Source organism: Mytilus galloprovincialis, chromosome 13, assembly GCF_965363235.1.
Source record: "Mytilus galloprovincialis chromosome 13, xbMytGall1.hap1.1, whole genome shotgun sequence".
NCBI lineage: Eukaryota > Metazoa > Mollusca > Bivalvia > Mytilida > Mytilidae > Mytilus > Mytilus galloprovincialis.
This window is the reverse complement of record NC_134850.1, coordinates 71320143-71387119: the sequence shown is the minus strand read 5'-3', so window position 1 is coordinate 71387119 and position 66977 is coordinate 71320143. Positions and strand designations below refer to the sequence as shown.

The 66977-nt window shown below is 32.3% G+C and overlaps 1 protein-coding gene and 1 long non-coding RNA gene across 3 annotated transcripts; both read right to left on the bottom strand.

The window, feature by feature from the left end:
* Positions 1-20855: 20855 nt before the first annotated feature.
* LOC143056738 (uncharacterized) lies at positions 20856-33188 on the bottom strand. Of its 2 annotated transcripts, XR_012972484.1 has the most exons (6): positions 33059-33188; positions 27936-27994; positions 26899-27055; positions 25993-26144; positions 22402-22519; positions 20856-21107 (listed from the first exon to the last, which is right to left on the bottom strand). It is a non-coding gene; the product is annotated as an uncharacterized LOC143056738 (long non-coding RNA). The 2 variants fall into 2 exon arrangements; XR_012972483.1 differs by lacking the exon at positions 33059-33188 and having other exon boundaries at positions 27936-28074.
* A 6341-nt stretch (positions 33189-39529) lies between these two features.
* On the bottom strand, positions 39530-62215 carry LOC143057815 (vigilin-like). Its single transcript, XM_076231236.1, has 25 exons — positions 62117-62215; positions 61958-62032; positions 60014-60272; positions 59525-59624; positions 58950-59065; positions 58030-58236; positions 57531-57746; positions 57035-57241; positions 56491-56598; positions 56227-56331; positions 55919-55997; positions 55379-55518; positions 53524-53742; positions 52489-52575; positions 51566-51697; positions 51069-51287; positions 50362-50448; positions 49762-49896; positions 48943-49161; positions 47098-47275; positions 45934-46058; positions 45230-45469; positions 44594-44815; positions 40631-40849; positions 39530-40082 (listed from the first exon to the last, which is right to left on the bottom strand). Exons 3-25 carry the CDS (start codon positions 60215-60217, stop codon positions 39855-39857), a joined length of 3792 nt encoding a protein of 1263 aa, XP_076087351.1. The 5' UTR covers positions 60218-60272; positions 61958-62032; positions 62117-62215; the 3' UTR covers positions 39530-39854.
* Between the last annotated feature and the right edge of the window lie 4762 nt (positions 62216-66977).

The following is a 66977-nucleotide window of genomic DNA, read 5'->3' as shown; positions in this document are numbered from 1 at the left end:
ACTTTAATAGTCTTAATATTACAATTTTTTGAAACCATTTTTATCAATTTTCAATTTCAATTGTCTTAATTGTTCTTTGTTCATTTGTTGTTACCGTATATTTTATGTTTCATTGCTCATGTGTTGTTTCCGTTTAGAGCCTACCCACTTGATCCAATAACACCCTATATAGGAATAAAATAATACTTTTATTGCCATTCATAACGCTTAACTGACCAATTAACAGACCGGGTTTTATACATCCGACCCATTAACAGACCAGGTTTTAAATAAAGATTGATTTATGTCACCAAAATACAGATTTTCGTGTAGATTTTTCACAAAATGATTTCAATCTGGTCAACAAACATAATGCCTGTCTTTTTTCGATGTTCAAAATATTGCATGCAAGTAAATTCAACCAACGTGTCATTTTGTGTACATTTTGTGTGTGTAAAATGTGTACAAATTTATTGATGAGTAACCCGCCTTTTCATTTTATGGATCGTACATCGAAGCTAGAAATGTAATAATTACACCACTGGATTCAGTACATTGAATTGTTTGGTTAGACATGAAAAATTTTCATGATAAGAATATATTTAAAAAGTTATACAATGAAACATTCTGAATTTTCAATGATTTTCTCGATAACAACTGATTAACAGACTTTAGCCAACCTGATTAACAGACCAACCGCCGATATAGCCGTATACTCAATATGAATTAACCGACCAATCTCGCGGTTAGCCGAGTGTCAGCCGTGAACCTTAAACTGTTTATCTTTTATCGTTGAAGTTCATGGGAGCATATTACTTTGTTAGCGGAGGTTTTTATCAAGAATCAAGGTCTTTCAAAATGAAATTGTCGAGATGTATATCTTAGTAACATTCTACACTGAAAATACAGGCATTTACTAAATAACTATACCAAAAAAAGGCAACAGTAGTATATCGATAGAAAAAAAATCCGCGTTACACACTAAAACTGAGGGAAACGCATAACATATCAGAGGAGAACAAGTCAGGAATGAGACAGTTGTTTTCAATTCGTTAATTAGTTTATTGATATTAGATTTTGTCATTTTTGATGCACTTTCACTTTTTGGATTTGCTTTGGAGTTGGTATTTTGTTTTAGTTTATGCTTTTTTTTTTACCGTTGACTTGACGTCGATATAATCACGGTAGTTTTTTATGCAAAAAAGAGTGATAAGAATATCTACCTGAGATAATAGGGTTAGTACATTGCTAATCAAGTATAAAATAAATCGAAGAATTCAAATATGAAAAACTGTTCAGCTCGTGACTGAACAACACTCGTTGTCAAATGACCGCTGTGCACATTCGTTAGTTGGACAATCGTTGAATTTTTTGTTCTATTTTTGAATTCTTCGATTAGGTATTCTTTAACCAACTCGCGAAGTTGTTTATCGTTAATCATAATTACATAAGTTATTTGTAATTATTACATGCTTTCTGATTATCATTAAAATGAGAGCAACAATAGATCAAATATATCATTTCATAAAGATATAAAGTATAAATAAATGATAGAACTAAAATAAGTCAAAATATGAAACTTACCCCCTGTTTGAATTTAACATGGAGTTTGGTATTTTTGTGAAGACATTTTTGTCAGTGTCATTTATTTCATAATTTTAGAATTTGTATAAAAAAACGATATTTAAATGACTGATTAAATTAAGATAGATAAATATACTCATTATAGATACCATAATCCAAATCATCAGAAACGACCTATACAAAGTAATATAATACCCTTTTTTAAATTACTTTTTACACACATGGGTAAACACAACTATCATTGTACATGACTGGACATGTTCTTATTTTCTTTTCATCATTTAAAACATGTCTCTACAAGATAATTGATATGATTAAAACCACACACTTGTATGATTTATAGACATCGTAAATTGAATAGCACCTGAGATCACCCCTAGTTTTTGGTGGGGTTCGTGTTGTTTATTTGAAAATTTTCTATGTTGTGTCATGTGTACTATTGTTTGTCTTTTTGTCTTTTTCATTTTTAGCCATGGCGTTGTCATTTTTTTTATATTTTTGAGTTTGACTGTCCCTTTGGTATCTTTCGTCCCTCTTTTTAATTATTTTAACATATTTTATTTTTACAACCATTTTTGATTGATGATATTTAAGGTCCTGACATTTAGAACTTGTTAAAATTGATCTGAATATCGATAATCATTTACTTTAAATTTAAAAATTGTTGTGATGTTTTTATTTATTTGAATAATGCGATTGGGTGAGTATCGCAATAAATAGAACTCGCATTCTTTAGGTGTAATACCACCAAATCATCGTACGTCACATCCGGTTGTATACGAAAGTAGGTCGAAAACAAATATTCCCTTGAATTTGACAGTTGTAGGTAATTAATCCTATATTTTAGTGAAGTAAAACCATTTCGGTGTCATAAACATATGTCTTGGGTATTACAAAGTACCATTATTTTTTTATTTGGGATTTCTATAGAAAATTTTGTAATCTTGAGGTTGCATGGTGACTAAACCTTGAACACAGATAAAATAAGGGGAGAAATTTGATTGGTTAAATTCCAATGATGGTTATTTTCTTATATGCAATGAAATGTTATGTGAATTTTTTTCTATAGAACTGGACAGGATTAAACTTTACTCATGTCAAGTATTTCTTTATTTGAAACAAAGATAAATTATGCACATTTTTTTGTGAAAAGTGCAAATTTAACAAAGACTAATAGGGGAAAATCAATGGTGGTATTACACCTGATACGTATATTTCTGTGCAGGTTTTTCCTAAAATCGCAATCATTGAAAAAAATCAGAATAATACATGCAGCTAGACATACATCAAATGCAGTTACTTAATAATTTAGATATTGTACTAAATGTTGATAAAGTGCTAATGTTGTCGAAATTCCGTCCCTCTTTTTCAGTTTTAAATTATATTAGTAATGCTGTGAATATTTGCATTCAAGTAACCACTACAACGAAACCTCGAACACTAATCTTCACTAAGAATTTCTGATCATTCTCATAAAATTCAACTTTTTTTCTCATCCTAATAACGTAGTATAGTAATCTTTTCTTTTTCTTTGTAAATAAAGGCAAAAGTAGTCTACCGCTGTTCAAACCTCATAAATACATGGACAAAAAACAAAATCAGGGTAACAAACTAAAACTGAGGGAAACGCATTAAATATAAGAGGAGAATAACGACACAACATTAAAATGTAACACACACAGAAACGGACTAAGCATTAGAAAAATTCCTATGAGAATAACAAATATAACATCAAAACCAAATACATGAATTTGGGATAGATAAGTACCGTGACACGTCTTATAGTATATGCATTCACACTCAAAAATAAGAGAAAACAAACGACACAACGGAAACACAACGTTAAAATGTAACACATACAGAAACGAACTATAATACAACAATGGCCATATTCCTGACTTGGTACAGGACATTTTTAAAGGAAAGAAATGGTTGGTTGAACCTAGTTTTGTGGAATGCCAAACCTCCCTCTTTTATGGCCATGTGAACTATAACATTAAAATGACAACACAACATTACAGGACTACAATATAAATAAATAGGAGAACACAATTGACAAAGAAACACACTAATAATAGCTAACAAAAGGCAACAAGTTTAAAATTTTAATACGCCAGAAGTGCATTTTGTCCACACAAGTCTTACTAGTGACGCCCAGATACAAAAGTTTGAAAGCTGAAAAAAGTACAAAGTTGAATAGCATCGAGGACCAAAAGTTCAAAAAAGTTGTGCCAAAATTATAACTTATTTAACTGTTAATTCTATTTTTGGTATATTCATTTGACGTAGCGCGGTACTTATACATGACGTCATCGTGTAACTTTTTCAGTTGAGAATGGAAATGGGGATATGTCAATACATTAAGTCATCGTGTACATTTTGAGAATTGAATATGTCAAATAAAGGAAGATAAGAAGTTAGCAATATCCTTTAAGTCTACTTTTCGCTACATAGATGATGTTCTTTCACTAAATAATTCAAAATTTGGTGACTATGTGGAACGCATCTATCCAATCGAGCTAGAGATATAGGATACTACAGATACAGTTAAGTCGGCCTCATATCTTGACTTACATCTAGAAATTGACAATGAGGGTCGGTTGAAAACAAAACTTTACGACAAAAGAGATGATTTCAGCTTTCCAATTGTGAACTTTCCATTTCTAAGTAGCAACATTCCAGCAGCACCTGCATATATCTCCCAATTGATACGATATTTCCGTGCTTGCATTTCCTATCATGATTTTCTTGATAGAGGGTTGCTGCTCACAAGAAAGCTATTAAACCAAGAGTTCCAAATGGTGAAGTTGAAATCATCACTTCGTAAATTTTACGGACGCCATCACGAGTTTGGTTGACCGTTATGGAATAACCGTTTCACAAATGATATCGGATATGTTCTTACGTCGTAACTGCAATCCCCTTCCCTTTCATGAATGTGACCTACCGAATTAGACTATTTTCCGGATTTGGTATCACATAAGCAACACGACGGCTACCACATGTGGAGCAGGATCTGCTTACCCTTCCGGAGCACCTGAGATCACCCCTAGTTTTTTGGTAGGGTTCGTGTTGTTTATTCTTTAGTTTTCTATGTTGTGTCGTGCGTGCTGTTGTTTGTTTGTCCTTTTCATTTTTAGTCATGGCGTTGTCAGTTTGTTTTAGATTTATGAGTTTGACTGTCCCTTTGGTATCTTTCGTCCCTCTTTCAAAGAGACAACAACCCGACCAAACAGCAGATAACAACCGATGACCACAAAGGGGTTTTCAACGCAGTGAGAAAATCAAGCCCCCTTAGGTGGACTTTACTATTTCATCGAAAAAAGAGTTCCTTCTAAACTCTAAAACATATAAATGAACTAAAATAATGATAAAGTATTCTTGTCATTCGTGTTGCTAATATGCTTTGTATATATGCGTCTTGTTGACATATTTTTTTTTGTGCTTAAAATTATAACACAATGGTGACTGATGTACACCTGTTTTGACATTTTTACCTTTTATATCTGTTTGTTTTGTTCACACATCATTGTCAATATATTTGAATTTTATGCGACTGTCATGCACGTAAGAGATTGATTTAGATTTAAAACCAAGGTTAATTTACCATTTTTTACATAAGAAATGTCTATACCAAGTCTGAAATATGACAGTTATTATCCATTTGTATGGTGTGGTGGAGCTGCTTCAAAACTTAAATAAATGTATTGACGACTGGCATATATATACTCTTCGTTCATGTATGCTTTGATTTACCAAACTGTAGAAATAAATTACTAAGTATATAATATAGTTTGTCGACTAGCCTGTAAAATTAGCTTCGGAAGTGATCATCAAAAACTAAAAAGTAAAATCACAAAAATACTGATCTCAGAGGAAAATCAATTCGTTTTGAATAATCTTTCTTAAATTAACATTGTTTTTACATAAATTAAGTACATTTTTTAAAATTTTGAAATGAAGTAAACATCTATACCTATACTTGCACTATAATCCCTCAACGTTGTTAGAATGTCACACCAGTTTCAACCCAAATTTCATGTGAGGTAAACAATTTAAACTTGCCTTTTTCTTCTTAGTTAACGTATTTTCTTTATGCATGTTCAAAATACGGTAATCAGTATTGCACAGACATGACTGTTCAGTCTCGCTTCAGTTCACAAATTATCAAACTGATGTTCAATAAAGAAAATGCACAATAGCAGCTAAAAAGGTCAGTTAAGGTGGTACCCAACACCTTCACTAAAATTAATTTGGCTCGTTTAATTTTCATAAAATTTTGACAAAGTAGTTACTTTGACCTTTGAACAAAAATATAAAAGTTTTAAAAAATTTGAACCAACCATTTTATCAGAAAAATTACACTGGTTATAGAGCAGTTTGACAAACACTAATTTTGATCATCGAGAAGCTTCATATTCCCTTACAATACAATGTAATTAAAACGTTTAGATGATTTTACAGAGTTATCTCCCTGTAGTGTTAGGTACCACCTTAAGTAAAAGAGGTCGGAAACAATGTCATGGCAAAAAACGAAAACGACGAAAAGAGAAACGGTCCACAAAACACAACAAAGATAATTATAAACTGAGTAACACGAACCCCTTCAAAACGACGAATGGAAAAACAGTCCACAACACACAACAAAGATAATTATAAACTGAGTAACACGAACCCCTTCAAAACGACGAATAGAGAAACGGTCCACAAAACACAATAAAGATAATTATAAACTGAGTAACACGAACCCCTTCAAAACGACGAATAGAGAAACGGTCCACAAAATACAACAAAGATAATTATAAACTGAGTAACACGAACCCCTTCAAAACGACGAATAGAGAAACGGTCCACAAAACACAACAAAGATAATTATAAACTAAGTAACACGAACCCCTTCAAAACGACGAATAGAGAAACGGTCCACAAAACACAACAAAGATAATTATAAACTGAGTAACATGAACCCCTTCAAAACGACGAATAGAAAAACAGTCCACAACACACAACAAATATAATTATAAACTGAGTAACACGAACCCCTTCAAAACGACGAATAGAGGAACGGTCCACAAAACACAACACAGATAATTATAAACTGAGTAACACGAACCCCTTCAAAACGACGAATAGAGAAACGGTCCACAAAACACAACAAAGATAATTATAAACTGAGTAACACGAACCCCTTCAAAACGACGAATAGAGAAACGGTCCACAAAACACAACACAGATAATTATAAACTGAGTAACACGAACCCCTTCAAAACGACGAAAAGAGAAACGGTCCACAAAACACAACACAGATAATCATAAACTGAGTAACACGAACCCCTTCAAAACGACGAATAGAGAAACGGTCCACAAAACACAACAAAGATAATTATAAACTGAGTGACACGAACCCCTTCAAAACGACGAAAAGAGAAACGGTCCACAAAACACAACAAAGATAATTATAAACTGAGTAACACGAACCACTTCAAAACGACGAATAGAAAAACAGTCCACAACACACAACAAAGATAATTATAAACTGAGTAACACGAACCCCTCCAAAACGACGAATAGGAAACGGTCCACAAAATACAACAAAGATAATTATAAACTGAGTAACACGAACCCCTTCAAAACGACGAATAGAGAAACGGTCCACAACACACAACACAGATAATCATAAACTGAGTAACACGAACCCCTTCAAAACGACGAATAGAGAAACGGTCCACAAAACACAACAAAGATAATTATAAACTGAGTGACACGAACCCCTTCAAAACGACGAAAAGAGAAACGGTCCACAAAACACAACAAAGATAATTATAAACTGAGTAACACGAACCCCTTCAAAAGGACGAATAGAGAAACAGTCCACAACACACAAGAAAGATAATTATAAACTGAGTAACACGAACCCCTTCAAAACGACGAAAAGAAAAACGGTCCACAAAACACAACAAAGATAATTATAAACTGAGTAACACGAACCCCTTCAAAACGACGAATAGAGAAACGGTCCAAAGAACACAACAAAGATAATCATAAACTGAGTAACACGAACCCCTTCAAAACGACGAATAGAGAAACGGTCCACAAAACACAACAAAGATAATTATAAACTGAGTAACACGAACCCCTTCAAAACGACCAATAGAGAAACGGTCCACAAAACACAACAAAGATAATTATAAACTGAGTAACACAAACCCATTCAAAACGACGAATAGAGAAACGGTCCACAAAACACAACAAAGATAATTATAAACTGAGTAACACGAACCCCTTCAAAACGACGAATAGAGAAACGCTCCACAAAACACAAGAAAGATAATTATAAACTGAGTAACACGAACCCCTTCAAAACGACGAATAGAGAAACGGGTCACAAAACACAACAAAGATAATTATAAACTGAGTAATACGAACCCCTTCAAAAACAGAAGTGTTAGTTGATCCTGCTTCACATCTGAAACCCGTCGTATTGCTCATCGGAGTACATATTTATTAAGCAAGAATAGTAATATTTATATAGGAATATAAAAACCGAATAAATAAGGTAAATTAGAAAACCAAACCAAACTTTTACTATAAAAACCATCAACACTACTGGAAAGAAACTGTTCTACTCATGTTCGTGCATTTAACGACAACACTAAAATAAAATAAAATAACTTTTTGATTTAAAGATGAAATGACTAATTTTTCATTAAGGTGCTCAAAGTGACTATTATCGTATCAACATAAATATCTTTCTTTCCGTTCAATATGCACAATTTAACAAAAACGTATACAAACGCAAGGTTTAGTTCACTTTGGCTAACATTTTCTGAATGTATATGATTACAGGAGACATCCGACTCACAAATAAAAAAAATAGGATAGAACTTTATTGTTATTTTTCAATTTCATACTAAATACCAAATAAATAAATCGAAATCAATCAAAATTATACATTCATCTATCTGTAGGTGGTCCGGGACCATACCAGTTATTAGATACTATATAGATTAAACTTTTTGGAGGAATACGTTAGAGTTGACACGGGATTATTAACAATCTGGAATCAAGGTTGCTCTTTTGTGTACCCTACTAATAAAGTCAGAGCTATCTTTACACTAAAATAGTACACAATTTACAGTTCTATTTAACAACCTTTCCAAACTAAGAGATCAATTAGGTGTAGAAAAATATGAAATGATTTTGCACTCAGGTAAAAATTGATTTTTTTAATTCAAAAACTACATAATTAAATAACTAAAAGCACTAGTGGCCTTAGGTTTATAAAGAGCAGAAAATGTTATGGTCATAATATTTATACAAATAGTTTCTCAGTATTATAATGAAAAAGCTTTTGTTAACTGACTATTTATAATTTTGGAGAAGTGTTAGAAATAGTTATCAAAGGTACCAGGATTATAATTTTGTACGCAAGACGCGCGTTTCGTCTACGTAAGACTCACCAGAAAATTATTCGAATTCTAAAACGTCTATTACTATCCCTATGACACAGGAAATACTACCGTGTCACGAAGAAAGTGTTGCTTATCTGCTTTTTTATTTATGATTTTGATGTGTATGAGCTTTGATTTTACCATTCGATTAGGGACGTCCTTTTTTGAATTTTCCTCGGAGTATTTTTGTGATTTATCTTTTTGCATATATATTTCAGGTTTTGAATTATTGTTGCACATCACACATACTTAATATAAATTTTTCAGAAAAAAATGCAATCTGGCACTCAACATACACATTTGTTTTTGGTTTCATTTTCCTCAGAAATTCAACAATGATATATAGCTCCATTTAAATTTGGCAAGCAGATGTTTATCTAAATAAGTGTGTGAATACGGTCTACAGAAAAGATGAATAATGAGCAAAATGCGAAAAAATTCATGAGTCAAAAATATAAAGAATAAACGAAAGTGGACAAAAGTAATAACAAAAAAAAAAAAAAACTAGGAGGCTGAAATAAAAAAAAAAAAAAAAAAAATAGCGAATAAATCTTAAATAAAAAGAAATAAACAAAAAAGGTATAAAAAAAATAAAGAACTGCTATAATTTGTTAAAATTACCTGTTATTTTTTGGTATAGTAAAATTATATGTTTAACTGAACTAGTGTTTATTACAAAATTGTATAACCAAAAGCAATATGCACTGGCTGTACACGATAAGAAATTACAATGCAAGCTGGGAATAATTTGTAGTTTGTATAAAACTATAAACATGTAAGCTATTTCGTATCACATAATTTGATAAATAGCTGAATTTGAAGACATGTGGAATAGTTAATGAAACAGCACAGTCATGTAAACTTTAATATTTTTTAATCGAATATTAAACGAGGTTCGTTATGGCTTTTGAACGGGTACGAAAAAGAAGGTACAAAATGATTTAGGTACGAAATGACTTCAATACCAAAAAGTAAATAAAAAATAGGTCAGCGATTCACATGTATAAATTAACAATTTCATAACTAACGCCTGAGCAACATTTCACTTACAATTCTAAAGTAATACACATAACAAAAGGTTAGATATTGATCAATTTCACTATAAGTATTATGTAATCGTCGGTTTCAGTTAATAGATTACATAATAATTATTTCATTACAGACTCATGACTTGGATAGGCATTAAGAAAATCATGTGATGATGATGAAATCCCATCTGCTCTTAGTTTGTCAACCTATCGTCGGTGCAAGTTTTAGATTTATGATCCCGCCATTGTGTTATGAACTTTTTTGTATTCTCATCTTTCATTTTTGGTTTATTCGCTTTGCGTATAGAGTATTTACGCCATTTTGTTTTTTCTTGGTTGAAATAGTTATTTAAAAAAGAAGAAGATGTGGTATGATTGCCAATGAGACAACTATCCACAAACGACCAAAATGACACAGACATTAACAACTATAGGTCATCGTACGGTCTTCAACAATGAGCAAAGCCCATACCGCATAGTGAGCTATAAAAGGCCCCGATAAGACAATGTAAAACAATTTGTTGTGATTTAGATTAAAACAAAATGTTGACCACTGTACCTCAATTTTAACATTTTTACCTGTTATGTATTTTTCTAAAACATTGTTTTCATTATCAAATGACCAAATCAATAGCTCAAAAACTTTAGCCAGCTTTAACACCAGATTAATCCTTCATTTTCTACATAAGGTTATGCATGTACCAAGTCAGAAATATGACAGCTGTTGACCTTTAATTTGATGTGTTTGAGCCATTGATTTGGTCATTTGATAATGCACTTGACTGTAACTTTTTTGAAGTATATGGTCCGTGACCACAATTATTTCGTAGTGCATTTCTTTTAGAACATAAATGAAAATTTAAAAAATCCCACCTGCGCTTTCTCAATGAAATTTTTACAGTGTGTTATACTACTCAAGGGACAAATTATATCAAAATTATAGAAAACTTCATCGGCTCTAACTCAAAATATGGACAATTTTATGTTCAGGGCGTCTTGAAATATTTTGACAGTTTTCGAAGTGCTAATTTTTAACATTTTTCAGCTGAACCAAATCACTACTTTCCTTTATAATTCTGGACCCAAATTTTTTTACAATGTAATTGCCCCCCCCCCCTTATTGCAATTTGAGGTATTAAACATGGAGAAATAAATTTGGAAGGGGTATAAAAAATAAATGGCAGGTAACCCATTGTCGACACTATGGACTATATTCGTGAACGTCATAATACCCGTAATTATAATTCGAACTTTAATGTACAGAACATGAGTTTCACATCAATCTTATGTGAAACTCACGTGAATTTCATCTGAAAATTACAAGAATGTTGTTCACGTGAAATTCATATGAATTTTTAAAATAAATTAATTCAAACAACATCTTAATTTTTAAATTCAAGTAAAATCATGAAAAATTTTGGGTCAGTTTCATGTATAAGCTCGTTTGAGGTAAATCTCACCTGAAATTATTCACGTACATTTCATGTGAGATTCATGTGATATTCACGTAAGCAAAGTGTGTGTATATAAATATCATGCAATCTACCATACAATTTCTTTTTATCATGAGGTTTAGCATGTCACAAAACAAGGTTCAACCCACCATTGTTTTCTTAAAATGTCCTGTAACAAGTCAGGAAAATGGGCATTGTTATATTATAGTTCGGTTCTGTGTATTTTACATTTTAATGTTGTTTATCTGTTGTTGTGTTGTTTTCATCTTATATTTGATGCGTTTTCCTCAGTTATAGTTTTTTTTTTGTCTTAAGCGATTCATGAATTTTGAATAGCGGTATATTACTGTTGCCTTTTTATCAACATATGTACGGCTAGTATGAGTCACAACATTTGACTAGCCACTTAAAACTTTTCATAACGTATGCTTCAATACGGAGTTGAAAGTCCTTATTTTTGTATTTTTTAATGCTGAATTCACTCTTTCAAGATTGTAAAAAGTAAAATCACAAAAACACGGATAGTCCCTATTCAAAGGCAAAATCAAAGCTCAAACACGTCAAACGTATAGAAAACACTGTCATATTCCTAAATTGCTACAGACATTGGATAAAATTAAGTTTATTTTCTTACTATCTGCAAATATAAATTACATATGACATATGTTTTGATTCTGACCTTCTTTGCAAACAAACTGTCATTGTATGTCACATATAACATTAATCCACAGGAGACCAAATGAAGTAAGGGTTGGAAATTATCGGTCACCATACTCTTACAGTTTGTCTTGCAATATAATTATTTTGAGTTGATCGTCATTAGAGAGCTTGGTAAAGACACAAACAAAATGTGATATTAGACGTGCCTCTGGCGTACAAAGTATGGACGAAAGATACCAAAGGGACAGTCAGCCTGTTATCTTTGATAATATTATAATAGATGTGGTTTAATTGCCATTGAGACAACTTTCCACGAGAGATCAAATGACATAATCATTTACAGCTATAGATCACGGTACGGCCTTCAAAAATGATCAAAGCTCCTACCGGATAAGTTATCATTATTAGCGATAAAAAGTCTCGACATCATATAGTGTCAACAATACAAACGAGAAGCCAAACGGCTGTACTTTTGAAAAGCGAAAACATCACATTCTCACAACATATTACATCATATAAACATATCAGAGACACTTTATATCTAAATATAGCTATAGAAATAAATTGTAACAACAGTTTGAAAATATTAATAGAAATATAATTCAGTTAGGATAACAACTCAAAACAGTACTAGGACAATTTGAAATATCCCAAAATAACCACTGAAAAAATATATATACATCACTCAGCACTTTAAAAACAATAAATTTGTTAAAGGGTGACAAACAATATTCTATGAATTATTAGACACTCTGACTGATCAGTTAAAATTTCATCTAAAGGTAAATTTTCCCGTTTATCTTGTTTCTAACAATACATCAAATCGTAACTCTATCAAAGATAAAAGATAAGAAATTCACCTGCCGTCTGTTCACAGTTATAACGTACACGTCGTTATGTTCGTATTGTTTTCAAAATGATGGTTCTCTTAAAATTGACAGTATTTGTTCTATTCCTGGAATCTTTCTCGGGAGGAAATGTTATAGACAGATTATTTCAAACTGAAAAAAAGGTGGAGCTTTTGTTTGATCAACTTCAGCAACAAAATAATGAAATCATGCAGTTAAAACAGATCATTGCCAACAAAGAGATAACAAGAAGAGCAGATCACATTCCTCCTATTAGAGGTTTGTTTATGTACAATTCACTCCATTATGTTAAAGTATTTGGCTTTTTGCATATGTCATTCCCCATTTCCATTCTCAATCTTATTCCTTATAAAAATAAAAACATGTGGCACGATTGTCAATGAAAACACTTCCACCAAAGTTCAAATGAAGTGAATGTGAGTAGTAAAATCAAACATACGGTTTTCAACAATGAGACAAAAAAAACATGCCGTATTGTCGTTTTAAAAGGCACCGACATGAAAAATATGAAACGATATCAATTAAAAAACCAACGGCTTATTTAAGATCAAAACAAATATGACAGACATGAACCAACGACAACTACTGAAATACAGGTCACTGACTTGGGACAGGCAGACACTTAATGTGACGGGGTTTAAAATCTTTGGTGGCACCAAACCCTCTCCCTATTTTGGGACAAGTGGTATATTACTACAACTTATGAATAAACTATTAATATCAGTCAAAAACGGGTCAATACATCAAAACGATACAGAGCAGAAAAACGAAAACAGGCAGTGACAGGGAATTTATAAACCTTTCACAACAAAAAAGACACGAGTTACAGATCTGAGAGTACAGCTAGGTCAGAGCCAATAATTTGATTGTCATTTATTTCTGATCTACAATCTCTGTGATTCGAAATACTTAGAAATTTTAAATGTCAAAAAAAGAAAGCTAGATTAAATCAAAGAACTACATGTTTAGCAATCTTATTGGCACATAATTGATTATATGTTGTCAAAGCTTTATGTATAGTATTGCAAGCTGTTCTAAGCTCTGTTTTGAATAAAAGCAAGAAAATCACACTTACTATCTTATGTAACACAAACTCAGATTTTTTAAAAGATATAAAAAACACACAATGAAAAAATCAGAATTAAAATTTTATAAATAAACTCATCATAGATACCAGGATTGAAGTTTTATATTTACTCCAGACGCAGTTTTGTTTATATATAAGACTTAAAATGACGCTCGAATAAAAAAAATGTGAAAAAGGCCAAGTACGAAGTTGAAGAGCATTGAGGACCATAAATTCCTAAAAGTTTTCAAATATACAACTTAGGTAATCTATTCTTGAGGTAGAAAAGCCTTAGTATTTCAATAATTTAAAGTTTTGTTGACAGTTAATTTATAGTAATGAACATATCAATGATAACTCAAGTCAACACATAAGTGCTGACTACTGTGCTGGTGATGCCCTCGGGGAATAAAGACACTAAACTTGAAAATTTAAACATACACACTGAGAATCAGAAATTCCACAATAAAAACACAAAAAAGAATACAAACAAGTCTTAAAACTGATAAAACACACTGAGATTTTACAAAATTACACGCTGAGATATGCGTGCACATTCAATGGTGGGGTATGAATACAAGTGAGATAAATATCCGCCAGAGACCAAATAACATAAATGTTGTTAATAACTGAAAATATTTATTTTTTTCAAATTTTGAAAAGATTCTTTATTTCTTAGAATCAAGACTTCTAATACCACAGTCACAAACTTCAGCAATTGCTTTCTATGCTTGGTTGAGTAAGACAGAGCAGAAAGTCGGTCCACATCATACCTTGATACTAGATCACATTCAAACAAATTCTGGTAATGCATATAATCATCATAGTGGTGTTTTCACAGCTCCAAGTAACGGGATCTATTTATTTTCATACACCGTCTTCCCGGATTCACATTCCTACGGCACCATATAGTTGATTGTAAACAGTCAGAGTCATGCCGATATATCTATAGACAGTAGTCCAACAGATCATGATTTAGGCGGTACAACGGGAGTAGCCATACTGTATCTGAAACAGAACGATGTATGTTACCTTCGCACTCATTCAACAAATACCTTCAATGGAAATATATATAGTAGTACGAATGCTCGGACCTCTTTCTCTGGCTTTAAAATAACAACAGAATGATTATGTTGGTAGATTAAAGATATGATGCATGATAAAAGTGTTGTCATTTAAAGTTTTGAATTTTTTTAAATACTAAGGCTGGCGTATATACTAAATTTAATCCTGGTATCTATGATGATTTTATTTACAACCACTGAGTCGATGCCACTGCTGGTGGAGATTTATTTCCCCGAGGGTATCACAAGCCCAGTAGTCAGCACTTTTTGCGCTGACATAAATTGTCATTGATATGGTTACATTTATAAATTTACTGTTTACAAATTTTTGAATTTTTTGAAATACGTAGGCTTTCCTACCTCAGGCATTGATTACCTTAGCTGTATTTGGCAAAACTTTTAGGAATTTTGGTCCTCAATGCTCTTCAACTTCGTACTTTATTTTGCCTTTTTAACTTTTTTGGATTCGAGCGTCACTGATGAGTCTTTTGTAGACGAAACGCACGTCTTTCGTATATACTAAATTTAGTCTTGGTATCTATGATGAGTTTATTTGCATAGATTTTGAAACGTCTTCTCTAAAATAATCTTTTTTGATATTGAAATTTTGGGTTTGCATTTAGGTCAATGCTGTTGTTCATCTTCTATCTATGGTTTTTACTTTTTCTATAATATTGACAAACGTTTCAAAATATTTTCAGAAGCAGAGATGAGATTATGTAAAACATGAATGGAATATTAAGAAATTTCCCAAAATAAACACTGACAATTCTTATCACTCTACATCAAAATACAACAAATTCAATTATATGGTCCATAGGTATGACATAGGTTTAAATATAATGTGTTTAACTTGTCCAGGATTGTCATCTTAGTGATATAGTACTTGTACACCATAAAATAAGAAGACTTCTTTGTCCTATTGGTAATATAAACAAACTTATCACAGATACCAGTTTTTAATATGTTAACAAGACGCGAAAGTCTCCAAGACTAATCAATGATGCTCGAATCAAAAAAGGCTACAAAACGAAAGAAGAAGCTGAAAAACACTGCAATTCAGAAAGGTTTTGACATAAACATCTAAGATCATCTTTTACTGAAGGTAAAACATATTTATATCTTCTTATATCTATTATGAATAAGAAGATGTGGTATGAGTGCCAATGAAACAACTCTCCATCCATGTAACTATGGATATGAAGTTTACAATAATAGGCTAAAGTACGTCCTTCAACTAGTAGCCTTGGATCATACCGAACAGCAAGCTATAAAGAGCACCAAAAGGACTATTGTAAAACAATTCAAAAATCAACGATGAATGACAAAAACAAACGACAACCACTGAATAACAGGCTCCTGACAGCGGGTTTGAACGTTTGAACAGGCCCCGACCCTTCCACAGAGAGTAGTGTTACATTACAACATAGAAAGTCACAAATATGATAAATATCAGTTGAAATAGATTAACTCGGTCAAAATGACATTTAGACAAAAACAAGTAAACATACACTGACTATCAGTCAGGATTTTACTTCGTCAAAATTATCTCCCCATTACGCCAGTTCATTTTCACAATCGTAGAAATCGAAGCCATTGTAGTGATGACGCGCTGCCAATTTTGCTCTTGAAAACCAATTAACTTTTAAAATTGTCACTATAGTAAACATTAAAGTAAGCATTTATCGCCTTCTCTAACAAAGAGCTTCGATTCTTTTGTTCTATTTCAACCGGGTTTCCGACTGACTATGGCATAATCTAAATAAAATATTAAAACTCATAAGCCTGTATACGCGAGTAAAAAATATTTTAACAAAATTACTGAATTTTTTATTCAGAGAACGACTACAGAATCGAACACTGATATTGCTTTCTAGGTCTATTTGTATATTTATGAAACATTCATATGATTTTTTCCTATTTGTTATACGATTTAAATAAAACTTGTCACCGTTTGGTCCCGAATGTTTTAATAAGCCAAATAGTTAGTATGACATACCGTTGATACGGTTATTTTCTGTAAATTTTCTGTTTATACAATGTTCATTACAAGGTTCTTCTATTAAAAAAATAATAGAATTTAACCATATACTCATAGTTAAGCAACATATGTATCAAGTTAAGTCTCATAAAAGTCAAATTACAATATCAAATTGGATACCCACTAGCCATGAATTTCCACATTATAATATTTCATCTTGACAAATATTGTCTTTGAATTCTATTGAAAAGGAAAACAACCTATAAATAGTGGATCTAATTGATGTCACATAAACAAGATATATTTTAACAAAAGAACACGTCAATTCGTTTCGACCTATCTTGCTGAATGATAATAACTCCGTGAAGCGTGGAAAAACGGCCCTGTCGTGGTCTATGGGCAGACAACTATAACAAAGTAGTTGTAATCAAATGAATGAACGAAACACATGTATTAAAAATAGTAAAACAATAAAAGCAACTCAAAAGAAATTGTTAACTGGTCAACGAAAAATGATAAACTGTATGTAAAATATCATTCATTTTTGAGAACATATTAAGTTAACTAAGTATAAAGCTATTCGGTAATTAAAACGATGCCCATAATACAGAGAAACAGACAATAACTACAACCAACATCTCATGTCAGTATATCTAATTTTTTATCAGGATTAGGAATTAAGAGTATTGGCTAGAGAATAATAAGAAATGAAGAACAATTTGATTAAACAAATAAATAAAGATCATTGGGGGGGGGGGGGGGGTATTTACTCAATATTTCATAGGGAGTAACAATAGAGGAAAACTCACGGTCACAGTACCCGAGATTTTTCCCGGTTAGATGGTGTTGGGTTTCCTATGTATTTTTTTTTTATTTCATAATAAGAAATGAAGAACAATTTGATTAAACAAATAAATAAAGATCATTTGGGGGGGGGGGGGGTTTTCTATAAAAGAATCAAGAATTTATTTACTCAATATTTCATAGGGAGTAACAATAGAGGAAAACTCACGGTCACAGTACCCGAGATTTTTCCCGGTTTGATGGTGTTGGGTTTCCTATGTATTTTTTTTCGGTCTTTTGGTCCTTTTTCTTATTTAGCCATGTCTTCGTTTATCTATGACTTATGAATTGGAATTTCCTTTTGGTAGCTTCTGAATCTTTTTAATAAAGATATATAATTAGAATCGTAGCACTGCGGATCATAAATAGATCATTTTTTAACGTTATCTGCATTCACGCATATCCAATGAGGAACATTTAAGGAAGACGGGTAGTCTAATGCCTCCGTTATAAACAAATGTCTTGATTACACCCACCTTACTTGACAGTAAACTTGTGGGACCAGTAAATCGTATTGTCTATAATTTTACAAATTATGTTCTATTCAAATAGGGAAATTTTTACTGAATGTATATTCTAAAATGATGATGTTGCATGAGCATAAACTATTAGCTTAAGCTTGTTACCGGGATTGATATTTTTATATCAATTTACAATGTTCAAAAAACGGTAAACTACAGTCGCCTTATTATTGCTCTCCAGTAAAAATGTCATCTACCTTCTTATTGCCACAAAGCGTTTAATTAGCTTTTGATTTATAGATATATTCTGTGGTTTGTTTTGCATTTGTTTCTCCTTTTTATTCATTATGGTTATTTTGTATAAGAAGCAGAAAACAATAAAATCATCAAAATACTGAACTCTAAGGAAAAGATAAATGGAAAGCTCCTAATCAAATGGCAGAATCAAATGATAAAACTCATCAAACGAATGGACACAACTGTCATATTTCTGACTTAGTACAGGCGTTTTCAATTGTAGAAAATTGTGAATTGAATCTGGTTTTATAGTACTAAAACTCTCACTTGTATGACAGTCGCATCAAATTCCATAAAATTTACAACGATACGGCTGTAAACAGAAAACTCCTACCCTGTCGACACATCCAGATTCGTTCCATTTAGAGTTAACTTGAATCTATCAGCTTTAGCTTGTTACCATGGTTCCTATTCTTTTATTTTACCAATTTACGATATTTGAAGTACAGTAAACTACTGTCGCCTTAATTGCTAAAAAGAAAACAATTGTTAAGTCAGCAACTTTTTTATGACCCAAACCCTTTTATTCGCTTGTGATTCGTAGCTACATTTCTTGATTGTTTATAAAATTTGTCTTTCGTTGGCCATTTAATTTCGTTTTATACCTGTACCTGTAAAAATTGTTTCTAACGAATAATAATGAATGCACAGTAAATAAAAATCCAAATGACAGTCTCAGGTGTTTTTATATTACATAAAAACTATCAATCATCGTCAACCATGACCTTAATAGGTCATAATCACTGCTTTGTTGACAAATTAAAATCTCGAATATCATATCAACTTCTTTATTCTTGACATTCATAAATCATCCTCATTGATTAAGTTTTTTGAACACTTATCAAGAAAACAATGTGAAATAGAATTGAATATAAATACATTTTACTTGGTGTTATGTTTTAGAAAAATAAAGTTAATTTCAAATAGCAAATTAATCATATGGGATTAATTAGAGTTGTCTCTCTTTGAATAGTTAACGACAAAAATGAGTTTTCCTTCATTAAAAGTGTATGATCATTAAAAAAGGCAACCGTAGTATACCGCTGTTCGAAATTCATAAATCGATTGAGAAAAAAAAACAAATCCGGGTTATATAACTGAGGGAAACGCATCAAATATATGAGGTGAAGTACGACACAACAGAAACACAACATAAAAATGTAACACACACTGAAACGAATTATAATATAACAATACTAGTTTGCAATAACATGGCAGGTGAAAGTAAAAGTTCTATCTGATTCTATCTATTTTTTAACGGAACCAATTTTGAATAGCACTAACATTCAACAAAATTAAACCAAACTAAACAAAATTGTACATTAGCCTATATGAAGACATCATTCTCTTGTAATGCCCCTTATTTAACAAAAAATCATTTAATAGAATTTGAATTTTGTATATAGAAAACCATCTTATGAAATATGAAGGTGCCTATGCCATAACTATAGTAAAATATAGTTCAGTACTTTATATGTGCTTACATCTACGTCATTTAATCTTAGGTGGATCGTCTGAAAGGCATTCCTAGCATATTTCCATATGTTACAATGCTTTTCTTTAATATGAAAATTCAAAATGAAGCGTTTGCACCTTTTATTTTATCTGGAAAGTAAACAATGATTTTTTTTGTATGAATAGAATATTTAGGTGACAGTACATTTTGAAAATCTCATTACACACACTGCAAACAATGTTTTAGCTCAAATTATATCAGAATAGTGTGTGTCTTTTCCTTAGCCAGCTTCTATTGCGTGTGTTTAATCAATTACAAACGTCGTAGAATAGTGAATCCTATAAAACATATATTTTCGTTTTCATGGTTAGCTTTTTTGAACTGTGAACTGGAATAAATGTCTTCTCCATCAAATCATGTAGACTTATTCATAAACATCTTTATCGAAACCTTACATACGGTAATATTGGATTTAAAACACTTATCTGTAACAAAATTCACAAGAGAGTTCAAACATTTACTTTTTTAATGTGTTTTGTCATTTGATTTTGCCATGTGATTATGGACTTTCCGATTAGATTTTCCTCTGAGTTCAGTATTTTTGTGATTTTACTTTTTATACACAAACGTAGGATAACCAAATACATGCTGCTATCAAATGAAAATAAAAACTGCATTGCCCTTTATTATTTCATATACAAACATTTATCAATGTCTGCAAATTGGTGGAAAACAAACAAAGAACCAACGTTAACAAATAACATGTCACTTGAAAAGCTTTAGACTTTGATTTAGATTCTGAACAGAAAGCGTCTATATATTCTTCTGTTACGTCTTCCCAGTATTGGCTTGCTAATGATGTACATGTTCCTTGGACAGCTACTAACATACAGTCATGCCATACCGTCACTATCCTGAAACGAAATAAAAGCATGCAGTTCTGACATTACGATACTATCCTGAAACAAATTATTAACATGCACTTCTGATATATCTCGCCTATCCTTAAACGATACTATCCTGATACGAAATAAAAAATATGCAGTTCTGCCATATTGTCACTTTCCTGAAACCAAATTAACATGCAATACTTTTATGACGTTGCCTTTTAAAAAAAATCAATATTTTTACCAAAAGATTCAAGAAAAAAGAAAAGGAAAAAGTGCTAAGCAGTTTCTTTTTGTAATAAATAAATCTGTAACAGCATCAACAAGAAGTGTCTTTCCTAGAAAGATGAACATGTACATGTCATTGTTTTTAAAACTATTCCCAAGGGAAAAAAATTCGAAATAATGTTATGTATCTACATTCCTTTAAAATTCATACCATGTAGCTATTGTCATGAGAAAAAACATTATCAATGATACCTGGCTTATAATTAAGTACGCCTATATAACACTTATCACCTTTTGGTCAATAAACTCATCATAGATACCAGGACTAAATTTTGTATATACGCCAGACGCGCGTTTCGTCTACAAAAGACTCATCAGTGACGCTCGAATCGAGAAACGTTAAAAAAAGCCAAATAAAGTACGAAGTTGAAGAGCATTGAGGACCAAAATTCCTAAAAGTTTTGCCAAATCTAGCTAAGATAATCTATGCCTGAGGTTCTTCAACTATTTCGGAAGTCATTATTCATATATCATCGCTTTTCAAATGTTCGGCTTTGAGCGTTTCTGGTGCGGGTAAATTCAGATTCCAGAAATGCGCTTCGGACGTGTTGTTTTCAGTTGCTATCAATGGCTTGTATATAAAAACAGTTGGAAATGATTGAAGAGACCAAACATTCCAAAAAATGTGGACAACTATTGGCTATGATAAGAATGGGGATTGAAATACCTTGGTGTTTTAAATGCTTAAACGTCTAATAAATATATACATATACAGAGAATAGTCGTATTGATGATATGTTATGTCTGCACAGTAGAACAGAAATACAAGGCGGTTGATACCCTCGGGAACGAAACGTGGTTTTGGAGTTTTTTAAAATTATGTATGCGAAATAAACTGCGCAGTCAGGACAAGGTTAGTATCCCTATTTTAATGGAGAATACTATAACTGCGCCATTAAATTACGTTGATTTGATTTATAAAATTTCAGGTAATAAAATACTGCCTAGGCATTAGCTTATTGCCTAGGATTTAAACTTAATGTCTAATTTCACTTATTGCGGCTCACATATATATTCAAACTATATTACTTACGTGCAAAGTGACAATGACTGGTTCGTTTGTACGTTTGTCGACATTTCTGTTGTACAACTTGATATAGCTGATTTAAGTGTGGCATTCGATAATAAACAATCAACGGCATCTACCATGCCTACAAAAAGGTAAAATCACAAAAAACTGAGCTCCGATGAAATGTTAAAATGGAAAGTACTTGAATTTGCTTTTTTGTTCTTCTTTGTTAAATATTTCTTTGTTTGTGTTTTGACTGAGATTGTGACATGGTGATGACAATTTTACCTACTATGTCTGTTTTGTTCACGCATCGTTGTCAAGATAATGGAATGTGATGCAACTGTCATACAAGTGAGAGGTTTGGCGCTATGAAACCACGTTCAATCCACCATTTTCTATTTAAAGAAATGTCTGTACCAAGTCAGGAATATGACAGTTGTTGTCCGTCAGCTTGATGTGTTTTATCTTTTGATTTTGCAATTTGATTAGGACTTTCCGTTTTGAATTTTCCTCGGAGTTCAATATTTTTGTGATTTTACTTTTTTCCCTAATGAAATGACAAAAGGAAAAGATCAAACACTTCAAAAGAACGGACAATAACTGTCATATTTCTGAATTCGAATATTTTCTTATGTGGAAATTATTATTAACAATTGATATCAACTTCTATATTCATTGTATGTAACTGTAAGTTTATTTGGTAGCTTTCAAATATAATTTTAAGAGGCAGTCAAGAACCTTCATCCCTAGTTGGGGTTAATAGCTGACACAAGAACAAGTTTATTGTGTATTTATAATTTTGCAAGGTTTATAAATAAAGGCAACTGGAGTATACCGCTGTTTAAAAGTCATAAATCGATTGAGAGAAAACAATTTCGGGTTAAAAATTAAAACCGAGGGTAACACATCAACTATAAGATGAAAACAACGAAACAACAGAAACAATGAAGTGCAACAAAAACAAACGACAATGCAACACACAGAAACGGAATATAAGATAACAACCGCCATTTTCCTGACTTGGTACGGAACAGTGGTGGGTTAAACCTAGTTATGTGGCTAGCCAACACCCGCGCTTTTATGGCAATGTTAATATAACACTAAATTGACAACATTACATGACAGGATTACAGTACAAATAAATACAACAGTTTTTATAACAGTTTAGTTTCGAACTTTTTTTAGTAGAAATGCATAACAGCTCACCGATTATGCATGTTTTGGGACTATTTATATTGAAGGCTGCTGAAGCGCCCAAAATTCACGTTGAACTAAATTCATATTTTGTTGAATGATACCTTATTCACTAAACTCTACGTTATGGGTGAATTGCTGACACGAGCAGTTGTCTTTGAACGATGAAGTAACTTATAACTTATTCATAAATACTGAATTTGCACACTGATCATCAATAAATCACGTGATTAACAGATATGCTATTGATTGAAAAAGCTAATTGTTAACGTTGACATTTATAAACACTGAGATTAATTAAAAAAAATCCTTTCTAAATTGTGAACATTGTAATTTCTTATTTTTCTGATTATTAATGAATGCTGCATCTGCTTACCATGCAATGTATTAAGGGATTATTAATGAACACTGTGATTCCTGACTTCACAAAACCAGGTTGAACCCAACATTTTTTTTTCTTAAAATTTAGGAAAATGGCTTTGTACTTGGCTTTCGAACTTTTTTCATCTCAGCGTCACTTGTTAGACTTGTATGGACGAAATGCGCGTCTGGCGTATTGAATTTTAAACCTTTTGCCTTTTGTTAGCTATTATTCGTGTGTTTCTCTGTCTTATGTGTTCTCCCATTTATGTGTATTGTAGTCCTGCCATGTATGTTGTCATTTTAATGTAACATTTAACATTGCCATAAAAGCGGGAGGTTTGGCATGCCACAAAACCAGGTTCAACCCACCATTTTTTTCTTAACATTTCCTTTACCAAGTCAGGAAAATTGTCATTGTTATATTATAGTCCGTTTCTGTGTGTGTTACATTTTAATGTTGTGTTTCTGTTGCGTCGTTGTTCTCTTATATTTGATACGTTTCCCTCAGTTTTAGTTTGTAACCCAGATTTGTTTTTTTTTCTCAATCGATTTATGAGTTTCGAACAGCGGTATACTACTGTTGCCTTTATTTGGCATTTTTAATGTCACTTCAATTTCAACAACATGAGAATGCTTGAAATCCTATGAAATGCAAACACTCACTTGTTATTTAATGAGAAGTAACTTAGTAAACTTGAAATACAGGATAATGCAAAAACTATAAGGTCTGCTTCATATCTTGATATTCCCTCGATATTACTACAGATGGGGGACCATGTTATGATCTATAACAAACATGATGATTTCAACTTTCTAATAGTCAATTTTCCCTTTGTCAGCATTAACCCACCGTCTGCAACTTATATGTGTCTTGTACATATCTCCATTATAACGTTACGCTCGTGCATGATACGAACTTCATTAAGATGGGCAAACAACTACAACCGATTTATGAAAAAGAACATATGAAATCAACTCTACATATGTTTTAAGTTAACATTCACAAATTAGTTGACAGAAACGAAGTGTATGTGTCTCAACTTACTATGAACATGTTTTCGCGGTCTTAGATCTTCTGATATTAATATAAGAACAGCCGAATACAATTTAGTTTTACAGTTTGAATGCGCACGCATGTTTAGTCTGCAGAAGACTATTAACCTGGCGACGCAACCAATTTTGCCCCATTTGGGTGTCGTGTGTTTCCATAATTCTGCACTTGTTGACTTTGTCATTAAGTTGTGGACAGTGGGTTTCTTGCCTTTTATTTATTTGTGTGTCATAATTTAACGTCCTTGCTTTCAAATTACTTCGATTGGAGATTAGCAACCTTGACATTGCTTTATAAACACAGTGATAAGGACATAACTTTGATTATCACTAACATATGTCGATGATGTAACAAGGAACCTAACTCTTATTTGCCATTGATTTAGGAACAATACATTTATGGTGGTTTGCATAAAAGGTGGTTTACTATTGCAAGTTGTGACTTGGATGTAGGTAATCTTATTGGCACTCAAACGACATCTTCTTATATCTATTTAAAAACCCGATAAATCTAATTGAAAACTGTTTACGCCATAAAACCAGGTTCAATCCACCATTTTTCTGAAAACGTCCTATACCCGGTCAGGAATATTGCAGTTGTTATCAAATAGTCCGTTCTATGTAAGTTCAGTTGAAGTTTGTTCTTGTTGCACTTCAGTGTACCTGTTGTTCCGTTGTTTTCGTTTGATAGCTTATGTGTTCTAGTTTGCAACCCGAATTTGTTTTTCTCAATCGATTAACGTCTTTTGAACAGCGGTTAACTACTTTTGCTTTTATTTAATATACTGTGAATTCCTTTATATTCGTGGTTACCAATTTTCGTGGATTGAGGAAAACTTGCATGTTCGTGGATATTTGGTTTCGTGGTTTTGCAAAAATCTGCATATTACCTTATAGAAAATGTGTATTGCGTTTAATAATTACTTTTGTGTTCATCTGTATCCACGAAATCCACGAACATTAGTATCCAACGAATAATAATCAATCCACAGTTGTTAATATTACCATTAATTTGTGAACACTGCGACTTCCCAAGCGCATCCCTGTTTTCCTGAGAGACAGACAAGTCGGCCTCAAATTCACCAATGAGATACTGACATGAAGTTATAAGTAAATCGTGGTCATTAACTTGACAGCTTCGGTAATAAATCAAGTTGCTACAATTTAAAATTAATCATGACTTGATCATTGCCGAACAATATCATCAATAAAAGTTATACAAATGCCGATGCGGTATACATGGGTAATAGGTTAGTAGAAAAAGTTATACAAATGCGATTCGGTATACATTGGTAATAATTTGGTAGAAAAAAAAGTGACCATGTGAAGGGGAGCACTGTTATCATTAATAAAAATAATGCGAGGTTTTGTTTTACTTTGCATGTATTGTAACAAGTGTTACATGTGTAAATACATTTTAGTCTTAAAAAGACATTTTGATCGCAAGCTTGTACTTTACAGCAGCTTTTCAGACAATACAGTTCTTTGTTGTTTTGTACAGGTATTATAAGAAAACAGCCCGATGTCACCAACTGGTCTTCATCACAGCGAAAAAAAATCTCGCACCAGGAGGTGGGCTGCAGCTGGTCCCTATACAAACATTTTATACATTGCAGTTCGATGGGAACCAATCAAGGCTCCGTGTTAAAGACCTCACTTTGACCTATAATAGTTAATTTTTACAAATTGTGACTTGGATGGAAAGATGTCTCATTGGCACTCATACCATATCTTCTTATATCTAGTTTAATGAAAATGAACGTCAAACTAAACTCCGAAACATACAAATGAAATAAGATTTTTGTTTTAAATGAAGACTTATAAAGGCCATAGACTCCTGACATGGGACAGGCACAAAAATACTTCGTGGTAAAATATGTTTTGTGAGACCTCAACCCTTAGTTCACTTACTTGCACAACGTTTGGAGGAACAATGTGTATGTATTTCGATTGAAATTTTCATAGTCGGGTACAAATGGTAATGAAGTCGCAGCACCATAACTTTCAATACAGTCTACCACTTTCCTACAGTCTTGTCCAGCCGTTGTATTGGTTATCATAAAGACAACTGAAATTCAAATCAATGTAAATTTTCTTCGATAAATCAAGTTACAATATTGTCAGTTATAAATAGGCGGTATATTTGACAAAATGAGCAACACGACGGATGCCACACGTGGAGCAGGATCTGCTTACCCTTTCGGAGTACCTGAGATCACCCCTAGATTTAGGTAGGTTTCGTGTTGCTTATTCTTTATGTTGTGTCATGTGTACTATTGTTTGTGTGTTTGTCTTTTTAATTTGTAGCCATGGCGTTGTCAGTTTATTTTCGACTTATGAGTTTGACTGTCCCTCTGGTATATTTAGTCCCTCTTTTACACTCGTCTAACGTTATAAATGTTATGTACTTTCTTAAATCAGTTAATTACTTTAATTTCGTGTGGTTTGCTCGGTCTTAGTTTTTAAATTGTTCATTGAAACTATGATGTACATCAAACTGTCTTCCGTTCCTCTGATTTTGCTTTTGCGACGGCACTACAATGGGCGGCCAATAATTGACTACACCGTAAAGAAACGATAACATTTATTTAGAGAAAGTATTAGTTTTACATCGGAAAACTGTGTCTTAGTGATTGTTTTGTCTTTTTGTTAGTGTCTGTCATATCTGTTTTATGTTATTGTTCCATCATAAATCATACCATTTGTTTTCCTGCTTTAATTGCCGCTATGCCGTTATTTCCCGGTCAAGGCTTAATCCATGCTCATTTGGTCTCTGATTGATAGTTGTCTTATTGGCAAACACATCTCTCAAACAAGTTTTCCTTATTTTTATAGGATCTTTTTGATAAAAGAAGAAAATTCAAACGACACAACCATACCATTTGACAATTTATGTGTGCTTATATATGAATAGAATTGAAAATAAAAGATTGTTTTCACATACTTACCTATAATGATAGTTATTCGACTCCTTTTATCCATTAGTATATAATTTATGTTTTAAAGTCTGAAACAGTAAATATGCTCAATTAACATGTGTTTTGATTGCTTTTTTTCTCTTTGTATAATCCGGTTTAAAATACTTGTTTGTCAACATAAAAGACCCATCTTTCGTGATCAAACAATTTCTGATATATATGTTTGTATTTTAATACACCTGTTTTTTTAAATAGAAGATTATACCGAAGTTATTTGAAGGAAGTAGCATAAGACGGATTAACATTTTATCGAGAGAATGTTGATAAAGGTGTCTGTAGGTCACAATATTATAAATCAATTAAAATAGGAGTTTCAGACCAGAATGACATTTAACATCATGAATGCATATCATTTCAACTTTACTAAACCGTTATGAATGCACTGAATTCAGCCATAACTGACACATAAATTCAATGAAACATTATATACTCTTAAGTATAAACTTAATAGCTTTCAAAGAATCTTACGAATTAAGTAAGATGTTTGACAAGCTGAGGTCCGCTGATTTCTCATTTATATATTCAATACCCATTCACTTGTCTGGTAGTATTTTTTCACATATTTTATATATAAGTATTTTATCCCTTAGGTGAATTGGGTACAGATCTGTTTATTAATTAAAGATACATATAAATCTATGTTCACCATGGGTGTAATATCATATTGATGCAAAATGTGTATTGAATTACGTAACATGAAAAGCATTCTTTCATTAAATGAAAATTAAAAATTAATTGGTTTTCGTATATTTAAAAAATAATATATTAACTTTATTCCAAGATTTTGCAAGTACATGTATTAAATTTTTGTACAATAATAAAGTATTTACATATAATATTAAGTATATATGTCGTGTACATGTTACTATTTTGTACAAGTAATTACCTGTACAAAAACTTTGTTATAGTAATTACCTGTACGATGCCATCATACAAGTTATTACTTGTACAAATATAATTGTACGAGTAATTACCTGTACAATTTTTGTTGAGAAAAAGATAATAACTTGTACAACACGCTATCTTTGAGTTATATATGTTTCTTCCGTACGCTTCCTTCTGCTTTTTAAGGAAATAACCTCAGCTTAGATGACACCTTGAGCAAATTGGACTTAGTAACTAATTGCCACTTTAAAGGGGCACTAGCTATGAGACATTAAAAATCTAATATATTCATTAAATTATGAAAGTGAAATAGTGAAATAATTGTTCGCTTTTAGCAGCCAGTATGGTTCAATTTTGTCAAAATAACCGAAGTATTAATGATAATAAATTACTCACTTGCAAGAAAATAATTCGACCTCATTGAATCTGTATTCATGTGAACTTCAATTTAACCTATTTGATAGAGATGGACAACACGCGAATTGTATGTGCAAAGTTATTTAAAGGACAAGAATGTCGACATTGAAAGGGAAACAAAGGTATATCATTTGATTGACTGGTTCGATCTACAAAAAATCATTCTTAAATAGGTAAAACGAATATAAACAAATACTTTTAATCTATAATATGAAATTAAACAGACCTAGAAATATCCTATAGCACGAGTTTGCTTAATCATTTATATCTATGATTATGTTAACATCGCTTATATCTTAACTAAAATACACACGAAACAAAGCTACGTATTATTATGCCTTTGCCCTGATAATTGTTTATTTAAGACTTTTAATAACTTCGATAAATGTTTTACATTGTTATAAATCAAATACGAGAATTTTAGTCAAATCGGTGAACATGAATTTGACAACTTGTGCCCCTTTAATACGGACTACTACCAATTATTTTGATTTATAACATTTACAATAGAAGGAAATATTCAATTGTTCTCTGACAGTTGGGTTTTAATTATTGTTATTCTGATTAAGATTATACTTGGTGTTTTTTTATGGAATTGCACTACTCTACATGTATATCATTCAGACCAATGTCAGATGTTCTAATGTGTTCATGACTGTATGTCTGATTTTTCTCTTCAAACAGACACCTGATGTTTAGGGTTAAATTCAAGCTGTGGCTGCTCTTAGCAATTTTTTTCAAAATTTTCACACATCTGATTGAGAATCCTGATCATTTCTGTGCTGATATTGGCAAATTGTTAACTCCTTATAACTTTTGAGTATGCCTCCATGACCAACTCCAGAATGTGATGTTCTAATCAGTAGGTAAAGTTCATCAACTATACAAATAATTTCGTCTCCTTTGCAAATGATTTTTTTTTAAATTCTGCTACATTCAAAACGTCTCAAGAATTATTTTTAAGTGCTGTTTTTGGAACTTAATTTTGCTTCCTTAACATTCCATATAGTCTATCTGTATCCTTCACGTGTAAATACTGAATTGTATTATTACAAGATTTTGTTGTCATTTTTTTTCAATTTATTTATTTCATCATGAAATTTCTTTTCTACGATGTTTTCCATCTTTACACTTTAGTTATGCCTATTAAACTGAACATATTTGCTAACACATTTATTATATAAAAAGTACTCAAATGTTTCAAGTTTATTCTTTTGCATTTAGTAATAAATTATTTGTTAAAAGGAAAAAATTTGTGAACAGCAAATTTTTTGTACAAGTAATAACCTGTACAAAATAATAAAATGTACACGACATATATAAAGAATAATGAGAAAAATTAAAAACTAAAATATAGAACAAATAAAATTTATTATTTTCATAATTATCTATATGTGATTGCTACAAACATCACATTATGAATTCATTCTTCGGTGTTAGTGTTGAAACATCAGTAAACATTTAGTTCATATTTCTCAATAATATATCACAGTTTTCAGAATAATTTACCTTGATAGCTTTGTTTAAAAAATAAACGATGCGGGGCTCAAATTTGCCTTCAGCTAATAAGTTCGAAATATACACAGCATCAGCGTATTTTTACAAAACAAAACAATGTTCGGACTTTGAAGCCTATTATGATGTCTTTTATGAAGAAATTAAACTACTTTTATAGTAATACGGCTTTTTTTTTAAAAGTCAAATTTTGATGTGTTAAGATAAACTAAAACTTCAACTTTGTACTCTATTTGGTCTTTTAAACATTTTTAGATTCCAGCGTCACTGGTGAGTCTTTTTTAGACGAAACGCGCGTCTGGTGTAAATATAAAATTTTGACTTTACTAAGTGTCCCTAAACTTTGAACAGTAGTGTCCCTGAAAAGACCACTGTGCAACCAGAAATGTGAATACGTAGAAACTTCGGGTGTTTGTACGCGCGTTCTTCAAGTCAAACGTTCTTGTATAATTTGTTACAACAATGTCATGGTATATATGGCGAGTTTATTTGCAACCACTGGGTCGATGCCACTGCTGGTGGAGATTTATTTCCCCGAGGGAATTACCAGCCCTGTAGTCAGCACTTCTTGGTTGATTTGAGTTATCATTGATATCTTCATAATTATAAATTGACTGTTAACAAAACTTGAAAAACTAAGGCTTTTCTACCTCAGGAATAGATTACCTAAGCTGTATTTGGCAAAACATTTAGGAATTTTTGGTCTTCAACTTTTTATTCTATTTGGTCTTTTAAACATTTTTTTTATTCGAGCGTCACTGATGAGTCTTGTTTAGACGAAACGCGCGTCTGGCGTAAATATAACATTTTGATACCTATGATGAGTTTATTCGAGACAGGTTATCTGTTGGATAAAGTCTGTCGTAAATTTGTCCCGATTTAGACGTATATGATTTGACTGCATGATTAGTATAACTGTCATCATTAACGCAGAAAAGAAACCCAGCTGATATGCAAGTTATACCTACCTCTTGCTGATTCACGATATTTAAGCTGCGTCGGATAGAAATCGACTTTATGGAAGTGCATGTATACATGTACATGTATTAAGACTTTAATCGATTTTAGAACAATCATTTACGACAAAAAAAGTTTTGTTCTGTTTTATATGATTCTAATGACAATACAATTCAATTTTTAGACTGTAGCAGACTTTTCAGAGAGATGTGTTCAATCTGAAATAGGTGAACAGAAATAATGATAGTCGATTTCTATTCGATGCAGCTCAATTATAAAACAAGGAGACGTGGTATGATTGTCAATGAGACAACTATCCACCAAAGTTTAAATAAAGTAGATGTAAGCAATTATAGACAAATTGACTCATCAAAGATACCAGGATTAAATTTTGTATTTACGTCAGACGCGCGTTTCGTCTTCAAAAGACTTATCAGTGACGCTCGAATCCAAAAAAGTTAAAAAGGCCAAATAAAGGCTTTTCTACCTCAAGCATAGATTACCTTAGCTGTATTTGGCAAAACTTTTAGGAATTTTGGTCCTCAATGCTCTTCAACTTCGTACTTTATTTGGCCTTTTTAACTTTTTTGGATTCGAGCGTCACTGATGAGTCTTTTGTAAACGAAACGCGCGTCTGGCGTAAATACAAAATTTAGTCCTGGTATCTATGTTTATTTTTTTTTTTTTTTATTAATCAATAAATTGTTTAACTTGTTTTAATGCGAAATATTTGAGTTGATACTAGTAGGGAAATTTACTGTTGTGGAGTAAAACCAAATATAAAAAAAAACATATAATAATATCGATAATTAGTAGTTTCGTCAGCAAATAAAAATGAATGATTAAAAATATCTCCTTTTTAATGAAATTGTACAAATTTTCAGTGCATCTGCATTGTCATAATATATAACATACCTTTCTTAAGACATTCTCCGCTGATAAATGAAATCATAAATACAAAATGTTCCAGCTCCTTCAGGCAAAGTTGACCTTAGATGGATGCTGCTATTTGAGGTGGTCAATTTTTGGTCAATTTGTCCGCACTATTCAAGTACTTATACATCATTACCTTCCAATAACTTGGTTTGGTCATTCATAATTAACATAGGATAAAAATTGGAACGTGATTCGGACATTCAAAATTTATTTAGTGTTATATTTCTTTTAGAAAGAATAAGTATATTTAGTTTGTTACCTTGTGGATATTTCATTACGCCCTAGATATTAGCAGTTATAAAAAATTGGAACGTGCTTCGGACATACAAAATTTATTTAGTGTTATATTTCTTTTTTAGAAGAAGAAGTTTATTTAGTGTTACCTTGTGGATATTTCATCACGCACTAGATTGTAGCAGTTATACAACGTATGTGCTGTCTTTGCTTTTCCTTATCTGTTTCTTTCTCCAGTGTTGTCTGTAGTTGCAAGAAATAATAATTTAAAAATATCCATAACATTAAGTAAACAATACATATCTACTGATCGATATTCCTTCAGCTTATTAAATCAGTGTACAATTAGTAAAAATACCTCAACCATCGATTTTGACAGATCACATCATTGAACTAATATAAGATTTCAGACACAAAATCCGCCCTTTCTTTTTAAAGTGAGTTTCAATATATCGTGGAAAATTAAATCTCCGTATGTAAACCTTAGACATCCGCTTTTACTAGTATATATAAATTAAGTTCATACTTCCCACCATAATTTATCAAAATTGTAATATTTTTTTACCAATTGTTATGCTCATTATTTGAATGACTAGAATACAATGTGAAAACCATGTACAGAATGTGAAAACCATGTACAGAATGTGCTAGCAATGACTAGAGGTAGAATACAATGTGAAAACCATGTACAGAATGTGAAAACCATGTACAGAATGTGCTAGCAATGACTAGAGGTAGAATACAATGTGAAAACCATGTACAGAATGTGAAAACCATGTACAGAATGTGCTAGCAATGACTAGAGGTAGAATACAATGTGAAAACCATGTACAGAATGTGAAAACCATGTACAGAATGTGAAAACCATGTACAGAATGTGCTAGCAATGACTAGAGGTAGAATACAATGTGAAAACCATGTACATAATGTGCTAGCAATGACTAGAGGTAGAATACAATGTGAAAACCATGTACAGAATGTGAAAACCATGTACAGAATGTGCTAGCTTAATGCAACTATAAACATCTGGTTAACTGCTGAAGTTTTTTTTTAACCAAAGCAGAAGGTTTTCACCCAAACATTTGTAAATAAAGACAACAGTAGTATTAACAGCTGTTCAAAAGTCATATTCTCGATTGAGAGAAAACAATGTCACAAACCAAAACCGAGGGGAATACATCAACTGTAAAACAATGAAACAACAAAAAACTGAACTGCAACAAACGCCAACATACAAAGAAACATACCATTTGATAACAGTTGCCATATTCCTGACTTGGTCGCGCGTCTGGCGTAATAAATTATAATCCTGGTACCTTTGATAACTATTTACACCACTGGGTCGATGCCACTGCTGGTGGACGTTTCGTCCCCGAGGGTATCACCAGCCCAGTAGTCAGCACTTCGGTGTTGACATGAATATCAATTATTTGATTATTTTTATAAATTTTCTGTTACAAAACCTTGAATTTTTTGAAAAAATAAGATTTTTTTATCCCAGGAATAGATTACCTTAGCCGTATTTTTAGGAACATTTAGGAATTTTGGGTCCTCATTGCTCTTCAACTTTGTACTTGTTTGGCTTTACAACTATTTAGATCTGAGCGTCACTGATGAGTCTTATGTAGACGAAACGCGCGTCTGGCGTAATAAATTATAATCCTGGTACCTTTGATAACTATTGGTACAGGACATTTTACTTGTTAAAGTAAACGTTGACCTTAATGACATGCAAATTGGAAATCCATGTCAAAAACAAAAATCTATGTTGACGTTGATATTCCCGGGCTTGTGTTTCCTATCATGATTTCCTTGATAGAGAATTGCTACTCACACGGAAGCTATCAAAGCAAGAGTTCCAAATGGTGAAGTTAAAATCATACTGTCGTAAATGTTATGGACGCCATCACGAATTAGTTGACCCTTATGGAATAACCGTTTCACAGATGATATCTTTTTGATAAAACTATTTTTTGGCACTGTCAACTATGAATGGGAGCACCTGATTTCACTCCCGGTATTTAGTGGAGTTCGTGTTGTTTCTTATTTCTTATTTATAATTGTTGATGTAAACATGGTAAATGTTCTTTGGTTTTATGAGGCTATGTTTACTCCTTGGTTTTGATTGTTATTGTCCATGTATAAAAGAGGGACGAAAAATACCAAAGGGACAGTTAAACTCAGAAATCTAAAACAAACTGACAACGCCATGGCTAAAAATGAAAAAGACAAACAAACAACAGCACACATGACACAACATAGAACACTCAAGAATAAACAACACGAACCCCACCAAAAAACTAGGGGTGATCTCAGGTGCTCCGGAAGGGTAAGTAGATCCTGCTCCACATGTGGCACCCATCGTGTTGCTTAAGTGATAACAAATCCGGTAAATAGTCTTAATTCGGTAGGTCACATTCATAATATGAATATAAATTATTGTCCTGGTGTTAGTTCTTAAGGTAGAAACGGGTAAGACTACCAAGATACTTCTAAAAAAAATAGTTGACAGTAAATTTAAACTCAGTGTAAAATATAACTGATATTACGAAACAAACTTATATTCAATCTCCAACACTAATCCTAATATTTACTGCGATACGCATGAAGAATCTATGGAAAACTATTTATATGTAAAACTTGGTAATCTAACTTTATAAAAGTATCATTTTCTACTTCAGTAAGATTTAATGACAGAAAAGTCACCCTGTATTATATGAACTGTTTGATGACGCAACTTGATCAGTTATACATTTTTAATCCTGTCATTTACATAAAATGCTTTTCTTTCACTACGACGAATTTAAATCGATTCATTCATCAATTTACAATGCTTTGTAGAAATTTGAAAGAATTTAAACGAAACAAAACGACTTTCTTTAACGTTACCGGTACGTATAAAAAAAATGAATAAAGATATCAGGCTTAAAATTATGTCCGCCAGACGCCCGTACCACATGTACTTGTGTATCTCAAAACTTAAGTATTTATATTGCAAAGGTATTTGAAGAATCCATACAATTCTAAAAGATAGCACAAGCTTGTATATGTTGAATGTATTTAACAATTATAAACGTGGTGGACTATTGTTACATAAAACTGGAAAGTTTAATTAACCAGTGCAAAAAATGGAAAATCACTAACTTCGTAAATATAAAAATAAGATTTGGTCTGATTGCCAATGAGACAACTCTCTTTATTTGACCGTGTTAGTTTCTTTTTGTCGTCTATTGTTTTCGCCCCCAAAATAAAAATAGGTAAAAGATATTCAAAGGAATGTCCAAACTCATAAGAATACACGACGACGAAAGACAGCATTTCAAGGAAACCATCGTTTCCCAAAAATACCTATTTTAATAATGGTGATGAACTTTTAACTTATGCTGAAAGAAGAATTTTCAAGAATGTAAATGAATTGATTATAAGGTCAAAGAGGTTTCTAATTGTGTCTCATTCCCTTTACATATTTAAGCAGATAAAATATATTTTAACTAACCTCGTTCACTACATCTTCAATGTGTATCAATTCAACATAGATATGTGAAAAACAATTTTAAATGAAAAATACCATGAATTTGATTTTTTTTATTAACGGAATAGAATGGCAGCGTAGAGATGAGCAAAAAAAAAAAAAAAAAAAAAAAAAAAAAAAAACACCCAATAATTCATTGATCGTGAAAGAATCAAATAAAATAGACAAGATAATCGTTTGGCTTTAAAATGAGAATATAGTTGACCGATTGCTTATGGTACTTGAAAAACAGACCAATACACAATGTCCGACTGGCATGTAAAATATACGGGTCTATCCCATCGAACAAGAGACAAAGGATACAACAGATACAGTTAAGTCGGCTTCATATCTTGACTTACATCTAGAAATTTACAATGAGGGTCGGTTGAAAACAAAACTTTACGACAAAAGAGATGATTTCAGCTTTCCAATTGTGAACTTTCCATTTCTAAGTAGCAACATTCCACCAGCACCTTCATACAGGGTATATATCATCCAATTGATAGGAAATGCATCATGATTTTCTTGATAGAGGGTTGCTACTTACAAGGAAGATATTAAACCAAAGTTCCAAATGGTGAAGCTGAAATCATCCCTTCGTAAATTTTATGAACGCCGTCACAAGTTGGCTGACCGTTATGGAATAACCATTTCACAAATGGTATCGGATATGTTCCTTATGTCGTATCTACAATCCCCTTCCCCTTCATAAATGTGACCTACTGAATTAGACTATTTACCGAGTTTGTATTACATGAGCAACACGACAGGTGCCATATGTGGAGCAGGATCTGCTTACCCTTCCAGAGCACCTATGATCACCGTTAGTTTTGGTGGGGTTCGTGTTGCTCACTCTTTAGTTTTGTTGTGTCATGTGTACTATTGTTTCTGTCTGTCGTTTTCATTTTTAGCCATGGCGTTGTCAGTTTATTTTCGATTTATGAGTTTGACTGTCCCTTTGGTATCTTTCGTCCCTCTTTTATAACCATTTCATACCTCACATAGAGTTGACATACTGCTTAAAGTATTTGAGAAACGGACCTTATTGCACAACTTTTACCTTGATCACCAATCCAGGAAATGAGGTAGAGATCAGGTGAAACATGTGTGACAGATATGTAGACCTTACAATGAACCAATATACCAAGTATAGCCATTCTTTTCCTCGAGTGAGAAAGTCATGTTACATAAACACCTTTACATTTTTAAGCAGTTGCTGAATCTTCAAAATAAGGTCAAGGACAATGGACATATGACCAAAATAAACTTTGTAACATAGGCATCTGCAAACAAATGAAGTATCTTGGTCTTTAATCCTCTTCATGGTCTGTATGGGTACAATTCAGCCACATAAAGGGACAAAATATGTCACAGTTCATTCCTGGAATCTATTTTCCAGTTTATGGAGATTTTTATAATCTGGGGAATAATTTTGAATTCTGGAAGGATAGGATGAAAACTAACCAAATTCAGGGGGGTTAGACATGCATGCATGACTAAGGAGTGGCAAGTTAGTTCATACTGAAATATCATTGAAAGTAAAAAAGAACCTCAACCATGATTTATTTATGATTTAATTTGCCAACTTGTAATTCCCATTTTTCTTCTGCTTTTTTCATTCAACTTCCTTGCCTTATACCACCCTTTTGTGGTCTCTGAGGGCTTTGTACTTGTTGTTGTTCCTTTCCTTATACCACCCTTTTGTGGTCTCTGAGAGCTTTGTACTTGTTGTTGTTCCTTTCCTTATACCACCCTTTTGTGGTCTCTGAGGGCTTTGTACTTGTTCTTGTTCCTTACCTTATACCATCCTTTTGTTGTCTCTGAGGGCTTTGTAATTGTGCACTAAAGACATATTACAGCCTGTAAAATGGTGGAACACCTTTTTCATAACTGATAGCATAAAACCTATTTATAAACGCTACTTTTTGGTGAGTGGCATTTGTTCGAGCTGCTGTCTCAGACTTTATACCCACTTCTCCCAACATGTAGTATTTGAACTCGAGAGCAAAGGTAGGTGAAACTCCAGGAAATCTATAGTTAATACCATGAATTTAAATTAAAATGGAGTCTGCTGTAGAAATAAAATTGGTTATAAATAAATGAACACTACATTTTATTTCTTCCTTTATTTGTATTCTTGGTCTATTCTTCAATGTACAACTGTACACACTGTAATTTTGACAACAATATATATATTATAACCTCATTGTCTATAAATAGTATGTGGTAAACCTTAAACAATTGCATCAAAAAGTGTCAACAAAAAAAGTGATTTTGTGTATACATTCAAGACATATACAACCTTAAAAGTAATATTTAAGTGTTAAATAAATTTAATATTAAATTTACACTTTTTTGTATGATTATGATAACATTTCATATGTTAATTTTTTCGTTGAAATAAATGATACACATTTAAATTTTGACTAGGGTATACGATAAAATCTAATTAACAAACAGTCTTCACACTCAACACTAAAATAGTCATCTCGCTTTGCATATGGTGTTTGAATATTTTAACATATAAATCAAAGCCCTCATAAAATCAAATTTATACTTAACAAGGGCATTTAATCATGCACTGACCAAAAAACATTGTAAAATTGTAACGTATACATAAAAAAATAATAATCAACAACTCACTCATTCTCAGAAAAAATGTATTCCCAATTACCACAAAAAATAAAATATTCAAAACAGGCATAAAATACATGTATAATATATGATATAGTTATACTATGAATGATTATACTTCCCACTATCCATTTTTTGAAAACAGTTTAGCGAACTGATATGCAGTTTTCAGAAAATGATAAAATTCATGAAAATGCTCTTAAATCCTCTATAACTGTGAAAAAAATCTATAGATATTGGGTAAATTAAAACCACAAAATGGAAATGGGGAAATATATTAGTTGGTTTTGAGACAATGTACACAACCAAACAGCAGTATAATTATAATATTCTAGAATCACAGCACTAAGTTGTCTGCCCCTTGACTGAGCACTACAGTTATCTGCCCTTGACTGAGCACTTCAGTTATCTTCTCTTGTCAGACATTTTTCTTTCCTTCTGTATACTGTGATATAATTAAATTGTACAGAGATTAACGTAGAATTACTTCATTTTATTCACATTATTTATCACATTTATATATATATTCTTTATATTATGTACAATTATTATGTATCACATGTGTGTAGTATATTTTTGGTATTTTAATTTTAATAAAAATATATGTTTTCAAATTTAAATCCAATATTTTAAATTTAAACAATAAATATCATATAAATGCAAAATTACAAGTTAAATCTTTATACACTACTGTGAATAAAGTTGTACAGTAATGTAAATCATATTTTACCCCCTCCCACCCCAATAGTTCAGTCCATCTTTTACTCCCCTCCCACCCCAGTAGTTCAGTCCACATTTTAACGTCTGCCACCTGGTTTAGGTCCCCAAGCATGGCTCGATTTAGGCTGTACGACAGCGCCAAAGGTAGGGAAATCGTCATTGCTCATAGTGTCTGGAACTTGAGCATTCCATGGAGCATCAGTCACAGTGAAGCCTGCTGCTGGCCTCTCCTTCCTGGGTCCACCCTGATCTCTCTGGGGTTTAGTCAGCTGCTTAAGATATTCCTGGTCAATAAAATCTTGAAGCTAAAAATAAAGAATTAATAGATTACATAAAGGCACTGTTTAAAGACCTAGGAAACAAATAAAATAAAAATTTCAGTTTACTTTTCAGAATCATAATAAACCCGATAAATTTTGAACAGCCCTTATTCTAAGATAACATCAACAACCCTTACAACATCAGTACACCTCTTATCTATCAAGCTTATTACCAAATAATTTCACTCCACTAGACCATTTATTTATTGAAATAAACATGTACGGGACATTCAAATAGTTCACCTGAAATTATTTCAGATTAAAAATCTAAATTCCAACATTCTCACAATTTTGATTATTTTCAAAGTTTTAACATAAAATATAGGCTCATCACCAATGATATTTATATTGGTATTACCATTTTTTAGTTTATTTTTATCCTAGAAATTGAAAAATGACATGCAACCATTGCTTTCTGGTTATTTTAAATTATGCAAAAACCCCACCACTTTATTGTAAGAAATGTACCATAGCATTAAACTTGATCGCAATATCACACACAGGTACAAATTCAGTATCCAAATTAGACTTACAAATTCCTCTTCAATGTTGAGCAGATGATCACGGCAGTCATAACAATCATCTTCTCCACCAGAGATATATATTATATCAGGATTCTCCTCTGGACCCCTGGGGAAACGGATATCCACTTTGAAGTCATCCATTAATTTACGGATGTTCTTGCCTTTAGCACCAATAATACGAGGATGGACACGATGATCAAGTTTACATTCGATGGAAGTCATTTCCTCCTGAAATAGAGACAATAATTGTTATAAAGACAGGTTAATTGTTGAAATAAGCATCTTGTAAAATATAATTGGTTCTGTTAAATTTATCATCGTTAAGTCTCATTGACATATACCAAAAATTTACGTGTCTTGATACAAACTAATCAAATTGTGTATTATTTCAATCAACAGATACTTATAGGTTTCATAACGAGTGAGAATTAGATATCGATTGATATCAACTCGAGTTATTTAATTTCAATAATAATAAACGAGCAAATTTATTTCTTCGTCCATGATGAGATTTATATTAGATAATGCAGACGATAAAGCAGACGAAATGTTTTAACCCTTTCAACGCTACACAAAAAATGAATAATATGGCTGCTGCTGCTGTATTTTCTATGTTGTTTGCAATGAAAATGCACATCTACATTCAAACTGATATAACTTTTTTATTATTGCAGATATAGAAAAAGTTTGTGTATGTAAATTGTTCTCCTTATCCCAAACAATAAAATGACGACTTCCATTTTTACCTTTAGATCATAATGAAATCTGTATATACAGGTAAACTACAGGTAAAATTAATTAACCTGTATTATTTATGTATACCACTCCTCTAGACTGGAATCTTTGTTGGTTTTTGTGTACAACTCATAATTTTTACAAGTAAAGATTGTAAAATAAAATTTTCACAAATTTGTGGCTCTTGGTACCTTTGTACAGGTAAAAACCTTGATTACAGGTAAGTGCTTTCCCAGGCGCAATTTCTATGATTTCTACGGAATTGTTGTGTGATTAAATGGTCTATACTGGATTCATTGTTGAAAGAATGTGATTATATTTTGGTATACATGTTCATTATATTGATATACATATACATAAGTGTTTGTTTTTACCTATTTGACATATTTGCACCTGTATATCAAGGTGAAATACAATACAGGTAAAAAAAAAAAAAAAAAAAAAAAATAACATTTTTTACATGTCCATGTCCTGTATTACATTGATTTGTATGATTGTGTAAATAAAATATTGCAAGCTGTGTTGTGTTGTGTAGTTTCTGTATAAAGACAAGGTGAATGAAACCCATGAAGTAAAAGTCTTCTCAATTTTCAAGCAACAAACACCACTTGAAACTGTAATACTGTAGTTATAATGGTTATTCATATAATTCTTGACTGGGTTCATTTTGATTGATGGGAAGTACTGTAAACATTTGTAAATGTAGAAATAGAATTTAATAACTAGAAATAGAACTCTGTAACATTGTAAAACTTTGGCAAAGGTATTCAATACATGTAAATAACAAAACGTTGAAATTTGTCATTGTGTTCATTCACTCTCAGAAGATGAAGATGATGAGTTATCGTCAACCCCCAATTTTCTCTTGTAATCCTTTTTTGTGTGGTACTCATGAAAGCAGTCTGGAACACAAAGTGCTACGACACACTTAGGACAATAGAAAGAAGTTTGTGTTCTACGATTACCCTGTCTGTCCTTTGGCGCAAAATTGCATGCCTTACAATCTCGCAATGGCCTTTTACGCTTTGCCCCTTCCTTTGCCGGAATATACTGCGGAAAATGTTTTCCTGTAAGTCTCCCAATCGGTTCACATTTTCTCCCTTTGGTATTGTCTGGGAGAGGAGCATCAACTGCCTCATCGATGAGGGCGCGGATTAGACTTTGACGGAACATTTGATGCGTTCTTCGTTTTGCTGGCTTTCCATATTTCTTAAACAAGACGTACACATTCACTAGGAGAACATTAAATAAGTGAAAGAATAGAGTTTTCCACCACTTAACACTTTTACGTAGAACATCATAGTATTGGCAGATTTGGTCGTTCATGTCTACACCACCCATAAATTTACAATAGTCAACTACCAAGTTTGGCTTGAGCACAGGCTCGTTGTCCTTGTTCACTCTGTCTGTGACTATAAGTTTGGCCTCATGCATCGTAGAGAGCATATGCACATCACGTTTGTCATGAAATTTTATAGCTAATAAATTCCCCATTCGTCGAAATATTCCTTGTCCTTGTTTCAATTTTTTTACCTCCGTAAATGCTTTCGGAACTAGTTTTCTGTTAGTACGAACAGTACCACAAGCATAAGTATTTAGTAGGTCCAACTCATTGAAAAGTTCAGGACTACAATAATAGTTGTCCAGGTATACTTTATACCCCTTAAGTAACAAGCCACAGAAAGCTAAAAGTCCAACTACTAATTTAGTGGTGTGAGTACAATCCTCTGCAACACCTACAGTATCAGCATAAATACTGCAGCTACGCTCAGCATCAGCATCATATATATCAAATGCAACACAATAACCAGATCTCGCTTCACAACATTGATACAACTTTATACCAAACTTGTTGGGTTTCATAGGATTATATACCCTGAATTTAACTCTCCCTTTAAAGGGACATGTTCCTTCATCGAAACTAAGACTCTCTTCTGGTGTATAAACACCAAAAGTATCTCTCATCATAGTAATAAATGGCCTTACTTTGTAAAGACGGTCAGTGTTAGCAAGGTTATTGTCATTTAAATGTAAGTTGGCCAGAATATTCATAAACCTATCTTTTGCCATCATTTTACTGAAAAATGGAGTGTTGATAACCTCATCTGTTGACCAATAGGCATCAAGGTCACCTTTTCTAGTTAATCCCATTGAAATTATCAAAGAAAAAAATACTTTCATTTCGTCTATGGAAGTTGGTCGCCATTTTGTTATACGAGAATTTGGTTTGAGTTCATCATTTTGAAGTCTCCTATTAGCGTATAAGTTTGTTTGTAAGACTATTGTATCCCACATTGAATTGTTAAATAACAAATTGAAGAAATCAATTGGCTGTGGGTCTTCTCCCAAGTCGATGTCAGTATTTAGACCCGGCGTTCCAGTGAACGGAGCACAAATGGGGGGCGTGTCAATTCGTGACCAACCATTCTGCTCATCTACCCCAACATTTATGTCTTTATCATCCTGTTCAAACAATATTTCGCTCAGTATATCATTGTCTGTAATTATATCGTTCAGATCAAAACCTTCAAATTCACTATCTTCGTCTGATTCACCGAAATATTCCTGTATAAAATCGTCTAGTTCTCCGTCGTCAATGAACGCCGCCATTTTGGCATCATATTTTTTTTCACTTTTTATTTCTCTGCCGGGCGCAATATTTTCCCAAAGAAAGTTCCATTTTTATAAGCGCGATTGCGACCTAGACATATGCCCTTTAAGATTGACTAAAGTCTAGATGCCTTCCGGGTGATATACATACGATACATGCCGACAAAACCGAACAACAACAAAAACGACTTATGCCGCCAATAGCAGCCTGGGACGGAGCACCTCATCGCGGCATATGCCGCGAATAGCGTTGAAAGGGTTAAAACTGATATTTAAATTATCAAATCAGAATGTCAAATCCCAAAACTTTGAAATCTATTTACTTTCCTCATTTCCAAGAAATGGTTGTATAAAATTTACTTTTATGCGGCTTCAAAATAATCAGCTCCATATTCAAATTGAAAGACAAAACAAAACCATATATATTGATTTTGTGTGTCCATGTTGGAAGTTTGTCCTTGTAAATTCTGTACAGTGGTAATTCTATGGTTTATATATCTTTGAGTTCTGCATGTTAAACAAGTATTTACATATGAAGGTAGTATCCGTATTTTCATTCTTTTTTTAGTGTTCAGCATACCTTATGCACAATATTAGGTGACATATACACTTGGTATTGTTACTTACATAATCACGGACCATCTTAAGAATTTCTGTCTTTGCAGCGTTGGCCTTATCTTCGTATCCAGTGATAGTAATGATATTAGTGTCAGCATCCTCTTTACCGGGGAACTGAATGTTAACATCGAACTGATCACGTAGTTTGTTAACAACAGCTCCTCGACGTCCAATGATCTTAGAGTGGTACTGAGGATCTACCTCACATTTCACTTGGAAACTTTTCAACAACTGTAAAAATATAGATAGGTTTATCCATTTTTTTAAAGTAGGAAGGAATTTTTGTTTATATTCTATATAAGAGAGAGTGCAAATCTACATTTTTCCAATGTACATAATCTAATCTTTGTTTTTCCATATTATATAAGTGCATATTATTTAATACAATGAAATAAAATCCAATATGTATAGCATAAAATAAAGGTAAACAGTAAAATTCATTTTCATTCAGAAATCGATATCTACTATATCTTTGTTTTTCCATATTATATAAGTGCATATTATTTAATACAATGAAATAAAATCCAATATGTATAGCATAAAATGGAGGTAAACAGTAACATTCATTTTCATTCAGATATCGATATCTACTATATGCAAGTGTTGTTTAAAAATATGAACTTATTAAAATATCATATGACTTACCCTATCTTCTTTTTCTTTTTCCAACTGATCACATTTCTCTTGTAGAGCCTCCAATGCCCGTTTAACATTAGCAGGAGGACCGGTCACCTTGACCTTGTCGCTGTGTTCCTCTGCTGGGGGTATAGATATATTGACATCATAGTCGCCCATCATTTCACGAACATCTTTACCTTTAGCACCGATAATATATCGATGGTAATCAAAGGGTACTGTCATTTCTTCAGTGACAGGAACCAAATCCTGAAAGTAAACAATAGAGCTTTCATAACTTACTGTTTAACAAATTTGATAGGAGCGTTATTTTAGTGACATTTATGAGGCGCATTTGCTTTTTTGTCTATGTTGTTCTACATACTTTCACTGCAAGTAGAATTTGGTTGGGGATATAATGAAGTTTTTCACAACATTATACACTGATTTTCTCTTGTAGAGACAATAAGTTAATCACCTTTTAAATAACAATAAAGTTAGACTGATTTAAAAATAAGCAGGTTGTATTCAATAAAAGGGGGTGGGGGGAATGCATCCTATTTGTACACAAAAATTTTGTATGTATGTATGTATTTATTCAGGTTCAATTAATAAATTTTTATAAATTTTTGAATATAGCAAAATTCACCAAAATTTGAGATTTTTTCTATGGAAAACTGTGAATGTAACCTGTATCTTATTCCCTACACTATAAAGAGCTGGTTGTTTTTTACCTGTAATGCCAGTTTAGCTGCCTCACAATTCTCTGGTTTACCAGTTATAACAATTATGTCTGATTTGTTGTGACCTGCTTCGTCCCCATTAACATCACCGTTTGGTAAACTGTTCTCTGCTGGAGCTGTAACATAAAATATAGGAATATCACAGATGTAAACAAGATCTATAGTATTGTTACTTGGAATATCTTACTATTGAAGTCATTTATCTTGAAATTGTAAGATCATAATCAAAATATGTGCCTATGAGACAACTATCCACTTGTTAACAATTAAAAGTCCATGTACATATTTAGACTATTTGGCTGAAAAAGAAAATATAAACTCCTTTCACATTTTGAAGCACACAGAAGTTGATTTAGCTCACAATCATATCATTTAAATTAAATAACTATTAAAAGATTGGGTGTTAATAAGATTAACTGACGATTGTTTCAACAACCGAAGAAAAGCTCTTAAGGGGTCTCGCAGGTACAAATCATTTTTTTTTTCTAATACGGGATTTCGCTATTTTTTTCTATAAATAAACTCTATCCAATACCTAATAGAAAAATAAAATAAAAATATGGGGTCACCGTTCATTTAAGCTCACAATCTGCCTCTGAAAGAAGATTTTTCTGTTGAAATAATAGGAGAAATAGAGGTATGAATATCAAATAAAAAAAGAACTAAATTACAGAAATCGCTAAAATTTTACAATTGTTAATTTATGTAAAGCTTATTTGAAAACAATAATAAAAAGTATAGGTCACCAATGAGTTAAAAAAGATATTTCAATTTCAATGCCAAAAATTGGCATGTTTGCACCAAAGGGAGACAATTTGGAGCCTTTTCAATGATATAAACATTTTAAAAGTCATCTGGGGCCAAACCCAATATATTTTTTTTGTTGATTTTTGTACCATATCATAAAGTAATAACTAATTGTGTAATGAATAAAATTTGTAATGAAAAATAAATGTTTAATTTTTTGCAAGCCTCCTTAAATTAAGTAACTACATACTGTCTTAAAATAATTATAACATAGACAAGATATAAGAGTAATTCAGACTTATATCATTATATAAGTTTAAACCTATTTTATTTGTTTAACTATGCAAAGGAATGAGACAAGTTAATCAAACTTATTAAGTCTTTTCTCATATCATAATATTATCTTACCTGCTCCATTCTGTCCTTCACCATTCTGACCTCCACCATTTTGTTGTGGAGCACGGTCAGGAAATTTAATGCCCACTTCATGTACTTTAGTTATTTCCTGAACGTTCATTCCACGATTGCCCATGACAGTTCTATGATACTGTTGTGGGATAACACATTCTACGGTCACCTGTGCATCCTGAAATTATCAAAAACATTTTAGTATCAATTTCAATAAAATCATTATAAAATAGTCATCCCAAAAATAGAATATATACAAGCTTAGTGTATCTTGAAGAATTATTACATCTGTAATCTGAACAAAAGTACACAGTTTAACAATAAGATATCCTTTCACACGTGTAATATAAAATGATGGTAATTCTTTATTTAGATTCTTTACCAAGTATACTAAACTTAATTCAACCCTGAAGTTAACAAGATTAACTAGATATCATTGAGATGGGAGCCATCTCTGTGGGCCCCGCTGTCAATAACGTGGGGTAAATAAGTTGTATGGATAATCTGATATGAAGCATTATTTGAAGTTATTACATAGTTTCATGTGTGATTTTGATCTAAGATTTTAAGTTAAAACTGATAAATATTCTCATCTTACTTTCATAGTATAATAGTGATATGACTGCATGATGTGAACTCATTGTTTACTACTCTAAGGTGACTTCTGGATATATGGATTGATGTTTGAACAATGTTTAAAGGTGCTGCCCAATTGATATTTGTCACATATTTTTAGAATGATGCCTTCAATATATTATGACCCACCAAGTATAAAGTATGAAATATTAATGGTTCTCGAGAGGCAGAGCGGACACAATTTGTTAAGAACAACGAACAGATGGACAGACCGACAGACTGATCTTAGACCTAGGATGCATACATTATGACACATTCTCTTGTGTTGTTTAATATATATGTTAAGTTGAAAATGTTTGTCAGGTATAAAGTATGAAATAATAACAGCTGTCCTCTCAAAATATAATGTGGATCAAATTTGTTAGCGATGGACAGACCAACAGACAGACAGACCTTTGACCTAGGAAGTGGTACATATATCATGACACACCCTCTGGTGTTGGTTAAAATAGATGTCAAGTATAATATTTGAAATCATAACGGTTTTCAAGATATAGAGCGGACACAATCTTCACCACAGGACACAGGGTTGTCAACTGAAACCAAAGTTTTTTTGACGTTGACCTTTGACCTAGGAAGTTGTACATACATCATGACACGCCCTCTGGTGGTGGTTAAAATGTATGACAAGTATATACTTTGAAATCATAACGATTATCTAGATATGGAGCGGACACGATCTTCACCACAGGACACAGGATTGTCAACTCGAAACCAAAGTTTTTGACCTTGACCTTTGACCTAGGAAGTTGTACATACATCATGACACACCCTCTGGTGGTTGTTAAAATGGATGTCAAGTATAAACTTTGAAATCATAATGGTTATCTAGATATGGAGCGGACACGATCTTCACCACAGGACACGGGGTTGTCAACTGAAACCAAAGTTTTTGACCTTGACCTTTGACCTAGGAAGTTGTACATACAACATGACACACCCTCTGGTGTTGGTTAATAATCATGTTAAGTATTAAGTATGAAATCATAACGGTTCTCTAGATATGGAGCGGACACGAAAGTGTTACGGACGGACGGACGGACGGACGGACGGACGGACGGACAGACGGACGGACGGACAGACGGACGGACGGACAGACTGATCACTATAGGGCGACCCGCCGTCGGCGGGGCCCTAATAATATAAAATTCTTTAAAATTTGACCACCTTTAAAAGTTGTCTCGAATTTCTAGAAATTTCTAAACTTACGAGATCAGCAACAATTTCCAGAATTCTTCTCTTAGCTCCCTCAACACAATCCTTAGATCCTTTGATTACAACCGTTTCAGATTTAATGCCACTTCGAGGGAAACTGACAGTAACTCCTCCGTACTCATCAGCTATGTGTTTTAATACTTCTCCACGACGAGCTACAAAGTGTCTATGGTGTTTTGTTGGTACTTGACATTCAATAGAGACTACATCATCCTGGAAATTATAAATACAAAATTATAACCAACATCCATATTGCATAAAAAAAAATTCTGAACTACATTTCAATTTCAATTCTCCATAAATACTTTTAAACTTTTACTCTGATGGTACCAATTTTTCGAGTATCTTGTGAGTACGAGTAAACCAGAAAGACCATCAATTTTATTTAGGCTTGTTTCTGATAAAACACAAAATAACATATTTTTTTTATTCTATCATATAAGGAACCCAATGTAAATGAAAAACAGGAGAAAAGTGGATGATCAAAACTAAAATGCAAACCAACAATATCCTGTACCCATTTTGCTGCTGGTATGTTTATTTTAGAGGAAATAATATGTTGAATGCATTTATTATAAAAGTGATGAACAACATATTGGAGCATATTGCTTTCAATTCTATTTATTTAGAAGAAAGAACATAAGAGATCAGATTAATCATCCCGATGGAAGCTCCAAGCATGCTTGGAGAATGTTTAGAACTTTTTAAGTAGGCTGTTCTCAGCTGTTTATATAACAATCAATACTATGTTCTATTATAAATTAAATGCCATTATCATTTATTTAAGTGTAGATTTAGTTATTGTTAACTCACCAAGCTCTTGATTCTTTCCTCAAGTTCTGCTTTAGCTTGATCGACTGATTCTTGCTTTCCAATGATTGTAATCAACTCTTGGTTGTCGTCGTCCTGACTGGGGAAGATAACTCTAGCTCCAGTTCTCTCTCTAACCTAGGAACAATTCATATATATTTAGTAACAAAGATAATTAAAGGGAAAATAACTGGTACTCCAATTATCTCTCAGACCTAGTAACAATTTATTTAAATACATCAACTTTTCGCATTTATATTTCAGTAACTAGGCTAACTACAGGACAAATAATTTGTGTTTCAGTTCTTTCTCTAATGTATTATCAATTGAATTCTTTTTCAGGAAACATGTTAAACATAGGTTATATTTTATCATGAAAGATGTATGTGAAATTATTCATGGCTGTCACTGTATTATGCTTGATTGAAATCTAAAACTTTCTTAAATTGGCAGACATGAGATCATTAATAAAATTAATCCATCAATTCCAGTTAAAATTGCATAGGGCATGAAGGTTTGAAATGCTGTTAGCCACTAATTCAGTTTGATTTTTTAAAATTTTCTCCTGCTTACTTAAGATTTTGAAATAACAAATATAAATACCTGTCTGATATTTGAACCATTTCTGCCAATCAAGAATCTGTGATATTCTGGCTTGGCTCGGACTTCAGCAGTAAATCCTGATTGTTGCTGTAATTAAAAATATATTTATTTGAATGTTAACAATACATGTTTTTCTTCAGTTTCTTTTCTTTTCTCATTTAAATATATGGAAAAAGTAAAATCACAAAAATACTTAACTTAGAGGAAAATCAATTCGGAAAGTCCATAATCACATGGCAAAATCAAATAACAAAATGCATCAAATACGAATGGACAAAAACTGTCATATTCCTGACTTGGTACAGGCATTTTCAAATGTAGAACTGGAACAAGAGTGTAACATTACTTTTTAACTAAACTCTGAAATTGATATATAAATATAATAAGAAGTCCTTATTTCTCTTTAAAGGGGTTTGACACTGATTATTCTTTAAATTATTAATTGAAACAGATATACACATCTTTTCTTTTGCCAATCTCTTGTTTCCTAAATTTAAAAGAAATTATCAAAGAATATATCTACTCTGTCTGCTCTATGGTCGGGGTGTTGTCTCTTTGGCACATTCCCCATTTCCATTCTCAATTTTACCGAAGTTTTGTTACATCATAATTTTTCTTAAATTTATATCTTATTCAACTTGTATTTGAGCTATAAAATACTTTTAAACTAAAATTATATCTAAACGACTAATTACTGGTCTACCTACTTTTTCATTGGTTAATTCTTGCAGTTGTTTCTTTGCATTTTCTACATCATTCTTAGGTCCTCTGATTGTGACCGTGTTGGCAGTGGATCCTTGTTGTGGGAATCGTATTATTACCCCACCACATTCCTGAGCGATGGACCGAATCAATCTGCCTTTAGCACCAATAATAGAGTTGTGCAGATTGTGGGGGATCTCTATTTTCTCTTCCTTGATATTAGCCTGTCAGAGGGATACATAAAAAAATATTTTAGGAATTCTTGATTATATTACACATTACTAAACAAAATCACTAAATCTAGATAGAAATTGAATCAAATTATGAGTAACCAATATCCCGATACTAAAATAAACACCACAAAGAAGGCTGAAGCCATAGTTCATCATTTCTCTAAATAAAGTTTTTGAATTTGATTTTATCTGCTCATATAATCTTTTTATTCATTTGTCAGTTTATAAATGTATAAATAAATACAATGATATAATAGTGTTGTACATACCAAGTCTTTCTGTATATCTTCAATGAGTTTTCTTGCTTTTTCCACATTAGGTTTCTTTCCAGTGATGACTATGACATCAGATTCAGCATTCTCACTGGGTAGATCTATTTTTGTGTCAGTCTCATCTCGAATCTACAAGGACAATTATTTCACATTTAGAACAGTACAAAATCAATGCGTCAACAAAATTCCAAATTAAAAAAAAAAATCAAGAATGTGTCCCCAGTACAAGGATACCCCATCCGCACTATCATTTTCTATGTTCAGTGGACCATGAAAATGGGGGAAAATCTCTTAAATTACAAAGATCATAGCATAGGGAACATGTGTACTAAGTTTCAAGTTGATTGGACTTCAACTTCATTAAAAAATACCTCGACCAAAAACGTTACCCAAAACTTTAACCTGAAGCGGGACGAAAAGACGCACAGACCAGAAAACATAATGCCCATAAATGGGGCATAAAAATCTACTGAATTATGTGGTAAGTAGATTGTTCTGATTATAAAGCATAAATAAATTCTTGGCATTAAAAACAGGACAAGTGGACCAATTCAGAAATTCAAAATCTGAAAAATTGTATTTTCTATTGAGTTATTTTTACAATTATTTAAGATATGTTTTTATATCCCTGCTAGGGTTGTTTGTACATGTCATTATGATTGATATGGCAAGACAAATGATGTCTATTAAACACCTGCATAAAAGGTGATGAATTAACAAATATGCACATTTACATAACTGTACTTTCAAATGTCTTATGGTCAAAGCAGTTATGTTACTTGTTAATTCAGACCAATGAGGTTATTTACAACCACTCATATGTAAATAACAAAATCGTGGAAATCTATAAAAAAGCTGATCATTTTATATCAGCTTGAATGTTCATTTAAATAATGTTAAGTATTCTAGTAAATAAATACCTTTCTAATATTTGATCCTCCTTTTCCAATGATGTTCTTGTGGAAGTCTTTGAAGATGTGTACTTCAGCTTTGTAATTGCTTGCAATCTGAAAGTAAAAAGTAGATCATTTTTGTACATAAACATAAGACATGTGAGCTATTTGGAACTATAATTCAGAGTAAGAATATATGGCTTATCTGGCTACTTCCTCTTTGGTCAAGCCAATGACTTATTTCCAAAAATATATATTAACAGTTTTAAATTCAAACTTTAGTCAAGAGAAAAACTTGATTATTAAAAAAATTCTTCATTGTAATATTCACTCAAATGATACTTTGTATACCATATACTGTTTAAATTAATTATAGAAGTATATTTTTAAATTGCATATCAAGACTTTACTAAATCAATTGAGTGTATGATATAAGTTTCTTTTTTAAACGTCTGGTCAGTTATCTATGTATGGACTTCCATCTATGTAATCTATATGTATCAGAACTTATTGTGTAGCTTGATGAAAATTGTACTTGTATGGTTACCCGACATTTTAGTGACAGAATTCAGACCATGTCAGTGTGCATGGAGATGAGGTACTTGTAACACCATGTCAGTGTGCATGGAGATGAGGTACTTGTAACACTTACCATGTCAGTGTGCATGGAGATAAGGTACTTGTAACACTTACCATGTCCGTGTGCATGGAGATGAGGTACTTGTAACACTTACCATGTCCGTGTGCATGGAGATGAGGTACTTGTAACACTTACCATGTCCGTGTGCATGGAGATGAGGTACTTGTAACACTTACCATGTCCGTGTGCATGGAGATGAGGTACTTGTAACACTCACCATGTCCGTGTGCATGGAGATGAGGTACTTGTAACACTCACCATGTCCGTGTGCATGGAGATGAGGTACTTGTAACACTCACCATGTCCGTGTGCATGGAGATGAGGTACTTGTAACACTCACCATGTCCGTGTGCATGGAGATGAGGTACTTGTAACACTCACCATGTTCGTGTGCATGGAGATGAGGTACTTGTAACACTTACCATGTCAGTGTGCATGGAGATGAGATACTTGTAACACTTGTCTACATCATCTTTAGGTCCTCTTAACTGTACGATGTCGCTCTTTTTACCAGGGTCAGGGAATGTTATCTGGACTTGATTGAATTTATCCTTGATTTCTTTGATGTTGTCTCCCCTGGCTCCGATTAAAGTTCTATGGAATCTCTGCTCGATGATTATATCTCTGGTCTTCTCATTTTCCTAAAGTTAGAAAAGGAGATAATTTTCTCAAATACTGTTTTCATGATAGCCCTTTTATTTTTACATTTTTTTTGAAGATTCAAGTTCCTTAGGTAAGACAGGGAGATAAAAATCATCTGTTTGAACAAAAATGTTGAATCTTGTAAATACCTGTCCCTCAGTAACACATGCTAAACAGAACTAACTTTTAAAAATCAAGTCATTATTACATGTTTTTATAGTAGGTTTTTTTTTCAAAACAGAGAAGTTATCAATGAAATATGAAATGAAGGTGAAAAGTTATAGTTTTGTTGGCTAAGGTGATAAGTTAACATCAAAGTGGCCCAACCAAAGATTTTCTACAAGACATTTTTCTGTTACTAAATGAAACAAAATATTTAGAAATTAAAACTGTAATCCAATTTTCTAAAATACTGTTTTCACGATAGCCCTTTAGCAGAATACAAGCCATTTATGATTATTGTATTCAAAATTGAAGATCAAAGTGCATGACGATTGTTAATTTGTATTGATTGCAAAAGTAACAAATTTCAAATTTCAAATGCTGTCAAAATATTATTATTATTTGCAGTTATCAAATCTTGTTCATAAGAAACAGTTACTATGGGGACACACAAATTCTTGTTCCTCCAACTGCAGTCAGGGGTACTACTTGTACAAGTTATTTTTAATTACTTGAAAAAGTAAAATTAATATACTTATATAAGTAAATTTTTAGGATACTTATACAAGTGAATTTTATTTACTTGTATAGGTAAAAAAAAATATTGGCTGAGTTATGTCAATAGAATTTTAGATTATCTGCCCTTTGAAGATGTCTTTACTAATCATTTAAGTAATTTCATGGACAATGAAAATCCCATTTGTCTGTTATCTTCAGAACACTGCTCATTTACAAGCCCCCATGGAGCAATTTTCGAAGGCCTTGGGCCTAAATTAAAATATTGTTTGTTTCCCCAATCCCGACCCTGCCAAGCCAGGTGTGGGTAGGTAGGTAGGAAAATAATTTTATTTTTCCAAAAAGCTTGAACATTATCGGACGATCCTGCAAGCCTGAAAATCCAAAATGAATAAAATAATATTTGACTTAGTTTTGACAATAAAATTTTATGAGTAGCACCTATTTTGCAGGGTCGGTCGGGATTGGGGAAACAAACAATATTTTATTTTAGGCCTTGCGCAAATACTTAAAACCTGGGAAAAATCATTAAAGGCATGAATTTAAATCTAAAAACTTGAGGAAGTTTTGGGATTGTAAGAAAAATTTACTTATACAAGTAAACTTTTGTGTAAATTAAGGGGAGATTATTCAAACATTTTTTATTTACTTATATGTGTATATTTTTTTTTACTTCTTAAGTAAATAAAAATAACTTGTACAAGTAGTACCCCTGACTGTACTGTATAGCGAGTAATTTTTGCAGGTGTCAAATTTTGTGATTTCCATTGGATAAGGAATACAAAATATTTTGGTGCTTATTATTTTGGCAGATTCAAAATTTTTCTCAATACCTTTGCATGTGCAATTTAAATTTGGCAGAATTCATTTTGGTGATTTTTTCTATCAAACAAAATAAGTTAAAATTTACACCCGCTAAAATAACCCGCTTTACGGTATCCCGACTTAAATTCTTACCATTCGTTTAGCCATGAGCATTAATTCATCCTTGGCCTTCTGTACTCCAGCTGGATCTCCTTCTATACGTATGATAGGGCTGTTCATCTCGTCAGAGGGAATCTTAATAGCACAACCTGTCTCATTCTTAATCCGTGTAACTGTACAATACAAATGTAATTTAATGCATTGATGTTGATCAGTTTGTATTTATAGTCATTATATTGCATGGCTGATTTTTAATGATAATTCTGATAAGAATTGGACCATTTGTTGCTGACCTTTGAATCAGTTTTTTTCATAAATGTGCTTGGTAATACTTTTATGTTTTCAACATTTGTAATACTTTATGTTTTCAACATTTGTAAAAGTTTAATATTTTATCCACAAGCATCACTTAAATCAATCATCAAAATGTGCATCTGGTGCAGTAAAATTAGTACTGTTAAAGCTATTTAATATGAAAGCTAGAAATTTCTATACTGTTGGACAGATAGGTGAAAAATATCTTCATTTAAACTGTGTACATTCATTCAAATTTAACTGTAGGTATGTACTTACCATTTTGTCCGTTCTTTCCAATAATGTGTTTGTGAAAACGTTGATCGACTGATATCGTATCAAATGACATCCTCTTTTTCTGTAAAATATAACATAAATTCAATCAACAACTTAACGAAAAGAGATACGAAAGCGAAAATACAACGATGTGGCTAATTGAATATTGAATCTTGATTGCTTTACCTTGTATACTATATGTTTACATGTATTTTTACATATCCCAATGAACCCATTTGTCAGGTGTCTATTTTAACAATCTGTTCGTATACTAACTAAATAGTTGAACACTGACCTATTACAGTACTTACCAGATCTTTAACAATAACTTCTAATTCTTTGACTGCTTCATTAACTTCCTCTGGTGGACCTTCTACATTGATCTTGTCTGTCCCTTCTGTAAACTCAATGTGTACCTACAAATCAGGCAGTAAAGTTATAAATACGCACAGACAAATTTGTAAAAAGAATTCTAGTGTCATTTCCTTTACTGAAATCCTAAATCATGTTTTCCAAATAAAATCTGCAACCGTTAAGCTAATGAATTATACATATAAGACATCACTTTAATTTACCTTAGAGAATTGTTCTGTAATTTTCTGGATGCCTTGCCCCTTCCTACCAATGATGTATCTATGTAACCAACTAGGGGCATCCACTTCGGACATTACATTACTGTTAGCCTGAAATAAACAATATCTCACATATTTAATAATTTATGACTATTTCTCATGTTAACAGGAAATGATATTAATGCCAGTATGCAATAGGACTTTTTAAAACTGTTAATTACTGTATCCAACTCTTATAAGTTAGTAAAGCCTCAACATTAAACCCAATAGTCTGAATAATATCTGTTCATTCCATTACTTTGTTATGCAAAAAACATTTACGTGGTATATTTAGTCATATTTCAGCTTGAATACATTTAATAATTGTTTAAGACCCATTGGTGGCCTTCAGCTGTTTTCTGCTCTATGGTCAGGTTGTTGTCTTTTTGATATATTCCCATTTCCATTCTAAATTATACAATTTTCTTCAAGTCAAAATGATTTTCCTGTTCCCTGCAGGAATAATTTATAGACTTTTCTGCATAGATAACCAGTATGAATATCTCACCTTAGAATAGACCATTGTAAGTGCAGGTCCCAGTTTGTCTTGTTCTCCCCTGAGGGTGATAGTTTCAATGTTATCATCAAGGGAGGGAACTTCTACAGCTACTCCTGTTTCCTTCAGAATCTCGTGTATACCACTGTATCTCGGTCCTATGATATACTTGTGCTGGCTCTTCCTAACTTCAACGGATACTGTTTGGCATTTCCTTTTCTGTAGTCAAGTAATGAAGAAATATTTAAGTAGCTGAATAATATGATGTCAGTTTTTTATCATTTAAAATTAATATGCAGACTCCTCATTTTCTACCTGATAAATGATTTTGTGAATTTTCATTTTTAAAAGTGTATCTTGGAATTGACTATTTCCTATAAATTCAAATTTTAAAATATCTTGATACACCTTGTTAACAATTAATGATATTGCTGAAAATTTGAAACACACCAATATAATAGTAATTGGATTGGTGAATAGTTGACAAATGATAAAATGTAATCTTTACCTTATCCATATAAACTCTCATAATTTCGTCTTTACATTTGGCCACACCATCTTTGTCTCCAGAGATAACAATCTCATCTTTCATAACACTCGGCGGGGGTACGTTTATTTTGGCACCAGTCTCTTTAATCAGTCTTTCAACGTTTTCATTTTTTGGTCCACATATGAAGGGATGATATATTTTTGGCACTGGTAGTCTTTCAAATGCAAGTTTTGCCTAAAAATAATAAATAAAGTTTATATATAATTAAGTTTAAGAAAGCTGCAATGATTTCAAATATAGCAACAAAAAAAACAGAATTTTTTTTCTTGACAAAAAAACATGCATTAAATACCATCAATTTTGTTTATCAAACTTCATTTGACATTAAAAAAAATAAAATAACCTTAACATCAAATTATATATCTTTTTCAAGAAAATATTTTTTTTATGAATTTATTTACTTAAAATTAAAGTACACAAGCTTTCAGTGCTTTGATATAGACTTTAAAAATGTTACCTGTTCGTCAGATGTACATTGTATTTCATGTCTAGCTCTCTCGATCCCCTCTTTGGTGCCAGTTATTCGGATCAGATCAGATCCTTCGTCAGCTTTTGGAATGGAGATTTTAGTTGATGTACTCAATTCCAATTCCTGAAGTTTCTTGCCACTTTTCCCCAAAATGTATCTGTGATGTTCCCGCGGTATTTTCAGGCCAAGTTGAGCCTACAAAAAAAAATACGTAAAATTCATGGGCTTTGCTCATTGTTGAAGGCCGTTCGGTGACCTATACTTGTTAATGTCTGTGTCATTTTGGTCTCTTGTGGACAGTTGTCTCATTGGCAATCATACTACATCATCTTTTTTATACATATAACTTAAAATAAATGGGACACAGATGATGCCCCCCCTTGCATATCATATAAAGAACAAAGGGACATAACTGAAGAACAGTAACAGTCATGCTACCTTAATTTGTACTTGATCAGAGTTTAGTGGTAAAGGGACATAACTGAAGAACAGTAACAGTCATGCTACCTTAATTTGTACTTGATCAGAGTTTAGTGGTAATAAGTGTATTTAATTTCATAACATTTGGTTGAACCACCACTACATCTTCTTTCAAAATAACGATCACCAATTTGACCAAAAAAGGTTGGTTAATCTGCAGCAGTTATAACATGCACTGTCTGAAACCATTAAAAATAATAGTAAAACTTAATTCCCCCTCCACTACAACAGAGGGCATAAAAAACACTGGTTGGAGAACACATAAAGCCTATTCTAAAATCTAGACTAAGTGACTCTCATTCAACTTAAAAAGATAGTTAATGTCAAAATTTACCTCTCACTTGACATTCCAAATGAACAAATTGGTGCTTTTTAGAACTTAAATAAGATAAAACTTCTTTTTTGTATGTGAATTATTGTCTCATTACCTGTGTTTGTAGCCTGGCAACAATCTCTCTCCTAGCCTGCATCACATTTTTGTCTTTTCCATGTATAACCACTGTCAAACTCTGATCTTTAGCTAAACTCATTTCAATGGATACATCTATAAAACAAGGGCGATAAACTCATTTCAATTGATACATTAAAGGCAGAACCTTGTTCTTTGTTAATAGCTGAGAAGACATTTTCCAGTTACAAATGCAAGTGTTCACTCAATATTCTTCTATTTAAACTACTCTCCTTCTGACATTTGTTTTATTCGGAAATCAAATTTGGATGAGCAAATAATGCATATGGGATTGTCCCCATTGGTAACAAGTGCTTTCAAATGAAAACTTTTTGCTATATGTCCTTCAATATACTTCTCCTAGTTCTATACCAGAGAAACAAATATACATCTATTTTAAGTCTGCCTGAAAATTCAGGATTCACTAGGTCATGTAGGTTAACAAATATATTTACCTTTAAAAAATCAGGGCCACAAAACACAATTGTTAGCAGAGGCCAGGATTATAAAAATATAAATACTAAACAACAAATATAAGCATGATAAAAAGCTTACTGTTTCTAGCCATTATTTCTTTGCATGTTTCTGCTTGTTTTGTTTCATCACCAAAACTGTGATCATTAAATCTTCTCTCTTCTACAGGCACAGCAAAAACCTACAATGAAATTTACATAATATATATTAACTTATAATTTAAAACTTTAATGTTTTGTGAATGTTGATTATTGTAACCAAGATGTCAGAAAATTGACAAAGAACAGTTTGACATTTGATTCATCTGACCAACACTATTCCAAAGATTTTAAAACAATATTTCGCAAAATGTAAAATGAAAACCAATTGGGAGTACAAGTGTAAACAATTAACATAAACCATATTGAACCTTGCAAGGGAACGAGCTTGTGAGCATGTTACTAGGCGACAGCAGACTATGAAATGGTTGTATTGTGGACATTAAATGATTGATACTTAGGAATGTCATTTAAAATGTATTCTACTACACAATAACTTAATTTGTATTGACGGATCATAACCAACACATACTTGTGTGCATGTAGATGATCTCATGAGAAATTTGTTATTGGCTGGCCAAGGTCTAGTAGGTTCTGTCACTGGCGCATCAGTAGTTGGTCTGGGTGCTGGCACTGGCAACTCTGGGAAGGCGTCACTGTATGTTGGTGGACTTGTTGGTGCATTGGGCACATATGCCACTTCTTCAATATGTGGAACCTCCATATTTGTAGCCATATTCAAACTCGTTTGTCAAATGGGAGTTCCAAGTCGAACAGTACTAGCTGAATGCCTAAAAGATTGATATAAAAGATACTTTTTTTTTGCACTGCACATATAATTTAACGAAAAGCCAACATTTTGAAATGATAACTGATGAAGTCATAGCTTAAACCAGGTTTCACACTTCTTCAGAATCATAGGGAGAAGTTTCTATCTTCTGGTTTTTTTTAAATGATAGGAAGAAGTGGCAAGATTTAATAAAGGAAGTGCTTGTTTTCTAGTGACCCTTTTGTACAATGTATTTATTTGTTTTTTTAAATATGAAGACCAAATACAATTTTTTTTATGTTGTTCAAATTTTTCATTTCACTCAATCAAAAAGTAAAATCACAAAAATACTGAACTTAGAGGAAAATCTACAATTTAATTGGAAAGTCCATTATCACATGGCAAAATCAAATAACAAAACACATCAAAAACAAATGGACAAGAACTGTCATATTCCTGACTTGGTACAGGCATTTTCAAATGTAGAAAATGGTGGATTAAACCTGGGTTTATAGCGCTAACCCTCTCAGTTTGATGACAGTCTCATCAAATTCCATTATATTTACATGGATGTGTGAACTACAAATGTAAGCAGACATTATAAATAAAATAGTCAAAATATGGGTACAGCAGTCATCATCGTGTAACAACTTTTAAAAGGAACAATTCAACAGAACACAAAAACATCTATCTACAAACACATTCATTGATTCGCGTGTCTGACGTCAGAAACTTTTTATATGTCACATATATTTGTCGTTCAATATATATACAAACAGTAACAGTTGTCTCAGTTTATCACTCATTTAAACATGTATGTAAATGAAGTTAGACATTATATTTATTTCACTTGTGAGAAACTGCCAACTTAATATCTTTCAATATCAACAATGATTAAAGAAATGTGTTTGTAAATCAAAAAGGAAAAAAATACAATTTCTCAAAAAAAATTGAAAGAAAAATTACATTGTTTATTACTCTTAAAAGATATGTAAATTAAACAGCTTAAATTAATAAAATGAAACAAGCCATTTACATTTTTTGAAAGGAGATACAACTTAATGTCTGTTAAAGTGATAGGGATCATTACATTTCTGTCAGCTGATCCATTTGTGCATTTGTAGTTGTCAAAAGAAAAATTTACATTTGAAATGTTTTATAGGTTTTAAACAGGACTTTTCTCAATATCGCAAAAATTAAAATTGCATTATAGTCTAAAATTACAACAATAAATGCACACAATAATTTCTGATTTTAAAGTACAAATTTATGAGTCTTTGAGTGTTATGAATCATCTACAGGGTAAATGAACAAATATGAGCCTCTATATTTAGACATTAACATGTAAATAACTATCCACTTGCTGGTATTTGTAATTGAAAACTGATGGTAAGAGATAATAAGTATTACCGTATTATCAAAGAATTTGCTAAACAAACAACAATTCTGTCAACGATGGAATATGTCTGTTGAGGGCAAGGCAAGGGTGAGTAAATAGTACACAACAGGTCAAATGTGCATAAATTATGTCAGCGTGCAATATTGCACATTACTACAATAAGCATACATCAGGCATTCAGAATTATGTAAATTAAACAAATTTCATCAAGGAAAACAGACAAAATGTCAAAAATTAGGCAGCCACGTCGACAGGTCCGAAGGAACATGTTGACGTGTCGGGGGTCTGGCCATTATTTACTAACTTACTTAAGTACTGCGTCCAAAAATCCGTCCTAAATTGGTTTTTTCTTCTTTTTAGGCTCCAATGTGGAAGCTGAAAGTCTACAAAAGATTTTATGTTGTGTATATTTTGATAAACAAATGATAAATTTGACAGAAATTTGACAAATATGGACTAACACTCACCACCTCCAAAAGGAACTAACTACACTGTGTAGTTCGTGCACCTTGATATCCTTGCGCGATTGATTGTTTTGAGTAAGCAATATTCTGATTGGTCATCTCCGGGTTAAAGTTGAAAAAAAGAACCATTGTAACACCACATAACATGTGTAGGCGAATACGCACTATTTTGGAACAAATTTTTTTCTTAGCTTTAGCAATTGTTCAACATTATAAGCCAAAATGCACATGCTAACATCATACAATCTTTTCTTGAAATCCAAATCGCAATAAACTATGATATTATTTATTTTTTCAATGTCACGTGGCAAACCTGTGACGCTTTTCTTGACGTCAAAAGGTCATATAATTAACACTGGGCTCCAAGGGGTTGCCAGTAAGTTGTAAATAAGGCTCAAAAAGGAGAGGCGCCGCATTGAAGATCCCAAATTTCAATAAAGATGAAAAATATCAGAAGATAATATCACACATGATTATAATGTCCAAAGGTGATGGATTATCTATTGACTGGAATGTAAATATAAACCGAATTTTATAACGATCTATAAAGGCAACAGTAGTATACCGCTGTTCAAAACTCATAAATCCATGGACAAAAAACAAAATCGGGGTAACAAACTAAAACCGAAGGAAACGCATTAAACATAAGAGGAGAACAACGACACAACACCGAAAAGCAACACACAAACACCACGAGAATAACAAATATAACATCAAAACCAAATACAAGAATTTAAAAGACGAACTTTCAGTCATACTATTTTAATACTGAAGACAAAAGAGACCCCCCCCCCCAAAAAAAAAGAGAAAAAATAAAAGGCAAACTTGAACAATAAAGAGGGCCTGGAATATGATGCGGGTTCATTTGGGTTTCTTGGCCCAGCGGAGGATTTTCAATTAATCTCATGGTTTTATGTGCTCTTTATTATTATTTTTGTCGTTTATTCTCTTTTCATTACTTTCTGGCTATTTTTTCGTTCCATATTTTGTTTATTGATTTTTTTATAAGTTAAGCTAACATAAGAGAAGACAGTTTTTATTTCAATCTCAAAAAGTCCCTATTTTTATAATAGGCCAATCCGAGAAATCAGTTTATACTTTTATTAATTGATGTGTATACAACCATGATAATAACATGCTTGCTCCAAACAGTAGATTTTCCATTGTTGACCAATGTTTTATCGAATTTGGTTCATATATAAAATATGTTTCATTATTCATACCAAAGACATATAAATTTTTATTATGCAAATGTGTAGATATGTGTCCGTTCTCACTCAAAAAACGACAAATTTGCGATTTAAAAACGCATTTATCATTTCTCTACAGCATGGATATAGAGTATTGCCCCGGGGTTTGTTATTTGAATGGATACATTGAAACGGTATCGATATCTATACTAGATCGAAACACTTATCACTGTGTGTGCATGCTAGGCGAGAAAATACATCGGGAACAAAGTCAAAACTAAGATTGTTCTTGCTATTACGGCTTATTTCTTACACATGCATGTATTACTCAATTTTAAAGAGTATATATATATGAGAAACAATTAACAGACACGGCTTCGCTTCACTTTTAGACTATACATTAAATTTGACATAAGCGGTCATCTTAGTACCAGAATCTATGACAAACGAGACAATTTCAGTTTTGAATTATCAGTTTTCTCTACCTTGGTAATAATATACCAACTTCACAGATCTTCACATGCATAAGGAATATACATTTCCCATCTCACTCATTATTCAAGAGCTTGCAGATGCTACTTAGACTTCCAGTGTCTGAGTAGAAAGTTAATGTGCCAGGGTTATGTCAAAAAAGTCGCACGAGACGTCCTAGTTCTAAAAAACTTAATAGGAATATTAAACCAAGACCTATAGTAATTATGAACAGTTCGTATACATCAACTTTACATGATGGTCTTTGATATAGATATAGGAAGATCAGTAGTATGAGTGCCAATGGGACAACTCTCCATCAAAGTCACAATTTAACATTAGAGGTCAAGGTACGGTCTTCAACACGGAGTCTAGGCTCACGCCGAACAGCAAGGTATAAAGGGCCCCAAAAAAATACTAGTGTAAAACCATTCAAACGGGAAAACCAACGGTCTTTTCTATATATATATAAACGAGAAACGAGAAACACTTATGAACCACATAAAAAGACGACAACCACTGAACATCAGATTCCTGACTTATGACATGCAGGTGCAAAACATTGCAGCGGGATTAAACGTTTAAATGGTACCAAACCTTCTCCCTTTTCTGAAACAGTAGTATAACATCACAATATAGAAAGACACACTAAAAAATATCAATGGAATGACTTAATTAACTCAATCAAAAAACGAAGTCACGGACACAAATAAACACACAATGGACGAATAGATTTGAGTATAGATTTTAGGTATACTGACGTTGTTTATCATCTTCATTATATGTTATAGGTGGTTTTTTTATTTGCCTTTGAAAATTATTATATTTGTTTACTATATATATGTGTGCTGATATGTCCTATTGGTGTGACTCATACTAATGCATCCCGCCAATACGTGTTGTGCTGTGGTCATTTTTGTGTCTTTCATTTTTGCTTATGTGCATTGTTTATATGCCATTTTGGTTTTTTCATCATATTGAAAAATTCTTTACTTTTATCCGAGACTTCTATAACACATGTGCAGTTTTGGATACAAGGGGGGGGGGGGGGATCCGGGGGTTGGAACCCCCTTTTTTGGACGATCAATACATTTGAATGGGGACATATGGTAGAACCCCCCTTCATCATGGGTTGGTACCGCCTGTTAAAATGACTGGATTCGCCCCTTCAGGTGTGTGTTATAGTTGTCTCATGTTTTTAAAGTGATTAAGATATATATATATATATATATATATATAGTAGCACGATGTTGACTGTACGCCTATTTTGACATTTTAACATAATATGTATGTGTGTTTTGTTCACACTTTATTGTCAATATAATGAATTTTTCTGCGACTGTCATCCAAGTAAGAGGTTTAGCTAGCTATAAAACCAGGTTTAAGGAAATGCCTGTACCAAGTCGGGACTAATTCAGAATTTGTATTCATGCCTATAAAAGCTTCCGGTCAAATAGAGCGGGTTGTCCCATCAAGTGTTCGACTTCGACCATTCAGGATACTTTTAACAATCGTAAAACCAGAACTTTTTTTTTATTTCTTAGCCTAAATTTTCATTATTTTAAAGAAAAATATCGATCTATTGAACAGTGGAAGTACGAGAAGACTCATCCAACCGTTTAACGATTTTTCCTAATGATTTTAATGCTAAATTGAAATCATTTAAAGCGGGAAGGTTGGGTGTACAACAAATGGAAGTGTTTAATAGTCCATCAGCTAGTTTTCAAAAGCGCTCTAGTTAAGGAGTTTGTGTTACACCCCAGGGTACCGCGATTTTTTTTGATAGAATTCAACTTCATTATCTTATTGATAAAATACAAGGTGTTAGACTAAAAGAAAAGTGTCCAAAAGAGGTTTAAAAACGTTCCTTTCAATGATCCCCTCATTAAGCTATCACGACTAAGTAATTTTTAATTAAAATTTTCAATATAAAGCGACTAAAAAAAATAAATTATAGGTTTAAACAACTAAAACAGATATAAAACTATCATATTTAATGTAACTCTGAAGATTTTTTGTTTAAAAAAAAATGTTTATTTACATTACAAACAATCCGATTTTTTGGGTTAAAATTAAGACATATTTTCTCATTTCATAAAGAAATTCATAATGCAATTATCCGTTTTTGTGAATTAAAATTTAAAATTGACCGGAATGCAATGTTTAAACTATTTGCAGTATTTATATATCGTTTAAAATATGAATTATTCAATAAAACATATGTACGCGCAAATACTCGTGAAATACCGGAAATCATCACATTACCGTCTTCGATTCAGTCGATAATATATTCACACCTGAGTGCACACATAAGCACTTTAAACATATTAATTTGCGACTGAAAACAAACATTAAATTGACGAGTATGTTGTTTTTGTGAGACAAATTATTTTATAAAGTAAATGTGTAAAAAAATATTTATGAAAAAATGACAAATAAAAGTAATTTTTTTGCGTTCTGAAAGGGTGCACTCTATCGAACTTAATAAAGGTGTGCTTGTTTACATTTTGTGTTTTAGCTCTGTCGTGATTGAGTTCAAATTGTTAGGTCATTTATTCGACAAACATTGCTTTAAAAGAAGGTCAAATAGTCAGTTTGGGAATTTGTTAAGACTTTTTACTTTCTTTGGCACACAACTATGTCGATTTGACATACCGTCTGGTTACTATTTATTTGCTTTTCGTAATGTATACATTGTTCCTCATTTGATAGTGTTTTTCCCCATTTTCTTTCCTTCTTGCTTGGATATATTGCTTCACTGTTCAATGAATTTAGTCTTGTTTTTTAAATTTTGTACATATTGTCAAATGATTTTGTTACTTTGTTTGCAGTCAGTTTTTTGCATATGACCGTCAAAACTATTCCCGATACATGTCAGTCTATTTGCTTCATATGCAAAATATCCATCCTGATGCGCATGAATATCTTTCATCTGGTTGTTTTTATGTTCAGAGAAGCTCTCATGGATTTTCTAGATCTCCAGTTGACCAAACAATAGAGCAAACATTGAACAGAGATACAAAAACAGGAGGTGGCATTGTTGGTTTCAGTGAAAATCAAAGTTTTACTAAATGTTGGTTGTTAAATGCACATGAAAGAGCTTCAATATCATTAAAATGTTCAGATTTGGCAGGAATTGTTAACCCTGAAACATCCGCACAAAAAGAACTTGAAAAACTCAATGAAGCGAGAAGAAACTGACT

Bases quoted from the DNA above. Each gene is read 5' to 3' on its own strand.
- LOC143057815 (XM_076231236.1), bottom strand. From the start codon at position 60,217: ATGGCTACAAATATGGAGGTTCCACATATTGAAGAAGTGGCATATGTG. The intron at 56,599-57,034 runs GTGAGATATTCA...TGTTTATTTCAG, and splicing joins TTACAATGGTCTATTCTAAG to GCTAACAGTAATGTAATGTC. The intron at 51,288-51,565 runs GTATGTACAACA...TCCCTCTGACAG, and splicing joins AAGATATACAGAAAGACTTG to GCTAATATCAAGGAAGAGAA.